Source organism: Andrographis paniculata, unplaced genomic scaffold, assembly GCF_009805555.1.
Source record: "Andrographis paniculata isolate CXL003 unplaced genomic scaffold, ASM980555v1 Contig30END, whole genome shotgun sequence".
NCBI lineage: Eukaryota > Viridiplantae > Streptophyta > Magnoliopsida > Lamiales > Acanthaceae > Andrographis > Andrographis paniculata.
This window is the reverse complement of record NW_026137563.1, coordinates 1,854,367-1,916,029: the sequence shown is the minus strand read 5'-3', so window position 1 is coordinate 1,916,029 and position 61,663 is coordinate 1,854,367. Positions and strand designations below refer to the sequence as shown.

General features: G+C 35.3%; 13 protein-coding genes and 1 long non-coding RNA gene across 18 annotated transcripts; 7 read left to right on the top strand and 7 right to left on the bottom strand.

The window, feature by feature from the left end:
- The first annotated feature begins 4,182 nt into the window (after positions 1-4,182).
- LOC127246744 (kinesin-like protein KIN-4A) lies at positions 4,183-10,913 on the top strand. 2 transcript variants are annotated; one of them, XM_051268276.1, is made up of 26 exons: positions 4,185-4,584; positions 5,340-5,486; positions 5,600-5,749; positions 5,823-6,076; positions 6,152-6,339; positions 6,421-6,545; positions 6,646-6,682; positions 6,787-6,878; positions 6,965-7,075; positions 7,167-7,283; positions 7,409-7,496; positions 7,590-7,702; positions 7,807-7,905; positions 7,993-8,106; positions 8,196-8,312; positions 8,388-8,468; positions 8,592-8,663; positions 8,772-8,868; positions 8,961-8,992; positions 9,079-9,176; positions 9,273-9,371; positions 9,450-9,671; positions 9,743-9,902; positions 9,981-10,127; positions 10,194-10,497; positions 10,589-10,907. In XM_051268276.1, exons 1-25 carry the CDS (start codon positions 4,459-4,461, stop codon positions 10,419-10,421), a joined length of 3,114 nt encoding a protein of 1,037 aa, XP_051124233.1. In that variant the 5' UTR covers positions 4,185-4,458; the 3' UTR covers positions 10,422-10,497; positions 10,589-10,907. The 2 variants fall into 2 exon arrangements, with proteins under 2 accessions (XP_051124232.1, XP_051124233.1); XM_051268275.1 differs by having other exon boundaries at positions 4,183-4,584; positions 9,743-10,127; positions 10,589-10,913.
- A 212-nt stretch (positions 10,914-11,125) lies between these two features.
- LOC127246233 (abscisic acid 8'-hydroxylase 3-like) lies at positions 11,126-13,617 on the top strand. Its single transcript, XM_051267485.1, has 10 exons — positions 11,126-11,239; positions 11,319-11,577; positions 11,674-11,998; positions 12,063-12,212; positions 12,286-12,537; positions 12,681-12,767; positions 12,879-12,957; positions 13,088-13,194; positions 13,277-13,395; positions 13,471-13,617. The coding sequence occupies exons 2-10, from the start codon at positions 11,330-11,332 to the stop codon at positions 13,589-13,591; spliced, it is 1,488 nt and encodes a 495-aa protein (XP_051123442.1). The 5' UTR covers positions 11,126-11,239; positions 11,319-11,329; the 3' UTR covers positions 13,592-13,617.
- Positions 13,618-13,627: 10 nt separating this feature from the next.
- LOC127246234 (uncharacterized) lies at positions 13,628-14,830 on the bottom strand. The gene is made up of 3 exons (XR_007837707.1): positions 14,699-14,830; positions 14,101-14,276; positions 13,628-13,767 (listed from the first exon to the last, which is right to left on the bottom strand). It is a non-coding gene; the product is annotated as an uncharacterized LOC127246234 (long non-coding RNA).
- Positions 14,831-15,705: 875 nt separating this feature from the next.
- On the top strand, positions 15,706-16,840 carry LOC127246254 (vegetative cell wall protein gp1-like). 2 transcript variants are annotated; one of them, XM_051267511.1, is made up of 3 exons: positions 15,706-15,855; positions 15,929-16,480; positions 16,570-16,840. In XM_051267511.1, the coding sequence occupies exons 1-3, from the start codon at positions 15,795-15,797 to the stop codon at positions 16,698-16,700; spliced, it is 744 nt and encodes a 247-aa protein (XP_051123468.1). In that variant the 5' UTR covers positions 15,706-15,794; the 3' UTR covers positions 16,701-16,840. The 2 variants fall into 2 exon arrangements, with proteins under 2 accessions (XP_051123468.1, XP_051123467.1); XM_051267510.1 differs by having other exon boundaries at positions 15,712-15,855; positions 15,920-16,480.
- A 1,044-nt stretch (positions 16,841-17,884) lies between these two features.
- Positions 17,885-20,822, top strand: LOC127246585 (mannose-P-dolichol utilization defect 1 protein homolog 2). The gene is made up of 8 exons (XM_051268036.1): positions 17,885-18,148; positions 19,150-19,303; positions 19,673-19,745; positions 19,836-19,902; positions 20,066-20,125; positions 20,293-20,353; positions 20,444-20,485; positions 20,576-20,822. The coding sequence occupies exons 1-8, from the start codon at positions 17,993-17,995 to the stop codon at positions 20,677-20,679; spliced, it is 717 nt and encodes a 238-aa protein (XP_051123993.1). The 5' UTR covers positions 17,885-17,992; the 3' UTR covers positions 20,680-20,822.
- Positions 20,823-20,875: 53 nt separating this feature from the next.
- Positions 20,876-22,862, bottom strand: LOC127246584 (F-box protein At1g47056-like). Its single transcript, XM_051268035.1, has one exon. The coding sequence runs from the start codon at positions 22,645-22,647 to the stop codon at positions 21,049-21,051; it is 1,599 nt and encodes a 532-aa protein (XP_051123992.1). The 5' UTR covers positions 22,648-22,862; the 3' UTR covers positions 20,876-21,048.
- Positions 22,863-29,445: 6,583 nt separating this feature from the next.
- LOC127246431 (transcription factor MYB73-like) lies at positions 29,446-30,767 on the top strand. Its single transcript, XM_051267822.1, has one exon. The coding sequence runs from the start codon at positions 29,577-29,579 to the stop codon at positions 30,444-30,446; it is 870 nt and encodes a 289-aa protein (XP_051123779.1). The 5' UTR covers positions 29,446-29,576; the 3' UTR covers positions 30,447-30,767.
- A 578-nt stretch (positions 30,768-31,345) lies between these two features.
- LOC127246430 (F-box protein GID2) lies at positions 31,346-32,075 on the bottom strand. The gene has a single exon (XM_051267821.1). It carries the CDS (start codon positions 32,046-32,048, stop codon positions 31,512-31,514), a length of 537 nt encoding a protein of 178 aa, XP_051123778.1. The 5' UTR covers positions 32,049-32,075; the 3' UTR covers positions 31,346-31,511.
- A 207-nt stretch (positions 32,076-32,282) lies between these two features.
- LOC127246429 (cytochrome P450 81Q32-like) lies at positions 32,283-35,813 on the bottom strand. Its single transcript, XM_051267820.1, has 3 exons — positions 35,489-35,813; positions 33,122-34,416; positions 32,283-33,024 (listed from the first exon to the last, which is right to left on the bottom strand). The coding sequence occupies exons 2-3, from the start codon at positions 34,007-34,009 to the stop codon at positions 32,413-32,415; spliced, it is 1,500 nt and encodes a 499-aa protein (XP_051123777.1). The 5' UTR covers positions 34,010-34,416; positions 35,489-35,813; the 3' UTR covers positions 32,283-32,412.
- Positions 35,814-37,297: 1,484 nt separating this feature from the next.
- LOC127246626 (WD40 repeat-containing protein HOS15-like) lies at positions 37,298-43,997 on the top strand. Of its 2 annotated transcripts, none has more exons than XM_051268098.1 (14): positions 37,298-37,470; positions 39,187-39,332; positions 39,409-39,814; positions 39,985-40,079; positions 40,189-40,244; positions 41,063-41,207; positions 41,340-41,403; positions 42,024-42,182; positions 42,299-42,420; positions 42,870-42,944; positions 43,069-43,122; positions 43,210-43,283; positions 43,355-43,429; positions 43,512-43,997. In XM_051268098.1, the coding sequence occupies exons 1-14, from the start codon at positions 37,410-37,412 to the stop codon at positions 43,729-43,731; spliced, it is 1,752 nt and encodes a 583-aa protein (XP_051124055.1). In that variant the 5' UTR covers positions 37,298-37,409; the 3' UTR covers positions 43,732-43,997. The 2 variants fall into 2 exon arrangements, with proteins under 2 accessions (XP_051124055.1, XP_051124056.1); XM_051268099.1 differs by having other exon boundaries at positions 37,299-37,470; positions 40,198-40,244.
- Positions 43,998-45,515: 1,518 nt separating this feature from the next.
- On the bottom strand, positions 45,516-47,512 carry LOC127246814 (G2/mitotic-specific cyclin C13-1-like). Its single transcript, XM_051268397.1, has 7 exons — positions 46,913-47,512; positions 46,583-46,815; positions 46,345-46,497; positions 46,225-46,258; positions 45,982-46,131; positions 45,750-45,884; positions 45,516-45,660 (listed from the first exon to the last, which is right to left on the bottom strand). The coding sequence occupies exons 1-7, from the start codon at positions 47,198-47,200 to the stop codon at positions 45,595-45,597; spliced, it is 1,059 nt and encodes a 352-aa protein (XP_051124354.1). The 5' UTR covers positions 47,201-47,512; the 3' UTR covers positions 45,516-45,594.
- A 2,337-nt stretch (positions 47,513-49,849) lies between these two features.
- LOC127246733 (putative cyclin-A3-1) lies at positions 49,850-51,807 on the bottom strand. Its single transcript, XM_051268261.1, has 7 exons — positions 51,336-51,807; positions 51,004-51,236; positions 50,764-50,916; positions 50,636-50,669; positions 50,394-50,543; positions 50,183-50,317; positions 49,850-50,098 (listed from the first exon to the last, which is right to left on the bottom strand). The coding sequence occupies exons 1-7, from the start codon at positions 51,642-51,644 to the stop codon at positions 50,033-50,035; spliced, it is 1,080 nt and encodes a 359-aa protein (XP_051124218.1). The 5' UTR covers positions 51,645-51,807; the 3' UTR covers positions 49,850-50,032.
- A 1,912-nt stretch (positions 51,808-53,719) lies between these two features.
- Positions 53,720-55,616, top strand: LOC127246917 (caffeic acid 3-O-methyltransferase-like). The gene is made up of 3 exons (XM_051268571.1): positions 53,720-54,335; positions 54,534-54,847; positions 54,926-55,616. The coding sequence occupies exons 1-3, from the start codon at positions 53,902-53,904 to the stop codon at positions 55,015-55,017; spliced, it is 840 nt and encodes a 279-aa protein (XP_051124528.1). The 5' UTR covers positions 53,720-53,901; the 3' UTR covers positions 55,018-55,616.
- On the bottom strand, positions 55,415-58,048 carry LOC127246916 (agamous-like MADS-box protein AGL66). Of its 2 annotated transcripts, XM_051268570.1 has the most exons (12): positions 57,931-58,048; positions 57,311-57,679; positions 57,160-57,216; positions 57,024-57,039; positions 56,863-56,930; positions 56,749-56,779; positions 56,605-56,666; positions 56,419-56,518; positions 56,274-56,321; positions 56,061-56,203; positions 55,785-55,975; positions 55,415-55,648 (listed from the first exon to the last, which is right to left on the bottom strand). In XM_051268570.1, exons 2-12 carry the CDS (start codon positions 57,493-57,495, stop codon positions 55,548-55,550), a joined length of 1,002 nt encoding a protein of 333 aa, XP_051124527.1. In that variant the 5' UTR covers positions 57,496-57,679; positions 57,931-58,048; the 3' UTR covers positions 55,415-55,547. The 2 variants fall into 2 exon arrangements, with proteins under 2 accessions (XP_051124527.1, XP_051124526.1); XM_051268569.1 differs by having other exon boundaries at positions 57,311-58,027.
- Positions 58,049-61,663: the final 3,615 nt, after the last annotated feature.

The following is a 61,663-nucleotide window of genomic DNA, read 5'->3' as shown; positions in this document are numbered from 1 at the left end:
TGCCGGAATCCACAGTGTTACTCCACTTTATTTCAAATGGAGTGGAGTTTTTGTTGTGTTTTTTATATTTTTGGTATTTTTTAGTGTATTGTGTAATTTTAATTTTTTAGTAGATGATATATAATTTTATATTTTAAAAAGTTGTATGCAATTTTATTTTTTTTGAAAAATAATGTATAATTTTATTTTTTAAAAGTGATATAATTTTAGTTTTTGGAAAGTAATATATAATTTTATTTTTTTAAATTGATATATAATTTTACTGTTAAAGTGATATAATTTTTATTTTTTTAAAAGTGATATGTAATTTTATTTTTTAAATTAAGGTGTAATTTTACTTTGTAAAAAGTTATGTTTAATTTTTATTTGTAATAGTTATTAATTATAAATGTTAATTTTTATATATGTAATTTTTAAATAATTTATAAATTATATGTGTATGGATCTAATGTAAAAATAAATTAAAGTTGGGGCGTAATTTATAAATAATATAAAAGAGGAATATGTAGGGAATATACTTTTTAAAGTAAAAATTGAAGTTTATGGTTGAAGTAAAATTACTGTAGATCAACTATATTTTTACTGTAGCAACTGCAAAAATGGAGTGAATAGTTGGAGATGGCCTTAAAACTTAAAAATATATATATATATGTAAAAAGAGTCTTAATGAAACTACTCGCTATAAAATAGCCGTATGATTATTTTACTAGAGCTTGCCCATAAGAACTTTAAAGTTAAATTAAGATTGTTCCAAAATAATATAATGACTTTTTTTTTAAGGCAAAACATGTTGAAAAGAACTTGTACTTGTAGGATCAATCCATAATTATATTGCACAATCTATAATTGGGGTGTCACAATGCAAATCCGAGTATTTCATTTACTACCAACTTATATTGAGATGAACCCGATTCGTAAGATTAAATTTTTCAAAATATTTAACTCAAGTTTTAAGGATCGTATCACAAAAATGTAATTAAGTTTATCATACATCACCTTATCTAGTTTAATTTTATTAACCAAAACTTATTTACTCGGCTCGGCTTGATTGTTATCGAATTCTTCTCTTTAAATTCTACTTGTTAAATTTTTGAATAGTTCAGCCCGCATAACATTTCTAACAACAAACAAGTTGAACTTTAATAGGAACAAGGCAACCTTATAATACATACGTGTAAGAATTAATGTTGATTAAATTGAAGGTACTAACAAAAAATAAAATAAAATCAAAAGGGTTTAAGAAAGTGAATTATCGCAGGGGGGATTTTCACTTTCCTAACTTGCATCAATTGGGCAATACATTTATAAAATGCAATTAATTAAATAATTAATTAATTACATTGATTAACATCTAAATCAGTACTTTCTTTAATAGCTTAATCAATATATTAGTACCGACTTTGCACTTAATATCTGAGTACAATCATCAATCATACAGCCAAAAGTAAAGGCAGTGTAAGAATATGGACCACTCTAAGGAACTACTAGGGCTCTGCTCTGATGGGTACTGTTCGGATTCCTGCGCTACTTATCAGTTCCTTCATAAGTCGCTACACAGCATCTGTATAATTAATTAAACCCGGTTCAGCGACTAACCCGGTTTACGTTAAATCAAGCAATGGCGGGCCGACCAATTAGAGCCGTTGATTTGTCTCTTCTGCGGCCATTGAAAATATATTGCGATTCGTAATTAGCAAAATTAAATTTATTGATTTATTACATATAAATTAATTATTTTTTTATTTTTATTGCCTTGATTAAAAGGGAAGGAAAGAACGAAGGAGGCAAGCTTCACCAAATATCATCAATGGAATAGTTACAGTCACCATTGTGTGTGGCACAAAAATTGCAAAAATGAATCCATCAGAATCACATATTTGTCTATAATACAATCACTACACAATTTATGAATAAATATGTAAAAATATATATACATGTACAATTACATTTAATTGATTTTATTTCATTGTTATAGTTAATTATTTAAATAAATAAATATAAAAAAAAAAAAAAAATAGAGAGTCAGAGTGGGTTTGAGAAAAGGCCATGTGAGGTAGGAGACCACCGAGCTGGCTACGTCCATATGCGTGGGGTCCACTTCTTTTATAGTGTCCCCACCACTGTCTTCCACTGTCCCTTTCTTTTTTTTAGAAAAAAAAGAATTAATTAATAAATATACTTTTTTATTTATTTTTTATTTTTAATTACCGCGGGGGTATTGAAATAGAAACTGTAAAAATTTATTGAATTAAATGATATAATCTATATATACTAATATTTAACTTGTTGGTAGTCAAGTCATTTTCCATAAGCTGGGGGAGTCAAAGCTAAGTGTCTAATTCAATAAAATAAATAATTGATTGATTTGAAAATTAATTAAAAGATATATATAGATGATCTCGATCGATTAATTGCACGTATGTGTGTGTGTATGTATGTAAGTATGTAGCCATGTAGGTGTATCTGTGTCAGTACATTCTTAAATTTATAGATTTACAATTGTGTCATTAAAAGAAGATCGAGGAAGAAGAAGACAGCATTGTACATAAATTACAAAACCATGTGCCATAGATTGTCTAGGAATAATGACAATCAGTGCAATGACCCAAAAAATGTACTACGTGTGCCGTGACTATGATAATACCAAAACCAACTTTATATATAAAAAATAAAATTTTAATATAAAAAAATTTATTTCATTAGATATAAAACACATCATTGTATTGATTCGAGCCATGGCCCACCATCGGGTATATATATTTAAAATAAAAAATAAAAATCGATTCATTGGGAATCTATTACAACAATTTGTTCTGATATTATTTAAATTATATAATAAGGCCCACTCGTAATTCAATAATAATATTGGCATGTAGTCGTAACGTATTCCGAGATTATAAATAGAAGCATAATTTTATATACACAATATTTAAATATTTTGTCGACCACTAGTAAATACTACTACTACTAATAATAATTATAATAATAATAATAATAGTATTTGTGTAATTTCATTTGCGTGGCGAAAATATTATTATTATAATTATTATTTAGTGTTATTTATTTTCTACAGGATCACGTGGTTTGCGCTGTGTTTGGCCTTTTTCTGCTACATTCTAGGCAATACGAACAGCCCTTTTGCTGGTGTGTACGTATACAATAGTATTTCGTATACCCTGCGGAAGGACAAATTGGTAAATTCACGTACCCGAGGGAACGGTTTGTTTTTTTCCTCGCCAAATTGGGGAAAGCCGTTGGTGCAAAGCCGCGCCGCGTATTTGAGGAAAATAATGTTATTAGTTTTTGTGCATAAGAAATTAGGAACTAATTTTTATTTAGAGATTTTTTTAATTTAATTAAGATTTGGTACGATATTGCGTCAGAGGGATCCGAAATTTTAATTTAATAAGGTTGGTGGAATTTAGGGATTGGGCGTATCTTAAGATAAGATTAAAATTAAATAAATGATGTCAATTTGGGAAATTAATTTCCGATTCCGATTCCTCCTCTGACAGCAACAAATTTCCATTAAATCAATGAATTACCGACATTGGTTTTGCAGCAGTGGCACCTGTGTGTTTGTTTGGTTAAAACTGAGACGTTGTGAAGTGACCTGAGAATGAGAATGAGATTAAGAAAAAAATAAAATGAAAAAACACGCGTAGGTTATGGAATTCCTTTCGGGTGGGTCATTGTCGATCAGAGAGCACTGATTTGGCTATGGAGTGTGAGTGAAGAAGCCTTCAGAAATAATCAGTAAAGCTGGCATTATATTATGCTCACCGATGACTGTGCCGTTGCAGAGATCCCTTTAATTTGTTGGAATGGGAAGAATGAATACTGATTTTGATTAAATAATTTGGGGGTGAGATTATATGATATTGAGGACAGCTGGGCGAAGAAGAAGAAGAAGAAGACATTAATTGCAGATTCAATCAATTTTGATATGGTCAAAGAGGTGGCAGCTTGTGGCTGAATGAATGACTGATTGAAGAAGATTAATGACTAATTTCAGACACGGGGTGTAGGAGGAGGAGGAGGAGGACGAGGGTCTTCTTCTTTATTGATTTTTATTTATTTTTTAATTTTTATTAATCCCTCAACTACCCTTTTCTCTACTCTCTCTGGCGCTGTCCCTTTGGCAATATAGAAACAACATAGTTGCCTGTCTTCTTATCTTTCTCTCTCTATTTTTTTTTTGTTCCTCCCTCTCTCTCTCTAGGTGCAGCATCGTTTTCTGGTCCTAGAAGCTCTTTTTCCGTCTCCTTACCCTTCACTTCTGCGAGATTGTCTGCTAACAGTTTTTTTTATCAAAACCACATAATACACACATACATCGCATTTGGGTCTCTTCACAGCGTGGGGTTTAATTGGAGCTCTGATTTAGTGTTTTTATTTTATTTCATTCGATTAATTAAAATCTGGGTTGAAGAAAGTGCGTGGTCTGTGTTCATCGCAATGGAAGCTAATTCTTCCGGGGAAGATTGCTGTGTGAAAGTGGCAGTTCATGTCAGGCCATTGATAGCCGATGAGAAGCTTCAGGGCTGTAAGGACTGCGTCGTTGTAGTGCCTGGGAAGCCTCAGGTAACTCTACATTCACATTGTCGTATTCATTTTTTCTCCAAATTAATTTTCCTGTAATTTTTCACAGAAAAGAAAATAAACCATTTCTGGGTTGCAGCTTCTGAATTAACTCTTTGATTTGAGAAGATCCGATCCTTCTGATTCGATAACTCCTCCACTAAATTTTATCGAAAAAATTTCTGGAGGCCATGCATGAATTAGCTTGGAGTTGCTAAGTCTTGATGATGATCTGGATTGATGATTTCTGAAAAATAAAAAAATGAAAATGAAAATCCCAACACTTTCTTGTAATTTGGTAGTCTTTTGGGGAACAGATTAAATATTTGATGTTGAAGGAAACTGTTTGCACAATAAGAAAGCTCAAACCCATCCTTTCTACAGTTTCCACTTTCAGGGCATGTGAAATTAGCATTTTACCAGAGCTATTATTATTATTTTCTTGGTTCGATTTTCTTTTTGCCATTACAGGAAATCTTTCTTTCCCATCTGCATTCTTGTTGGCATCTTTATACTTCGATTCTAGAAGCCATTAGTTAGTATGAGCACCTAGGCTGATCCATGGCTCAATTTGACAATTGGACATTGTTTGCCGTTTGTGGAAATCTATGTTGTCGCTTTACTCCATCATATCATGAGCAAAATTATTACAATGAATCTCTCTATTTTGTTTGGTTTTGAATAGATTTTCCGAGTTTGTCATTTTTGTACATCCCTTTGTTGATCTTTAGTAGCTGTTATGTATCCCAATTCTTCAGGTGCAAATTGGTAGCCATTCATTTACATTCGACCAAGTTTACGGCAGCACCGGATCCCCATCGACTGCCATGTACGAAGACTGCGTCGCACCTCTTGTCGATGGTTTGTTTCAAGGATATAATGCCACGGTTCTTGCCTACGGACAGGTAAAGTCTAAAATGTGTAGTGTAAGAAACTTTCTTGCATAATGGAAAACAGAGAAGTTAGTGTCTGAAGGCTATCCTTGTATGTGTGTGTCTCTTTTTTCAATATGGTTCAGACGGGGTCGGGGAAAACATACACGATGGGTTCTAGCGTTAAAGATGGATGCGAAAATGGACTAATTCCGAAAGTTATGAATGCTTTATTCAGCAAGATTGATGCCCTGAAAGATGATATTGAATTCCAGCTACACGTTTCCTTCATCGAGGTTGGTTTTATTCCTCTCGATTCTTCCTTGGTTAGTCGATCGATGGTCATGGGATTTATGTGTTTGTTTGAAGATTCATAAAGAAGACGTAAGAGATTTGCTCGATCCGAGCTATGTTAATCGGCAAGAGATGATCAATGGGCATGCTTCGAAAGTAACCATCCCCGGGAAGCCTCCTATACAGATTCGGGAAACATCTAATGGTGTAATAACACTTGCGGGTTCTACGGAGCGCAGCGTCAAGACGCTCAAAGAAATGTCCGAATGTCTCGAGCAAGGTTCGCAAAACAGGGCAACCGGGAGTACCAATATGAACAATCAATCGAGGTTGTAATGAAACATGATGTTTTTTTCCAAGACCAACCCCTCCACTACTGTCTAAAATCTTTTCTTCGGTCGCAGTCGCTCCCATGCTATTTTCACCATCACAATGGAGCAGATGCGGAGGCTTCATCCGGGAAATTCTAACGATAGCAATGTACATGATTATATGGCGGACGAGTATCTCTGCGCCAAGCTGCATTTGGTGGATCTTGCTGGATCGGAGCGTGCGAAGAGGACAGGGTCGGATGGCTTACGATTTAAGGAGGGTAAGCTGTAAATTCATTTTAGCCATTGAATTGGACACTACTTTTCATATCTGCATTTTGTAACACTCACTGTCTACACAGGAGTTCACATCAATAAGGGCCTTCTTGCACTCGGCAATGTTATAAGCGCACTTGGCGATGAAAAAAAGCGAAAAGAAGGTGTTCATGTCCCATACCGGGACAGCAAACTTACTCGGCTACTGCAGGTCTGTTGTTTAGGCACTAATTTTTAGCAATTTCTTGTTCTCTTGTATATTCGACTATTATTTTTGTTTACTCAAACTTCGAGTTTTCGGCTTTTGGCAGGATTCTCTTGGTGGCAACAGCAGAACAGTAATGATAGGTTGGATCCATATGCTTTTACATTATTCATGGATTCTGTTTTTTGATGATAATTTTACAGCAGACGTAATACATTGCTCTTAACTTCATTTTTTTCTTCTCCAGCATGTATTAGTCCTGCGGATATAAATGCCGAAGAAACTCTTAACACCTTGAAATATGCCAATCGTGCTCGTAATATACAGAACAAACCTGTGGTAAGCCATTCTTCGAATATACATTACAGGGGATTAATTCTTGTTTGAGTTTTCATGTGATCATTTGTGTTGTTTTATATGACCAGATTAACAGAGACCCCATTGCTAATGAAATGCTGAAGATGCGTCAACAATTAGAATATCTGCAAGCTGAACTTTGTGCCAGGAATGGAGGAGTTTCATTTGATGATATACAGGTATACTTAATCACTCTGTCGTCGTGCAAAGGAATTGACCGGAGACAGAATTTGATTTTCTCATAGAAACATTTGCATTACACCAATGCAGATTCTCAAGGACAAGATTGCCTGGCTTGAAGCTACCAATGAAGAGCTGTGTCGGGAACTTAATGAATTTCGCAACAATGGCAGTGGTGCCATTGACCAATATAAAGTCACCACCAAAGTGAGTAGAACTGTCTCCAATAAGAAACATCAACTTAAGCACCATAACTCCATGCAAAAATGTCGAATGGCATGTATGTTTATCTGTATTTTGTATAACAAGGTGAATGGAATGCCACTTTGCAGATTAGCGGAGCTGGTGCCATGAAAAGTGAAGGGCTCAAAAGAGGATTGCAAAGTATTGAGTCGTGTGATTATCAAATGAGTGAAGGAAGTATGTTTCATCTTTAAGGAGTAGCTTTGTAACTCATATTGTTCGACTTTTGGCATATTGATCAGAGTTGGCTTCAACTATGAATATTTGCAGGTGATTCTGGGGATATCGATGAAGATACGGCCAAGGAATTGGAGCATACTTATTTACAGAACACTATGGACAAAGAGTTGAGTGAATTAAACCGACAGTTGGAGAAGAAGGAGGTATGATTTGTTGCAGAAACCAATTTTTACCATAGCAATTATTTCAGGTATGCATTGATTCAAAGCATCCGAATTTCATCTTTATTGCAATCAACTTCTTGCAGTCAGAGATGAAACTAGTTGGAGGATATGACACCATAGCACTCAAGCAACACTTTGGGAAGAAATTAATGGAACTTGAAGAGGAAAAAAGAACTGTGCAGGTATGATTAAGAAGAACAGCAATCATTCAATACGACGTATGATCTTTGATGGTTAAACTCTCACTATCACCTATTTAATTGATGCAGCTGGAAAGGGACAGGCTTTTGACTGAAGTTGAGAACCTTTCAGCTAATTCTGATGGACAAGCTCATAAATTGCCAGATGTTCATTCCCAGAAACTAAAACTTCTTGAAGCTCAGGTTTGATTTGTTCCCATTTCCATTGAAATTGATTTCCTGCTGCACAATGTACCATACATGAACAAATGTTGTAACTTTCTATGTCTCAGATACAAGATTTAAAGAAGAAACAAGAGAATCAGGTTCAGCTTTTGAAGCAGAAACAGAAAAGTGATGATGCAGCCAGAAAATTACAAGAGGAAATACAATGCATCAAGGCGCAAAAGGTCGTATTCTGGTTTACCTGCGCACATTCTCGGCTTTAAATTCCATTCATGTGTAACAGGTTTCTGTTACTGTAGGTGCAACTGCAACACAAGATTAAACAAGAAGCTGAACAATTTCGACAGTGGAAGGCATCCCGGGAAAAGGAATTGCTGCAGGTAACTTTACTCCATGTGCAATCCTTGTAAAATAGTCTTTTCGATTCACCTCACTTATACAACCTTGGAGCATTTTACACTTTCGAATTTACATTTAGCTGTTTCATTGTTACTTTTACTTAGTTAAAGAAGGAGGGAAGAAGGAATGAGTACGAAAGACATAAACTGCAAGCATTGAATCAGCGGCAGAAAATGGTGAGAAATTCTTGTAATGATCGATGAACTGTTTTCCTTTGCAGTTTTGGCAATACTGCTATTGCTTTCCAGATGTTACAATATATATATCTCTCTTTTTTGATTCAGGTTCTTCAGAGAAAAACAGAGGAAGCTGCAATGGCTACTAAGAGATTGAAAGAATTGCTAGAAACTCGGAAATCTACTACAGCTCGTGAAAACTCAGGTAGGTGTTTCGAGTTGGAAATAAGTTTAGGATGAGACTATTTCAATAAAACTCGATGGCTAATACCTTTTTCTTTTTTCTTCCATTTCCAGTGAATAGCAATGGTAATGGATTAAACGGGCAGGTGATCCCTTGACATCTGACTATAATTTTAATACTTCTCTTCATATTTTATCTACGACGACTAAATGCCTAATTTTGACCTCACAGACCAATGAAAAGTCCTTGCAGCGATGGCTTGATCACGAGCTTGAAGTTATGGTCAATGTTCATGAAGTTCGTTACGAGTATGAGAAGCAAAGTGAAGTGTATGTAGTCTGAATTTTTATCCTCTCTTGGTTTCAATTGCTCCTGTTTATTCGTCGTATATTCTACAAACAAATGGAAATCCTTCCTGTTTTCAGACGAGCTGCATTGGCTGAAGAGCTGGCAGTTTTGAGACAAGTCGAGGAATTTGCTTCCAATGGTGTCAGCCCTCCTAGAGGAAAAAATGGCTTTTCTAGGTAAAAAAAATTAAGCTTATCTTGCCGTCAGTCAATAAATATACAAACCGGCGTTTAATATGTTAATCTCTTCAACAGTGCATCTTCAATGTCACCTAATGCAAGAATGGCAAGAATTGCTTCTCTTGAAAGCATGCTGAGCATTTCGTCGAATTCGCTCGTTGCCATGGCCTCACAGCTCTCGGAAGCAGAAGAGCGCGAGCGTAGTGTCAGCGGCCGTGGCCGCTGGAACCAGCTACGATCCATGGGGGAATCCAAAAACTTGCTCCAACATATGTTCAATTATCTCGTCGATGCAAGGTAGACTTGCAAACCATCTTTTATTTTACGTTTTCGTTTCCAGAAAATTCTTGATGTCCGTTTCTTAGCAGGTGCCAGCTGTGGGAAAAGGAGATCGAAACGAAAGAGATGAAAGAGCATATGAAGGAACTTGTTGGCTTATTGAGACAGAGTGAAATCAGGAGAAAGGAAATCGAGAAGGAGCTTAAGTCGCGCGACCAAGTGGCTACTTTGTTAGCTACGCCGCCTCCGGTATATATATCTATATATATCTGTGGCTTGTCTCGTCTCGATTTTCTTACATTGTGTTTCGACTTTCTTACGCTCCAGGCTAATTCGCACAAACACATTGCTGATGAAATGAGCAGTCCTTTGTCTCCGATCCCGGTGCCCGCACAAAAACAGCTCAAATATACAGCCGGGATCGCCAATAGCTCAGTGAGGGAGTCGGCAGCATTCACTGATCAAACACGAAAGGTTTGTTTTCTCGTTCGCCGCTGCCCGTAACTCAGAAGTTTGTACTGATCATTCTGGTAAATGCAGATGGTGCCTATCGGACAACTGTCGATGAAGAAATTAGCGCTGGTCGGACACGGCGGGAAGCTATGGAGATGGAAGAGGAGCCATCATCAATGGCTGTTACAGTTCAAATGGAAGTGGCAAAAGCCTTGGAGACTCTCCGAATGGATTAGGCACAGCGACGAGACGATCATGAGGACAAGGCCGCGCCCGCAGCCTCTCCCCGACGTCATGTATAGAAACGGACACTAGCTTGTGTGTGTCTCGACGCCGTTCATTCTTTTTACCCGTTCCCGACAGGCGGTGACAACGATTGGAATACGAGCAAGTAAGTTTCATCGATTACGCGGTATCATATTTATTATACGATCGATCGATTATCTTCTTGAACTCAAATTAGTTTCTACTCGAAAATGCAGGTTGAGGCATAAGCAGAAGCCGGCGAACAATGGACGTTAGATTGAACAGGTTTTTCGACCGTGGAATTTTGTAGCGACGATCGATCCGGCCGCCGTCGCAACGATGCTACGACGGACGGACGGCATGGACAGACAGATGTGTAATATGTTGGGATTGTGATATGTATAGGGAAGTTGGTGTTGCATTTCAACGTGTTGTGTTCTTCGTTGTTGTATGTATAATGTACATATGCACGCTTTGTGTAGATGTTTTATTTTTTGGGGGGAAATTGATTTTACTCATAAATACTAGTACATCATTATTAGTGTAATTTTTGCATATACTTTTGGAAATCTCTGTTTATTATAACCAAAATTATTAAAATTTAGTTAAAGAGGCAACATGCAAGGCAATGGATATTTAATTATATCCAAAACTCTCTTGTACCTACCGTAAAGATACCATAGATATATAGGACAATGTAAGTTCAGATACCATGGATAAATGGGACAAATTTCTTACTTTGCTGATTCCACTTACTTTTGTTTTGTACCCATTAATTTGATTTTTCTAATCTTCTACAAATTTGACACCTCTCTTCACTGCAGCCAGCAGCATCAAATTATAAACTTGGTTGACTTCTTGTTCTTGATCACTTGACTCTTGGATCTGTAAGTGGTTTGACGCTTAATTTATCATGTAGATTTTATTCATTTCGATTCTTGTTTCAATTTAATTGTAATTATTCAGGTTTGAAAGACATGGGCACAATTTGGGGTGTAATTGTGGGTATAGGAATTGGATTTGTGTTGTGGAAGGCCTTGTGGTTCTTGAAGAGGCAAGAACACAAGATAGAAGAAGATGATATCGATGGTGATAGGAAGGTGAGGATGAATAATAATATTCCAGGTTCAGTGGGACTTCCATTTATAGGAGAACTGGGTTCGTTCCTGGCAGCAACTCACAGCACCAATGGCGTTTACCATTTCGTTAATGTCCGAAGACAACGGTATCCATTCATAGAAGTGATATCATATCATTCAGGATGCATTAATTTACTGTGTATGAATTATTATTATTATGATTATTGTTGTTGATTGATTAGGTATGGGAAATGGTTCAAAACAAGAATTCTGGGGAAGACGAGCGTGTTCGTCCCGACAGTGGAGGGCGCAAGAAGTGTTTACAGCAGAGATTTCGAGCAGTTCAACAAAGCCTACGTGAAATCCATGGGAGATTTGGTCGGGAAGAAGAGCCTCTTCATCGTCCCCAAAAGTCACCACCAGAAGATCAGACGCGCCCTCGCTCATCCATTTTCCATGAACTACGTCTCCCATTTTGTCCCCAGATTCGACGCCTTGCTGTCCCAAAGATTACAGCGATTGGAAGAACAGAGAAGAAGCTTCCCTGTTCTTGGGTTTGCCTCCAAGGTAGTAACTAATCAATTCGATATAATCAATATATGATTAATTAAATTGAATTGAATTAAAATAGGTGGGGTTCGATTCAATCTGCGATGTTCTACTGAGCATTAGGGACGCTGAGCTGCTGGGGGAGATTGAGAGCGACTGCAGAGATGTTTACGACGCCATGCTTTCATTGCCTTTCATGATTCCAGGCACTTTGTACTACAGAGCCATTAAGGTTACTACTCCATCTCCATCTATCATCATCAATTTCAACAACGTGCTGTAATGATAATGATAATTCATTACAGGCGCGAGAAAGGTTGATGAAGAGATTCAAGAGCATAATCGCGGAGAGGCGGCGCCGCCCAAAGGCGGAGGCGCGTGATGAGAAGGGAGATTTTCTGGAGGTTATGCTGGGGGAGGATTCGTTGCTGGACGACGAGGAGATTATGGATAATTTGTTGACTACGATATTGTCCGGACAGAACACCACCGCCTCCGCCATGATGTGGGCCGTCAAGTTCATCTCCGACCACCTCCCCGTCCAGGATAAACTCAGGGTGGGTGGGTGGCTCTCAAATCTCAATTTTTTATTTAATCTTTTTTGTGTGTGTGTCAAATAATTACTATATATATAAAAATGCATTAATGGTTTTTATTTTTATTTTTTGAAATAATTAAAATGACTTGATTAATATTATAGGAGGAAGCACTGTCCCTGCGCGCAGCTCAACCAGAAGGAGCAGCGCTGGCGTATGAAGATATGAATAAAATGACATATACTTCTAAGGTACAGGAGACTGGCTAATTAATTAATTAATTTAATTCATTATTATAATAATAATAATAATAATAATAATAATTAAATAATTATTATTATTATTATGTCTTTGATAACAAGGTCATAAAGGAGACGCTGAGAATGGCGAATATCGTGCTGTGGTTTCCGAGAGTTGCACTAGCCAACTGCACTGTTGATGGTTGGTTCATCAAAGCTTTATATATCACATCACATTAATTAAATTGTGTATTTGGTTAACTACGACTATATATACGAATTCACCTATAATTCTTGTAACTGTAAAATATAAACAATAATAATTATAATAGGTGTGGAGATACAAAAGGGATGGCACGTGAACGTTGACGCAGCACACATACATTTGGATCCAGCAGTTCATCCAGACCCTTTGCGTTTCGATCCTTCTAGATTTGACGTAAGATACCTCTTTTTCTTTTTATTACAATATATATATATATATATATATATAAATGGAGGATATATTATGGGGTGCACAGGAAATGCCGAGGCCGTACACATACATACCATTCGGAGCAGGGGCAAGGACGTGTTTGGGAATCAACATGGCAAAGGTGACCATGTCCATCTTCTTGCACCGTTTGACGTCTGGATACACGTGAGCCATCCAAACACGCCCTTACTCTCCTACTCCTTCATTCTTTCCCAATTATTGATCGATTCTTACATACAGGTGGACCCTCGACAATGCCGATCCTAGCCTCGAATGCAAAGGGTTCATTCCTAAACTCAAAAGTGGATGCCCCATTACCCTCACTGCATTGAATCACAAAGAGAAATCAAAAGCTCAGTAAGAGGTGACCGAATTAGTGTGATAAGTAGATTTGTAAACCGAAGATGCCCTCTTGATCTTGTTTGCCAGGGTGCCATCCAGGGCTTGTATTTGTATTGTTTGCCAATCGAATCTTTGTTCGTACAACTTCGATTCTTGAGGTCTAAATATTTCCAGTTTCTGGTGCAGCTGTAAAACCTGATATTCTATGGACTTCATCAACATTGGAACTTACAGATGTAAATCAAATAGGCCGAAGAAAAAAGTATGATAATTAGTGTAAAGATACTAATCACAGAAAACGAAAGCATGACCATAATCAAATTAATTTTATTGCAACACAGAGGAAATTCAGTTGATGATGCATATGCAAAACAGATTATTTTATTCTCTAGTCTATTCACATATTAATCACCACCAAAAACAGGTGAAAGTTGAAAATCTACAAGAAAATTGTGATGATAGTTGAAGAAGAAGCATTTGCTCATGAAATTTAAAATTCAACAGCTGCGCTAGAAACCAAAATGTTACCTCACTTAAGAGAGCATGGAGTGGAGGGAAATTGATCTATCCTGTCTCTGTCTGGGTGAGGATTGAAATTCTGTTAGCATTATCTGGTTGGAGTGGCTGGTATGTTGCAATGCAGTGGACTTGCATCATTTTGTAGCAGGCACTCAAAGAGAATCAGAAATGCAATCAATTCGTTTCTGCAAATAGATCAACAAATTCACATGATTCAAAAAAAACCGAACTTACAAAAACGACAAAAACTCGAAGTAAATGAAATGAACGAAGAAAACGATTACAAGCTACTTCACAATATATATGTTAAAATGCTTTCGAGTTTGTTTCTGCACATCATATCTCAACAAACTGCAATTTACAAAATAAAATAAACATATTAATAAAAACAAATCAAAGATAAACATCCCCCAAAAAAACCCTAGACACAGACTTAGAGAACTGAACAACCAATGTGACTACAAATTCAACCAAACAAGGCATCGAGAATCTACATATACACAGGGAGAGCACATTAATTGGAAGAAAACATTAATATGTTAGCAGCAATGGAGTGGTAACCCTTATCAACGAGTTTGCCAGCCAATTTTAAGAAAAAGTACCGTACGCTTTCACGCCAGGCGTCAATCTCCTCGCTAGCCATTGTTTTGGCTTCGTAGCTTAGCCCTCCGCCTCCGCCTTCGCCTTCGCGCCCATGGCAGGCAATCCAGACTTCACCTTCTTTTCGCATAATCGACGCTGCCCGCAGTTTTTGTATTGAGACTATTTATTTATTATTGGGCTTGGGCTTGGGCTTGAGAACTTATTTTTAAGGCTCACATTATCCGCATTGCCTAAATATGGGTAAATTAATTATTTATTAGGCCCAAATTAAATTTATTCATTATTAAACTAAAGCAAGACAAAATTGCAATATCATTTATGTAATTTTGCCAGTTGAGAGTGAAGATATATAAGTGAAGTTAAATACAATCTGTTCACATTTTCGTAATATTAGTCATAAGAAAAACTGATACTTCAAAATTTAGAGTAAGCAAAATGAAGCCAGAAAATATTTTAAATTTAAATAAATGAATTAAGAGTATAAACTCACAATTCCTTTGTCCTACCTTATCTGTAGTCAACGCCAAACCAGCTGTAGACAAACTTTTGACTTTCCTCCTATCCTCCAACGTACATTATTTTAAAATTTCCGTTTATATATTTTATTTTAATAAATGTTTATTTCGAATAAATTGTCAACAAAATAAATTGAACGAATATTGGCCTCGGTGTTGAAATCGCATCGTTTTGACTTGGTCAAGCTAACACATTTGCAATCCACTCCTTCATTACATAGCATGTTACAATTGACCAAATCAAATTTAAAACATTTTTTTTTTATATATATAAAAGTTAAATTTTATTGTGTTTATCATAATCATACAACAGCAATAAAGTCTTCATTACAAATAGGATTACACATGCCTGCGAACAACTTGCCATTATTACAAACCACTTTGGAATATTGCTATTATTATTATTATTATTGTTGTTATTTTGTGTTTCCTTAAATAAATTATTGTGACATTTCATAGTCAACTATCCTTGCGAAATTTTTTTTTTTTTTTTTCGTTTTATAGAATTTCTCTGCCCTAATCCCTTTTTAGTCTTTATATAATACCGAGGAATTAACCTACTCGACAGGTGTAGAACTAGAAGCCATGGTCGGAGCACCGGTGTCCTTTTCCGGCGATCAGCCCCACCACCACGCCGCCGCCGCCGGTATGACAACAGAATTAGAATAATCAATTATGTACTGTAGCAGCTAATCAATTCTCCTCCTTAGACTTTTCAGGTACGGACGCGACTGCAAGATACGCGCCGCCATCGCAGATTTACGCCACGCCAAATGCCCCCATGTCTACGCTGTTACCTTACAACGGCGCCGCCCCGCCGGTCCCTTACAGCGCCTCCGCGCCCATGCCGGAACCGCCTATTGACACAACTCTCCTGTTTCCTCCTAATCCGGCGGCGGCGTCCACTTTTCCCCCCAATCCGGCTGCGGCGTCCCCTTTCCCCCCTCATCCGGCGGCGGCGTCCCCTTTCCCCCCTAATCCGGCGGCGGCGTTTCCTTTCCCTCCTAATCCGGCGGCGGCGTCGCCTTATCCCCCTAATCCGGCGACGTCACCTTTCCCGCCGAAGCCATCCACTTCTGCGCCCATAAACCCGGCGAGCTTAGTGGCGGCGCCACCTCCGTTCCCGGCATACTCAACGGCTCCTCCGCCTTCATACTCAAGTGCCCCTCCGACGTCGAATGCATACCCGCCTGCTTCAACGGCATTCCCCGGCGCTTACCCGCCGGCTACGTATCCTCCGGCAGGATATCCCCCGAGTGGTTATCCGGCAGGTCGGTAATAGTAATAGTATCACATTAATTTAATCTACGAATTTGGAGTTCAATCGCCATTTTAATTAATTAATAAATACTTACTGCAGGAACGTACCCTCCTCCACCTCCACCTCCACCTCCATCGACGACTACTGGTGCTACATATCCTCCTCCTCCTCATCAAACCCAAGCGCCGCCTTACTCCGCCGGAGGATTTTACCCTCCCGGCCAGTATTGAAAGCAACTATTTAATATCCCCGGCCTGGCCAGTACTAGTACTACTGCTCTACAATAAAATGAGTTGAGTTGGATCTGTAAAATAATTTTATTTGTTAATTTGTTCTTCTCACTATAATTATTGTTTTTAGTATCAATTAAGTACTATGTTTATGAGGGACTTTTCGAGCTGGTTTAAAATTGCTTCTTGCATAATGAGCATTGTCAGTTAGGATCTTCACCACTGTTTGTGTTTCTGTCAAGTTCCCCTATGTGATTTCAGTGGAGACAGATATTAGTAAATATAATAATTTTTCTTACTCATTTCTATTGTTCTGAAGTATATTTGGACGATTTTTAGGTGATTATCTTTTTATTATGAATGAACAAATTTGTTGTACGGTAGAGATTAAAAATAATAAACGAACAAAGGGTAAAAATATAAAATTTGTGTTTAAAAAAGAAAATAAGACAATAGTTGTTCGACGTCACAAATAGAAAAGTAGGACATTAGTTTGCGAAAAGAGGGAGTGTAAAATAATAATAATATTTGTATAAAAATTTGAAATTATCACAACTACTATAAAATTATCTGGAACACCCATTATTTTAACAAAAAAGATAAAATCTAAGAAATTTGATTGAATAAGAACAATACATATATATTTTCTACAATTTTTATATATACAATTATTACTTTGCCATAATATTTTACTATTCAAAAAATATATATAAATAAATACATAAATGTGATTTTATTCAAAAAATAAAAATAAAAATAATTTTATTATTGAATTATATATTTTTTAAATTATAATAAAATATTATTTAAATACAAAATATAAATCCAAATTTTATAAATCAAATTCATAAAAATAATATTTTAGTACTCCCTCTTTCCCGCAGCAATAGTGGCGTTTGCTTTTTGCATGATTTTGAATATTAGTATTATATTAGATTGTAGTATTAGTATGATATAATATAAAAGTAATAATATTTGTGTAATATATTATTTGAAACAATATTTATTATGTTAAATAGATAGTAAAATTAAAAATAGTAAAAAATGAAAAATGATAACCTGGATTGAGAGAGTATAAAAATAAAATAAATAAATAAATAATAAAAATTACAAGTGAATATAATTATTTATTATAAATATTAAACAAATTGTCTATATAATGAAAGCATTTTATTGGACAAGGTAATTATTAATGCATTAATATCAGCAGCAGCAGATCTCCCAATTTCGAAGTCCATCGGAAGGAAAGCCGACTTCTGTTTCACCGCGAAGCTTCATATACAACCAAAGAGATGGTAGATATGAAGTTTTTGGGAATTGATTTTGGCTGTGCGGTGGGATCGCTTAGCAAAGGTGAATTTCCTGAAAAAGATTGTGTGCTTCCATTGATATCTAAGCTTTTGGGCTACTGCATCGTTGCTGCTTCCACTACAGTCAAACTCCCGCAGGTATTTTTTAATTGAAGATTTATCTACTTTGGAAATGTTGTTCTTAAACATTTTCTTAATTAAGACTGAATGGCTCATTAAAATTTTCTTAGGGTTTGGCCTTGGGGGCAGATAATTAAAGAAGAATTAACATTTAAGCTGGAATTATATAGTTAGTGCGTAATAACAAATATGTCATTGCAAATTTATGGTAAATTCTTATAGTTTGGATCGACTTGACTGAATTTCGTTGATCACAAATTCCATTTGTGTTTTGGAGGTGAAAGTGATGTCTGAATTCTGTGTTGGAATTCTGGCTAGATAGTTATGTGTATACCCTCTTGAATTCTCTATGTAATGCAATTAATTCAGTGGAGAGTTCTTAAACTGTGTGCTTGTGTTCTTGGGATTGGTAATTTTGTTTGTTTTGGATGTTAGTAGGGGTGAAAATTAATGGTTGAAAATGATCTTTTTGCCCTGTTGAGAACACAAATGAACAAAGCTAGGTGATTGTTGTATTAGTTAATTACCGGAATGCTAATCTGTCTTTTAAATAACACATGTAGGAATGCCAAACACAGAAATTTGAAATGGGATTTTCATAAACAAATTGCTATAGATCAAACTTCAATGGATTTTTAAAAATTTTCCTCAATCAATGGAATATTCTAAAGGCTGTCAAAGCCGCTAGGCTCAAAAAAGCTAAATTTCTTGTAGTGCTGCCCTTAAGGATGTAGGGAATGGTGATTCATCCTCGTAACATTAGATTTTCATTTTTCAACAAGCTGTGGTTTTTCAATGAGACAACCGTCTGGCTTTTAATATAGCTCCTGGATTATGGGTGGACACTGGTTGTAGATTGAATTTCAATGTGCATGAGGAGCCTGAATATATAAACACATAATTCATTTATTGAGAGTGGAACACAAAATCTTGTTGGTAATATATCACATTTATTTCTGAGCATATGATTCTGCAATAACCACCCCCCTTATGCAGTTCTTCTTTGGTTTTATTTTCAGATACTAAGAATTTTGAAACACAGTAGTGTCAGAGGGCTTAGTGTTGTAGCCTTTGAGCTTGAGGTAGTTGGCTATACCATTGCTTTGGCATATTGCCTTCACAAAGGTCTTCCTTTTTCAGCATATGGGGAGCTAGCATTCCTTTTGATTCAAGGTATGTAGTTTGGTTCCTTCTTATCCACATATTTCCTTGAGGGTAAATAAAAATAACTGGCAGAGAGAAGCATACAGGAAATTCTCTATCCCTATGTTTATCATCAAATTACATCATTTTAGCATAGTTGGTGAGGGCTGTTTGCTCAAATGCACTATTAAAATTGTGCACTATTTATTTTGGAAGAACCCCCTGTGCATTCATTCAATCAGTTATGTGGAGTAATTGAATAGTTTACTTTCTATCCTGAGGCCTGACAATCTGCAAGTTGATCCTAATAATGTTGATTTTCTTTGGCACTCATCTTACATATTGATACCTCCTATTTCTTATCTTATTCATTGCATCAATTCATCTTTACTTTTGCAGCCATTATTCTTGTGGCAATTATCTACTATTTCTCTCAACCACTGGGAATGAAAACATGGATTAGAGCTTTAATGTATCCTTCGAATTTTGACTGCTCTCATTCATGAAATGTAACTTGTTCCATAATAGTAAAGCCTCCATTTCCGTAACAATCTTCACACAGATATTGTGCAATAGCACCAACAATCTTGGCTGGACAAATTGATCCCCTTCTATTTGAAGCTTTATATGTGAGTCCCAACAATTAGCATTTATAATTTGAAATTTTCCTGTTCTGTTCCTATTAACCGCATCTTTCAGCTAAATTCTTGTGATATAGCCATCAGCAACTTCTTACCAGTGACACTTAATTCGTATTAGAGGCTAATCTCACGCTTGAAATGCATTCGACAGGCTTCTCAGCATGCAATTTTCTTCTTTGCAAGGATTCCACAGATCTGGGAAAACTTCAAGGTAACTGCTTTAGTTTTTTCTTTGCCTACTATGGAGCTTACAAAACATTTAAAACAATATTTTGTATTAATAGAACTTTGAGAAGTGTAAGCATGTTACAAGGATATTTGTTCTTCCCAGTATTGTTGCATTAGTTCATCCTTTACTTGTGTCATTTGCCTCAACAGAACAAAAGCACCGGGGAGCTTAGCTTTTTGACATCACTCATGAATTTTGGAGGCTCCATGGGTATGTATATATCTTATTCCTGTGTTTGCACGGGCTGAATAATTAGAGTTTGTAGCTTCTCATAATTCAACTCCTTGTGCTGTTTGGCAGTCCGAGTTTTCACCAGCATCCAGGAAAAGGCACCATTCAGCGGTATTCCTACCGATTCATACTCTTGATTCAACCTTTTTCATCATCCCTTTTATTTACTTTCCATGAATTATTACTATTATTAAACTGCAGTGGTGATGGGGTCTGTAATCGGCATTGCGACCAACGGTGCTATCTTAAGTCAAATTGTCACATACCAACAGCGCGCCGCAAAGAAGGAAAAGAAAACCGATTAGAGAAGTCGGATGAGTCGACCTGCTACTAGACTTATGTGTTGAAAACATAGAATCTTGACAGATAACAGCAAATTTATGTTCTTTTGTATTGGGAACACTGACTACTTATTTAAATCTACACACCATACTCTCTCTTCAGGTAAGGTTGCACTTGCACTGCCCTGTTGCTTATTCAATTCAGTTTCACACTTACATATAAAGTTAAAACCTTTTTAAATGCATGATCACATAACATTAGTTCTAAACAACTTGAATCATATCACAATTGCCATTCTAATTAAATCTTTCTGCTTAGCATCAACAATCAAAAAGGGATTCAAACATACCCTATAGATAGCCGAAATCTCCAACTTCGACAGCCAGCATACATTAGTTGTTGTTCCTCTCGAAAGTATTCCTCGTTCTGCTGCCAAAGCTCGACCACCTCCTCAACGTGCCCGCCACTAAGCTCCTACCGGAGAAAGACCCGAGCCTCATCTTAAACGAGGTTGCCCTTCCATTACTACCCGATGTTGTATTAACATCTCGGCCACCCACAGCCGCCACGTTATCGCCGCCACCAACATCCTGCTCATGAGCACCGGCAGCCTCCGCCAATTCCGGCTCTACTGCATCCAAATTCACCGCCAAAGAACCCCGACTCGCCCTCAACCAATCCACGCCCCCGGCTGTCACCCCTCGACACTTCTTGACCTTCACCTTCACCAAATTAGGACACCCACAAGCCAATGCTTCCATGCTCTGGTCCGAAACAGGACAACTCTTTATACACAACTTCTTCAAAGAAAGACACTTTGCAGCAATGCACGATATCTCGGCATCCCCGACAGTCTCGCTCCCACACAGAGCTAACCTCTCCAAATTCGGACAGTTATTGGCCACTTTCTCCAAACTCAAATGTGTAGGATTGACACCAATCAAAACCAGCTCCTGCAGATTAGGACAGTGTGCCGCGATCGCAATCAATCCTTGGTCGTTTATTCTATTCGTCTTCCATCCGTCAATGTGGACCTTCCTAAGCAGCCGGCATTTCTCGGCCACGTTCCCGATTCCGACATTCGTGCACTCAGGCGTTTTCACTAAATGCAGTATCTCAAGATCAGGACAGTTTGCCAGTGCAGACAGCCCCAAATCAGTAACCTGAATTTTCTCCAAATGAACCTCTGCAAGCCCTGCAATTCCATCTCCAATCGTTTCAAGCAACTTGTCCCAATTCCCAGCACACCTGTACAACTTCAAACTCCTCAAATTCTTTGCCCCGACAATCAATGCCCCGAAACGCTGCCCGTGGTAAAGATCCTTCAGACAAATTACTTTCAGAGAATCTGCAGCCTTCCCTGGCCCGATTGATTCAGACTCGGGCCCGTCGGCAATGCCGCGCAAGCGCTTTACAGAGAGCTCCTCAAGAAACCCACAATTTTCGAGCAAAGAATTCATCCCTTTTGCCCCGAAACCGCACGACCCACAAGAGAATTTCTTCAGATTCTTACAGCTCTCGGAGAAAGCAGACATCCCTTCGTCGGTGAGCTCGCGGCAGGCGCGGAGCTTCAGCCTCGTGAGGTTCCTCCACTTGAGAGAGATCAGAATCAAATCGTCGTCGCCGATGCTGACAGATCTGCGGTCACATTTTAGTGCGAGCTTAGTGACGGCGTCGAAACGGCGGCACAGGCGAGGTATGTCGGCGGAGAGCTCGAGCTGGGCGTGGAGCGAGAGGCGGTGGCGGCTCTGACCTTCCACTCTGAGCCATCGCCGGCAGACCAGAGAACAGCGCTTTCTGTCGCCGGAAGAAAGGGGCTGGAAAATGCAGGCCAGGCACTCGTCGGGTAGGGTTAGAGTGTGGTCGTTGCCGGAGATGGAGTCCTCGGCTATATCTTCTCGGTGGTTTTCGAAATCCGGCGAGGAAACCGCGGCGGCGGCGGTGGCGGACTTCGAGGATCTGGGCTTCCAGGTAGAAGCCGACTGGCCCATTTAACGTCGATCTCCGCCGCTCGATCGCTCAACCGATTGTGATTCTTGATTGAGCTGATCTGTTGCCCGCGGATTCGAAACTGGAAAGGAATTCCGATTTGATTTGAGACGATGATATTTGATTCAAGAGATCATCGTCGGGAATTAAGGCGGAAAGATGGGTACTTTTATTTAGGTTTTTTCTCGAGGATTATTGCTTTCAAATGTTTGTCTTATCAGTTCGGTTGAGTTCCATGTGTGGAGGTTTTCAGAATCCCGACACACCGTCGTGGCTCAAATCTAGCCGTTGTTCTTTTTTTTCTATTAGATCCTTAGCACCGTTATTGCATTATCTTCTAATAATTAATTCATTTATATAAATGGAGTTCATGGAATGAATATTTTTTAATTTGTTTTCACTTTTCAGCTGTGCTGTAACAAAATTATATGATCTTTGGGAGACTAAAGTTGATGTTTTGTTAATTTTACTTTGTATATCTAATTGTGGTAAGCCCAATCACATATCTTGATTTATTGACCTTGTTAGATTTTGTGACAGATTTTTATTTTTTATTTCAATGCAGATGATACGAATTTGATTCTTTATAGTAATATAATTACTTGTTAGTCAATCTTTATATAATATTATGTCACCGTACGTGTGCGATTTCATGTATACCTAATTTAAAATGGGACTAAATATAATAATACTACAATACATGTATTATTAACATGCATGTTATTGCTCCTCCAATTCATATAGATAATTGGATACATTTCCTTGTTCAAAATGTTGTCTTCAAATTTAATAGTATATTCAGATTGATCATCTTCAATTGTTCAAATTGTGTGATCTCCAAAATTACAACTTGTATAATTCCTTGATTACTTATTCAGAAGAAGCATAATGTTCTTAACAAGAACAACACAACAACACACAAGTAGATGCTGCTGCAACTCATACTCAGATCACAATTCACAACAACTAACACACCTTCAATTCAATTAATTCCCTTTCTTACCAATCGATTCCGCCACCGCTTCTTTCGCCGATTCCAGCTTCTCCGCCACCTTCACGGCGGCTCCAGCAACGCCTCCGGATTTCTCGTCGGTGCGCGGGGCGACATGAATCACCTCCACCTTCTCCGTCTCCTCGCCGCCGCCCGCCGGCGATCGGTGATCCACCGTCTCTACCTTCCTCTCCACCGCACCTTCGTCGTTAACTCTTTCCGTGCCCTAATTAATTCCATCATTCAAATAATACAGCCAGCAAAAAAAAAATATAATATCCAATCACACAAGTTTCAAATCTCAATTCCAGATTAACAGCGAACTCACGAACAATCAAATTGCATTCCAAAGGCATTACACAGAATTAATATAATCAAATCGAAGATGCAGAAATCCGATCGCCACGTACATACGTACCTTCGATGTATTCATTGAATCCGTAATGGCGCCGAGATTGAGATTGAGATTCAGACTCAGACTCAGATTAATTTTTGAATGTTAATCCGATTTATCTATCACAATTCACGAAGCAAATTAAAGCAGTGTCGTTGCCTTTTTGAAGGGGGGCTGAATGGTGACACGTGACATACAACGCAATTGCTGAGTCATAGTGCCTACCCAATCACATATTGCCAAGTCTACATTTAATTTATACATTAAATTCTACTGCACGGAACTCAATATTCAAATATTAATTAATTAAATTATGGGCTTTAACCTACGGCCCAAATCCAATTCCTTTTGTTATTAAACTTCAGCGTGGCCCACATTAAGCCCATTAGTCCGTAAACTATGTTATAATCCTACAGCCAGCCTGCTAACTGCAAAAATATTTATTCTGATAACATGAAAACCATTTTCAAATTATTATTCATATGTTACTGTTAATAAAAAGATCAAAACTTAACCAATTAAATCGAAATTAAAAGAAATTGAATATAATTGAAGATATATATATATGATCCTCATGGATAATTTGCTCATAAAATTCATTACCTAATAATTGAATAGAATATACAATTAATTGATTGCTTAATTAATTAATTAATTATATGAAATAAATTATAATTGGTATCCTGAAGTTCACTAAAAATAAATAAGGTGATTGATGAGTGCATAAAATAATGATGATTAGTTAGGATATTAATTATAACCTATTGGCGCATGTTTCCTCTGCTTTCGGCCATGCAATAATTATTTTATTTTTATTGTCGAATATTACTAACTATATTAAAGATTTTAAAATAGTCAAAGTTGGTGGGTCCTATAAACCTACATGATAGCTACCTACATTTGTCTATATTATAGAAAAATAAATAAATAAATTTATATGCGAAATTAGTCCCACGAGAATCATGAGTTTCACAACATTCGGTTTCGGCGTCCATATACCTACGTAACTATCTCTATATTATATATATATATATATATATACACGTGGAAAATGAATTTTGTTTATTTATGTTTTTAATTTTACTTTTATACATTTTATTTTTTTAATCCTTATATTGATTACCTTTCGTATATGTATGTAATTTCTTTAAATAAAATTTTAAAAGAATACTTATATATAATTAAATACTAATAAAATTAATAAAAATGACCGGTAAACTAAAGAGCGTAATAAAGTTGCTTTATAAGCAGACCTCGCAGCCTATACAATAAATTATTTTTATCAATTACAGCTGTATATTCAATCAAGTTTTTTTCTTTTCTGTCTCTTTTGTTTTTAATTATTTTATTGTTATTATTTAAATAATTGAGCGTATACAATAATTTGTTGTGATGTAATGTGTGGTGAGAAACGTACTGACTTTGTTAATCCTGTCCAGTTATAGATTAATCCAATTTCTTATTACTAAGTCGGTGATAAATTGAATTATAAGCTGATATTATACTTTCAATTTTTTATTTTTTTTTTCATTTCAATAATTTTTTCAATTCTTTATATATATTATAATCTTTGGGTGTGTCAATTTTGTATGTTTGGATGAATATATTTTTTTTATGTCAGATATACAAAATTATATCGGTAATACTTCATCCGTCCCATAACAAAGTATCTATTTTTTCATTTTAGTCCGTCTCATAACAAAGTATCAATTTTATTTTTTTTTAATAACTGTACTATCTACCTAACATTACAAATACACTTACAACTTATAATATATTATATAAATATCATTATTTTTATATCACACATACTAACAAGGTTATTTTAGTCATTTATACTTTATTCCTACTATATCCCAATATAATACTAATATTTCTAAAATTACGAGCAAAAAAAGCAAATGGATACTTCTTTTTGGGACGAAGGGAGTACAAAAAATAATAGTTTGTATTGAATTATTGTTTTTTTTTTCTAAGTGAACATATTATATATTGTATTAATATTTATATACTCCCTCAGTCCCAAAATAAGTGTCTCATTGAGAGTTGACACGAGAATTAAGGAATAATAGTATTTAATTGAAAGTGGGTATAAAGTATAATAAAAATGAATAAAATGCCCTTACTTTTTGAAGGATTTTAAAGAGGATGTTAGAGTAATAATTAGGGGTAGTATGAAAAAGTATAAATAATTTTGTTATAAAATGGGGGACCACGGCTACTAAATAAGGAAACAAGACAATTATTTTGGGACAGACAAAAATGGAAAAACAAGACAAATCTTTTGGGACGGAGGGTGTATTTTATTTTATTTTTGTTATATTTATGAAATTGTATTACTCATAAATAAGTTGGATGAACAACTTCTTTTATTCTCTGTATGTCGAAATTTTTTCGAAAATTTCAAAATATTTTTACAGCTCAAAGCAAACACATCCTTAATTTTGATCTGATTCAATAATTAGATATTATTAGAAGAAACAATTGACACATATATTGATTAGGGTAGTATTTTATAATTAAAGAATTTGACGGGAAACCGAAAGTTGTCGGGATATGATATGTATATGCAGAAAATGGACCGCCGCCGGCCGGTGCTCCATTCGTAAGAATGTCTGACCTGTCCAAATGTTTATCGATCCACGTGGCATGTGGGCCCCAAGTCATTTGAAAACCTAACAAACATCAAATTACCTAACACGCAATCAGTTAGGGTAATAAATGGGATAACAAGTTTTGTTACTTTGGAAAAAAACAATAAAAAATGTTTGAGAATATTTATATTACCATCTCTAAACATTTTTTTTAATAATATAAAAATATATCACTATTTTTCGAATGCGCTCTTGATACTATCATTAATGTATGTGGTATATTTTTTTATTTAATATTACGGTCTGTTAGAAAAGACATATAGGACAAATCATGTATGTTAGATTTTACAGAAAAAAATGTTAACAAACTTAGAATCGATCACCGTTTCTTACGAAATATCAATATTTTATTTTATTTTATTTTATTCTATTTTATTTTCTTAGTGGAAGTGGTATCACACGTTGAATGTATGTATGAATATGTGTAGAGAGTAGAGTTGCTTAATGTGGTGAAAAGCCACTTCACTTGCTACCTTTATTCTTTCCATGTTTTTTACTTTTTTCACTTTAGTAGTTTGCTGTCATCAACATAAAGTATCAATCATCAAATAAAGTATATGCAGATTTCTTGCTGCCAATTAGGATCTCTACATAGGATTTTTGGTTGAATTTCAATTTTATTTAAATAATATTTTAATAGCTATTTTATGAAATAAACAATAGTATTTTTTTATTGACAAATCATACTTATAAAAAAAGGATATAGTTTATACTACAAACTATAATTAGTTTAACTCTATAATACCAAAATGATGTATATTTTCACAATTTGTGTTGTGTGTCCCAATAAAGCAGCAGGACCAATCACAACTCTCAATCTAATAAATTGGCCAATTGGATCAAAAGATCTCACTTTAGTTTGCAGAATAAATTATGCATGAAATAACTAAATTTAATAATCTAAAGTAATTTTGATATGAACACCAAATTAAAGCTGCAAGGAATATATTTTGATTGTATCTCTCTCTAATGGAGTATGAGGAAGCATCCTCTTCCTTTCCTCACCAGTCACCATGTGGATGTTCATTTACCCAAAATAAATAAATAAATATTTAAAAAGAGAATCTTTCGATATACATTTATTTCGACTAATTAAAGAATCCAAACATGCAGATTAATTTTTATTTTTTATTTTCCTAATTTTTTGCTGAAAAGAAGAGATCCAGTGCTTTTGATATGTTATTTTTAATTAATTTGATGCCTATCTACTCTATTCAGTGCATCAGGACTGATATATAATTATTAAAATCTTTGTTCCCAAAAATTGTGGCAATTATTTATGAATGGATTAAATTATATACAATTGAATAATTAAAGGGCAACGAAAGTACAACCTGTTAGGTACATAATACCGTAGATCCGTATACAAAGCAGTAGATTTGATTCTGTTTAGATTATTATGTGTTCATTATTTTATTTAATTTAATTTTAATTAATAATGGATATTTAATTACTTAAGTAAATCAATTGAGCCAACTTTGGGCGGGCCATGTGCGACAACTTTGATGGTCAATTTTTAAATATGGAAACTTATCAATAATGGAGTTTTTTTTTTTTTTTATGAATTATGATTGTTCTTGGGAGAAATAAGTTATCTAATGTTTGTATACGAGGGTGTGGTAATTATAAAGGGGTTTAATACATTTTGCAATTACATTTCCATCAATTTAAATTTCTATAAATTTAAGAATTCAAACTATGTGAAACTACGATGATAGTAATAATAATAATAATAATAATAATAAGAGACACACGTGTGGCACAGTACTTGTCACGTGAGCGCACTTGCGGGACGTAGTGTGGAAGAGCGAAAGTAGGTGAAAATATGGCCAGGTAGCACGTGACGACGACACCACGTTGGATTTTTTTTCATTCATGTGGAAATTGACATTTATAGTTATATATATATAGTTTGCTGAACCCTCACGGCTAATTTAAATATATATTTTTAAATTTTTTTGGAGATCATCTGAAAATACAATTATCAATTGTACAATTCATTACTATTTATTTAAAATCATGATTAATAGGCAGGGAGGCAGGGGATATGAATAAGTCGCAGTGAACATACGTAACGTACGTCCGGTCTCTGAATATTCAGGTGCCATTTATTCCACCCAATTCATAATTGTAACTTAATTTAATACTGTACGTAATAACAACATGTATGGTTGGTGGGTGGGGCGTAGCAGTTATGGCTTCAGACAATATTGAATTTCTAATAATAATAATAGGAGTATCTGACAAGATTTAAGTACACTACCTTTGAATAAAAACCATTCAATACAAGGAAATAAAAAGCATTACATAAAAATGAATACCTAAATCTATTAAATTCATTCATTCGACCAAATAATCAACAAGGCTAATTTAAATTTGAATAAGGCGTGTGAATTCATTTAATTAATTAATTAAAATTGGGTTTGAAATGAAGGGAGAGTACAGTTAGTATAGACGACTCTCGTCTCGTCTGTGACCCGTTTGTTGGTTGGTTACTCTGCCCTGCCCTGCCCTGCCCTAAGTTTTGTCGTGTAGCGACTACTAATGCGCGCTGTGCAGTGCTTGCCCACCATTCAAAAAATAAAAATATCCTTTAATGCTATCCAGCCTGGCTACTGCTAACTTATTAACTTCCAAAACGGTCGGTGTTGTGAAATTTCCATCATTTATATTTATGCCCATGCCCCTAATTGCACGACGCGTGTCCCTTGCCAGCTACTATAACCTATTCCCTATTCCCTACTCTCTCCTTACTCCACTCCAGTCCTCGCCACCCCTCGTCTCTATCCGTTCCCTTTTTCCCACGCTATAAATACATTCATCTCCCTTCCTACGTCTCCTCCATTGCCGTTTCTCCAATCATCTGCGACTAACTATCTAAACACCACATCTATGGCGGACAGGATCAAAGGTCCATGGAGCCCCGAGGAGGACCATCTGTTGCAAAAACTCGTGGAGAAGCACGGCGCCAGGAACTGGTCCCTTATAAGCAAGTCCATCCCCGGTCGCTCCGGCAAGTCCTGCCGTCTCCGGTGGTGCAACCAGCTCTCGCCGCAGGTGGAGCACCGGGCCTTTACGGCGGAGGAAGACGCGACTATCATCCGGGCCCACGCCAAGTTCGGGAACAAGTGGGCGACCATTGCCCGCCTGCTCTCCGGCCGGACCGACAACGCCATCAAAAACCACTGGAACTCTACCCTGAAGCGCAAGTGCCTGTCCATGTCGGAGGAGGAGCTCAACAGCTTCGATCCCGACGCCGTCCACCCGCCGCCGCTGAAGCGATCGGCGAGCGTCGGCCCCGGCACGGAGGTCTTCTGCTTCAACCCGGGTAGCCCGTCCGGGTCGGACATGAGCGGCCTGAGCCATTCGGGTCATCTCGTTTTCCGACCCGTTGCTCGGACGGTTGGGTTCTCGCCGCCAGACCCGGTCACGTCGCTTAGCCTTTCGCTTCCCGGATCGGATGCGACTACGCCGGCGCCGGCGTCGATTTTAACAGAGCAAAGCTTGAATCGGAATCCAATTCCAATACTACAGCAAGTGGCGGATCATCCCGCACCCGTTTTATCATCTAAGCAGTATCCATCGCAGCATCCTGTTGAAGCTGCTGCTATCCAATCTAACCAGTTTTTCAATCCAGAATTCCTGTCAGTGATGATGGAGATGGTGAGGAAGGAAGTGAGGAGTTACATGGAAGGGATTGAGCAGAATGGGTTCTTAAGCCTGCAGAGTGAGGGCATCCGAAATGATGCTGCAGTCAAGTGAGAGATTGGGATTAGGATCGGATCGGATCATAGGCAAAGTTTGATTGATTAATTGATTGATTGGTTGAGTCTGTTTATGATATGCGAGTGAGTTTTAAGGATGGAATTTATTCAGTACAAGTGGGCTATGGAAGAAGAAGAAGAAGAAGAAGAAAGACAGCATCTGATGACCTAGCTTGTATTTGAATCTTTGAGAGAGAGAGAGAGAGAGAGAGAAATAAGTTTGCTTAGTGTCCCTCACTGTATATAAATGAGAAGAGAATGAATTTAACAATGGATCAATCCCAAATTAAATGGAATTGAGAGGTTGGCATTTTGCACATTTTGCTGAGCAACAACCATATCCAAAAGAATTGGTTTTAGCATGGATGCCTAGAGATGCTAGATGATGTTGCTGCCCAATAACTTTGTTAATAATAACAATAGTAAATTAGTAATAATAAATAATAATTTATATATGTATAACTTCATCTGGATCCAGTTATCATGTGCACTGACTGAAAAGCAAGCATTCAGCATCTCCAGTTTTATGCAGCGCCAAGAAAATGTCATCTGAATATTTTAGCCAGGTTTCTGCATAGAGAATTGAACTGAACACGAAGCAGCACAGCCACAGTTCTCACACAAAGTTCATAAAAAACTGATCTTTTTTTTTTTTCTCAGTTCAACAATAACCCAAACGGAATTACATGAGATTCAACCAAAATCTCGCACTATCAGGTGAATTGAATTGTTTACATGCTTGTTACTAAAGGTAGTTCCAATCCAAGTTATTATCTCTTGCAAAAATGAATGCCACAAAGGGTTGGTGGGGGCAAGTTAAGGACTGAGTGCAGCTTTCTTGCTACATTCAGTAAGAATGGCCAAAATAGAAGTAGAGCAGAGTCAAGAGAATCAGAGGATACAAACGAATTGAACATTCATTCATTGTAGGAAAACCCTAATTGTACATCTTAATACAACAAGCCACTGATGGTGATATTACAGATGCGAACGAAAGATGAGGAGCTAAATGAAGATAAAAATACTCAATTCCAGAGCCACAGAGATTCACTTAACTTCATTATTAATTTCCCGATTTGCTTCGGTTATTGAAGCTCATCTTCTCGAAATACTTAATCGAGAGCAAGGAAAGTGAAAGATTTACCTCATCCTTTCCCCATCGAGGTTTAGATCTAGCCGGGGCGAGTGGAGGAGGATGGTAAGGCCAAGCGGAGACAGCAATCGGCGCCGGAGATGAAGAGACCGGCTTCAGCAGCGGCCATAGATGACTCGAGTAGAGGCTACGGAAGCCGCCGAGCGCCGAGACAACCGCCCGCAGCTGGATCGGGCTGCGGTGGTGATGCTTTGTGCAGATCAGCTCCCACAGACGCTCATCCTGCGCCGTCCGCTTCCAAAGCCGGCTGACGCACGCCGCCTTCGCTAGAGTGCTCCCGTCGTCGATCCGTTGCAGAATCTCAAACAACAGATTCTCATCGAGCAACACCGCCTCTGTTTCTTTCAATAATTCCTCACCTCCTTGCTTTATCTTCTTGCTCGCCTCATTTTCTGTATCCCCGGAGACGGCCGAGCTGCTTTCTCCGCCGGAAAGTGAGCGCTTCATTTCCGGTAAGAAAGTAATCGAGGAAGGAACGATTTGAGGTTAGGTTTGCGAATTGATAAGCAAAGGAATCGGCGAACAGGCTGTTTCCAACGAGATCAAGATCAGAAGAGCAAAGTTTTTGGAGTTATCCAGTTAAAATGACAAGTTTGCCCCTGAAAGTATAACCCTTTTATCAATTTGATCCTACCATTTTGCGCACATAACCAAAATAGCCCATAAAAGTTTTCAAGAAACAGCCCATTGAGCAGCGGCATTCAACTCAAACTCACTGCTCCAAAGTTTCCGAATTGAAATAAAAGCAACATTATACAACAACTCATACGTTCCCTGTACGGACATGGCTGAAGAATTAACACACCTGCAACTAACAGTCTCTCTCAATGGCAAACTCCAAGATTCTTGGCTTGCAAAGAGCCTCTAATGGCAGAACCTTAGGGATACTAAACCCTGTCCCTTCAGTCATATCCACCAATTCATCACTCACTCTTTCCCACTCCAACACCTGAATCATCGTCCCCAGTGTCAACCCCAGCACCCTGGTGGCGATCCCGCCGCCGGGGCATTTCCGGCGGCCGGATCCAAAAGGGAGCATGAATCCCTCTTCTTCCCTCCCGCCATGCCTCTCCGGCAAGAACTTGTCTGGCTCCTCCCACAACCTCGGATCCCTATGAATCGCCCATATATTGACCAGCAGCATAGTCCCCTTCTCCACATCGTACCCTCCGACCTTGCAATCGCCGGAGGCTTCGTGGGGTATCAGAAACGGCACCGGAGGATACAGCCGGAGTGTCTCGGCGATCACTTTGTTAAGATACGTCAGCTTCGGCAGATCCTCCTCGCTCAAGAGACGATCCGCCGGCACGTGGGCATCGATTTCTGATTTTATCTTCTTCATAGCTTCTGGGTTGTTGAGCAGCAGCGCCATTGCCCATTCCATGCTTATTGACATTGTATCTGTTCCTGCAACCAGCAGCACCTGTTCGTAGACAAATTTTACAGTGGTATAGTTAAGAAGAAAGACATCAATCAAGTATGAATTTTTAAAAACTTTGAATTGGGTTTGATCTTCTCACCAGTATGATTCCTTTGATGATCTCATCTGTATAGTATCCAGGATCATCTTCTTGCAGCGAGAGCAAGCGATCGATCATCGTCGTTTCCGACAGGGCTCCGCGGCGTTCATTCACCAAATCCTGTAAGAATCTGTCGAGTTTTTCCATCAAAGCAGCAAATCTCTTTTCCAGGCCCTGGAAATCCACCCACTGCAGAATTGGCAAGAGGTCGCCCAAATTAGTGTTCCCGCTGTACTCAAGCATCTCCCTCATTATGAATCTGACTCTTCTTGCCTCCTCTGCATCCTCGACGTTGTCTCCATAGTACCTTTTCCCAGCAATAGTCATCGACAGCACGTTGAAAGCGAGCTCGATGAATTTAGACTTCAAGTCCACCTTGATCCATCCACAATTCTTTTCCGAATCACATGAAAGCTCATTCAGCAGCAGGAGCAGCTCCTTCCTTCGCGTGCTCGTAAAAATGGCGATCCTCGTAGGCAAGAAAATCTCCATTGCTGCAAGACGGCGTAGGTTGCGCCAATGATCGCCGTAGGGAGCTATGCTGATTGTAGTGTAGTTGTAGCTGAAGTGTTTTGTCGACAGGGTGGAGGGGCGGTTGGCGAAAACAATATCGTTCTTGGTGAAGCATTCTTCGACGGCAGCCGGAGAGGTGACGAGCAGAACTTTCCGGACACCGAGCCGGAGCAATAATATGTCTCCATACTTGGCAGAGAGGGCTTGGAGAGTTTGGTTCAGTGGCTCTTTAAGCAGATGAAGATGACCTATCAATGGAAGTGATGGTGGACTTGGAGGCTTATTACATCTTTGCTTATTCACTACAATTTTCCTTAGCATTGTAAAGACTAATAGAAGAAGAAGTATAATGCTACAAAGAATTACGAGTTCCATTTCTGCTCAAACTCAAAAGTGTATTATGCTGTAAATGCAAGCCTTCTTGATTATTATATATACAAGTTATACAGATATTGTCTTAGTTGGGACATCAGCTTCATAGCTTAAACAAAAGTCTAAATGCCAATTTGTATTCCACATCAAATATGTGAAGACAGAAACAGTTAAATTAGGAGAAAAAAGAAAAAAGACTAAAAAGGCACAGTAGCAACACTGGACATCATCACCTTCACAAAACTGTAAATGGTTTCCAGAAAGCCACGTTGTACCTTAATGAGTGTCTTTTTTGAGACATGGCATCTAATCAAATCTTCACCCACTCACATAAGTAGAGATATAGAACCTTACCCTATCTATTATTGATGATGTCACCAATTGGGCTTCAAGAAGTTTCTCATGATGATCTGAAATGTTGGAATATTATATAAATATATAATCAGGGTAGGACAGTGTAAAAGATCATATAATCTCTTACGTATTCAAATATCTTTTCAATCATCAGAAAGCCCATTACTCAAAACTTATCCTTGTGTCCTTTTAACTTAAAATGCAGATATGAAGATCACAGTTAATTTTGTGGCAAATTAAAGCCAATCATTAAAATATCAGAGAACAAAGCTCTCTTCAATATCAAGCGAATCAAAAGACATTGGCCTTGCCTTCTTTTTTTTTTCGATCAAAAAAAAAAAAAAAAAACCTAACCACCTCAAAAAATGGGCATATTTACAGATTCACATTCCTGAAACAATGGCAGAGGAAAAGACATGCAGATCCCTCCAAAGATCTTAACATGACAGGCACAACTATAATATATTCAGATCGATCAGGCCACTGTTTCTTTATTTTGATGGAATTATACATTGCTTTATATTCATTATTTTTCTGCCCTAATTGTGTATTTGTGTTAAAATTTCAAAGTAGTGCTTTATCCTCGTGGTAAAAATCTAGCAAAAAGTCAAACTTTATCATAGTGTTTCAAACATATGAAATATATTATGATCACTGTCACACAAAAAGTCAGTTAATTTCTCTTTAAGCCATGCCATTGAATCCGCAGTCAACAGCCAACTTTCAAAGATCAAAAGGAATAAATAATAATGGAGAGAGAGAGAGAGAGTATAAAAGACAAAAACAAGGACAACTTGAAAGACACTGCAAGTAAAGAACAGGAAAAAAGCAAATGTCCAGAAATTACCACAAAATCTGCTCCCAACTCTCTATCTAAAATGGTGCAACAAAACGAACCACACACACAGATATATATATATATGATGAAGTTTGAATGCAGCAATAATGGATTTGTTGGTATGATGAAACATGAAAGGAGAGGAAGAAAACCCTAATATACAATTCCCAAAATTAAAGCAGAGGAAAACAACGATCATATATATGAATGTCAAAATAATCAATCAATCAAACCCTAACTAGCTAGCACAAACTGGCACGTACGTACGTGTTAATTTAACTTAATTTTACCAAACCCTAATTAATTGAATTCAGCGATTGTGGAGAGGGTCTGATTCATTGGGCACTCGTCTTTTGCTGGAGAAAAAGAATCCCCTTTGCGCATTACTCCGATCACCATCCATTTCTCCTCCGATCAGCTGCTGCTGCTGCTTTTCTCCGTCATAGGCTTTCGTCGCAGTTCCTCCATTGCTATCCTGATCTCCAGCCGATAACAGTAGAGCCATTACCAAATACAGCAACCCCAAGATCCGAAGCCAGCTGTGTGGAATGTTGTTGGTGTGCATGGTGTTCAATTTGTTTGACTGGAAGGAAGGAAGTTCTAAGACAAAAAGGAAAGAATATTTGAAAAAGGAAGATACAAAGGGTTTCTGTTTTCTGCGCGTATATATAAAGGAAAGGCAAACATTCAGATTCAGATTGGGAGGGTCTCTTCTCTTTTGGGGTTTGGGATTTTTGCAAATTTAGAAGAGAAGAAACAAAAGGGCTAAAGAAAAAGTGAATGGCTCTTTATAGAGTTTAGGGTACACACAGCTTACAGCTAGCCTGCAGTCTTCTGCTGCTGCAACTGCAAAACACATACACATAAACATGCATATCTTTCTTGGAAGGTCCAGGAGCTCCAACACCAGATGAATCCACACCACACCATTGATGATGTTGAGGTTGGATCTGTATCTAGTTGCAGAAGGAGCTGCTGCTGAGTAATATGCACACACACACATATAAATATATATATATATTTATAAATGTATATGCATGCATGCCAAGAATCACGTCCTTAGTCCTTACAATATAAGCTTTATTGCTGCTAGCTGCAGCAGCTGCTGCAATATATGTATATGTATGTATATATATATATATTCTTTGTGCTTGCTTCTTCACGAGGAGTTGTTCAGTTAATGCTTGCACTTTTCTCCAGTTGAATCTAACTCACTTTCATTCCCCAAATCAAGGACAGTCCCACAACCCCACCCCACCCCACACTGTCTCCTATCTACAACTACAACAACTCCCCCCCCCCCCCCATCTTTTTTGAATTCTTAATTTCTTACATTATCATCGATGAAAATTTCTCTTTAAGAACATTATCATTGTCAAAACTAGTTGTTATCTTGCCCAAGAAAGAGGGTTTGTATTAATGGATTGTTGCAGATAAGGGATCAAGCTAGCTAGCTAGCAAATAGTGTGTGATAATGGTCATGGCTACTGGCTGCATGATCTGTCTTTTTTAGATGTAGTAGTAGTACTATACTAGTATGGTATCTGTCTCTTCCATTTATGTACATAATTCAATTACATTGATTACTGCAGTAGTAGGTGTAGGGTAACACTGAAATATGTCACGTGCACTTCTTACACTACATTGTCTACTTTTGTCATATCCAAAATAGCTCGGACCAGAATATACAGTTTGGTCAAAAAGGAAATCATATATTGGAAAGATTTTATTAATGGTGACGATGATCATCGACTTTTTACAAGTTCTTCAGATTTTAAATAAACATCAGTAAAACTACAAGTAATACGGACGTGTTTTGTAATATCTGAAAAAAATTCAATTGTGAAAATAAATTTTATAAATTACGATGTGTAATTAAATTGGGCTGTTGAAGTCCACTAAAAACCTCTACTTTAGGCCCATTTATTAAATTAGGTAAAAATTGGGCCTGGGCCTTTAAATAGAGACTGCCCTAACCAGTTGAGCTTCATCCAATAATTAGTGGCCTCATTTCATACCCCGTAGACTGAAGGGCAATTTAGTCTTTTCCGAGAATGAAACGTATCTAGAAGCCGGTAAGCCATCCATCGGCCTCCTTCTGTGTCACCGTGGTTTTCTTGATTTTTTCTAATCCCCTCTCTCTCTCTCTCTCTCTCTCTCTCTCACCTCGCCTGGGTGAAATTTTGTTCATGCAGGAGGGAATTCGCAGGGATGTTCTCGATTACTTCGGCGGAGTTGAACTACCTCATCTTCCGTTATCTCAATGAGTCTGGTCTGGCCTCTCTCCCTCACTCTGTTTCTTTGTGTGTATAGATGTATGTTTTTTGGCACATATATGGCGATGATATGGTTTACGGGTTGTTTCCGAAAGGTTTGCACTTATGGTCTTTGAGATATGCCTCAATCGGTAACTAGGGTTTTAGAATTATGCTTGATAGGATTTTAAGTTCTGGGCACCATTATTGTTGATGTGTGGAGCTCCTTACCTTTTGGTGGCGTTCATCGGTTCTTTTCGCTTAAATTAAGTTTCTTTTATGGTAATTTTTACCCCTGTTACTTTTGTTTCTTGGGTCCCCCTGCCTGAGAATATGAATTGAAGAATTGAGTAATTGAATGGTGCGAGAGAGCATTCAAAGTAAGTTATTGACAGTGATGATGAATAGAACAGAAAGAACAGGTTTAATGATGGAGCTTCTTGGAGCAGGAGCTTTTGTTATATGCTGCGTTTAGTTTGGGAGTCCAGTTTTTGAACCAAAAAAAGGCTAGATTTTTGGTGTTGGGAATTGTTTGTTAGAAAATTACAAGTTGATAGTCGAGTATGGAGAATTGTACAGTATTAGATGAATTATCCACTCTATCAGATAAAGATAAGAAGCTTACTAACTTATTTCGCAGAGCAGTTTTATTTGATTATCTATGATCCACGAAAGCCATTTGAATAATGATTTTTCACAGTTTATTTGAAATTAGAAATGTGTGCTACTATTTTTTATGAGAAAGCTTGCATACCAAACCCTATGTTTTGCAATATGAGAAAGTTGCTGAGCGCCCCCCCTGTCACAACATATGGGATGTTTTCCACATGCCATGTTAGTTGTTGTCTTCCAAAATGTGAGTTGTATGGTTGTGGCCCTGTTCCATTATCAACTTCTTGCCTCTGCTAACATAATCCTGACCAGTTATATAGCCTTGGTCGCTCCTTGGGTCATTGTTCAAAGAAAGGCTAAGAGATTTCTCTGGGATACTCACTCTCTTACAAATAGTATGTTGAGAGTTTTAGAACCTTCAGAAGATGATTTTGGAAGCAAATGATGTGAAGATGTACAATTGCCTTAATCAAAATGCATTTGTTGTAGGAAATCTATAGTTTATTGTTGTTTGGGTGATTTTAGGTTTTATTAACTGATCACTAAAAATTTGCACCTAAAAGAATGATGTCATGAAGGTCTGTCAGCAAATTCATGAAAGTGATGTATATTTCGAATACATTTGACTTGGGATATATCTGACTGATCCTAAAAAATAACAATATTGATAATTGATATGATCACAAGGGAAGGAATATCATAGCTAGTCAAAGGTGAGGAGTTGTTTTCTAGTTATCCTTTCTTGTGTGATTTGGATTGGTTTTGGAGTTGGAGTTGGTATATTACCTTATGGTGGACATGGAGTTGGACTTCAATGTGATGCCACCACATATATTACCTTACCATAACTGAAGGAAATTTTGGTGATCTTTAATGTTTTTTGTTGGTTTATTGCTTTATATTGTTAACTGACATACATATATATATATATATACCTATAAAAAATTACCACCGATGATTTTTACATTCAACTAGGGTAACAATTTTATTCCTTAGGTTCTTATAACCATCCAAAATATTACAATCTGGGCAAATGCTACTGTTCTGTTATTTTAATGATATAAAGTTCAATAAGATATCTATCTTGTATTTGATATTTCATTGGAATATTTGTTTTTCAGGATTCACGCACACAGCATTTACTTTAGGATATGAGGCAGGGCTTAATAAAAGTACCATTGATAGCAGCGATATCCCTCCTGGTGCTCTTGTTACGTTTGTTCAGAAAGGAATTCAATATCTTGAGCTTGAGGCTAATTTGAGTAATGTGAGATTGGATGCTCCACTTTTATTTACTTTTATTGCTTGACGATTTTTCACTGGATTACAAAATTTATGTGCAGGACGGTGATGACACAGAAGAAGATTTCCAGTTCCTGCATCCACTGGATCTCATAACAAAAGATGTGAATGAACTTCAAAAGATTGTAATAGAGAAAAAAGAAAAAAATCTGAAAGATAAATCTAAGGGTAAAGAGAAACAAAATGTTGAAAATGGGCAAGGCCTGGATCACAGAGATGAAATGGAAATGGAAATGGAAAAGGACAAGAACAAGGAGCTTGCTAGGGTAAAGGAGAATGAAAAACAACATAGGGATAAAGAAAAGGAACGGGAGAGACAGAGAGCAGATAAAGAAAAGGAGAAAGCAAAAGGGAAAGAAAAGGAAGAGCCAGTTGAAGGTGTCAGTGATTTAAATCATGCCCAGAATGGAGTAAATGGAAAAATTGAGGAGAATAAAACTGATGGAGGTTAGATACATTTCTACTTAATGAACATGCCCTTGGCACCTATGCACACATTTTTATTAAAATCTGACTTAAGTGGTTGGTATTTTTTTATGCAGTTGTCTTAATGAGTAATCAATTTTTTTATGATTTTTCTGGTGTGTAACTTAGTCTGTTAATTTATGTTATTATAGGAGCCGAACCAATGGATATTTGTTCTAGTTTAGCTACTTTGCCCTGTGAATTCCCAAGTTCTGATGTTACTCTATTACAAGGCCACACTTCCGAGGTCTGTTCATATTTTTGAATTCTTCTATTATTTCCCTCTTAACTCATGGTAATACCCAAATAGATTTCTTCCTTGATTGTGAAAAGGTGTTCTCCTGATGCTATCTTAGCATTCGCAGGTTTTTTCATGTGCGTGGAATCCTGTTGGATCACTTCTTGCTTCTGGGTTAGTTCATCATCCAAAAAATATATTTAATGATTATTTGTTAATTTCCCTGTTGCTTAAGAGTATAAAATTTGATATTTCTCTCCACCATGCCCGTGATAGGTGCTTTTCATGCGATATATATTATAAAGTTAGCACTGTATTCCTTGTATCCAAATGAAATAAAACTCTATAACTTAGTCACTATTAATGTAGCCTCCTGACTAGGGAACATAGTACATGAAAGTGTTACTGAATTTTTAATCATCGTTCTCAGTACAAATGCTAACTTCATAACTAGCTAGCCCTACTGGTGTGTCAGTAACAGTATGGATCTTTGGTGATCTGAGCTCACTTTATCTAAATGCTTAGCATGTTAGAAAGGTGTATCATTTTATCAAGTAGTCTACTGTCTTTTAGATATTTTAGTGTATGAAAATATGTATCGTAGGTAGATATAAGTTAGTAATGGTGATAAATTGAAATCAAGACCTCTTAATTGACAGACTTCAAATGAGTGTTTCATCTAAAAGATTGATGTACTTGTGTATATTTTTCAAACATTAGTATTCTGATACTCTGACAGGACCTTTTGGGTGCAATTGTATGCCCTTGTCGATTATAGCATGCAATTATTTCTCATATAGATGGTTTTGTTGAATTGATTGAGTTTACTTGTTCATCCTATAGAAACAATTTATTATAGGATTAAAGTTGGTAGTATGTTTTTCAGGTGACATGCTGTTTGCCTTACATGCTTAATGCTTTTTCTATGCATGTTTTCTATAAATTCTCTCATTTTCCAACTGTCTCATGAATGTTGTATGTTTATTACCTAGCTCTGGAGATTCCACTGCTAGAATTTGGAGAATTGATGGATCCTCTAGCTCCAATTTGGAAAATGGGTCACCTAGTATTGTATTAAGGCATTTCAGGGGCCGACCAAATGAGAAATGCAAGGATGTAACAACACTGGACTGGAATGTGAGATCTTATTTTGAATGTCTACATTCTGTTTTGTCAGTAATAATCTCCACTGTGGCTAAGAACTGTCAAAAAAATTGAATAGAAAATTTGAAGCTGATATGATGTATTATTTTTTTTAATCTTATACAGGCTGAAGGTTCACTACTTGCCACTGGTTCATATGATGGCCAAGCTAGGTTATGGAGTAAAGAAGGTATGAGTTGTAGATAGTGTAGTCTATTAAAAGTTAAAAAGTCTTATTAAAGCTTGCTATGTTATGATTCTGAAACCTGGTGGATGATGAAAGTGGGTCTGTTTCTTTTTATTTAGTTTGGGAAATTTTGGTTTGGCTTTGGTATTAAAATAATGCATGGTGGGATGTTTTGTAAGAAGAAAATGTGTATTTTTTTCGGGAAACGTAGAGTCCAAATAATAGAAAACTGAGGATTGATAGGTAAAGAAAATATACAGTAGAGAGTAAACCTATGAAATGAACACTTACTAAGCACGTTTCTGTTAACATTTAATAATTTATCTTAAGTTTGAGGATATATGATGGCATAAGAGTTTACGATGGGAGGTGGCTTCACTAAGCATTGAAGACTAAACAATTAATGTACCTCTTCCTGTACCTTATTGGTTGGTCGCAATTGAGGTAGCGTAGCATATGCATACATGTGAATTTATTCACTCTGTTGTGAATGAATTGTATAAGCACTATTTGAACAAAGTGACTAGGCGTGGTTGCATTTTGTGTTATTACAAATTGTTGTCTTACTATGTTTTACTATGTTTGGTTGCAACCCCCATCTGATGCAATCGCTCAATTTTCAGGGGAGTTGATTGGTTCATTGAATAAGCATAAAGGACCAATTTTCTCTTTGAAGTGGAACAAGAAAGGGGATCTTCTTCTTAGTGGAAGTGTTGATAAAACTGCAATTGTATGGGACGTCAAGACTGGCGACTGGAAGCAACAACTTGAATGTCACTCAGGTACTTCCGATCCTCTCTTACTTTGGCTCAAGCTTTACTGAGCAAATAACTGATTAAAGCAGAAATATATGAATAGTTTTAGCTTCATAATAATTGCATGCTGTTTTGTGTAACAGCTCCCATACTTGATGTTGATTGGAGAAACAATGGCTCTTTTGCTACATGTTCTGCTGATAGCATGATATATGTTTTCAAAGCCGGTGATGATCGACCAATCAGGTGTTTTGCAGGGCATCAGGTTTGTTCTAGTGGTTACATACTTGATAAATTCTTTTAAATTAGTATTCAGTATAAGTGTCCTGTATCCATGTTGCAAATTTGGAGAAATTATGCATAAAGAATTCATGAAAACCACAAATTCCTAGGCCACTTCAATTCAGAGACTTGAGCTCCTCTCTTTGTTAGCCTCAGGCCCTCAGCAGTGTCATTTTCCATCTGTACCTAGTTTCTTCACTTATAAACATCGCTGACTTTCCCATGATACAAAATTTTCTCATCGGGTCGAAGAAGCAATGGAACTCGATCATTCAACACTCCTTGAGAGTTAACAATGCTAATTCCCGGTTCTGAATCTACTGCAGTACTTAATATAATGTCCAGTCTTTGATATATAGAACAAGCTCTTTGTGCTAAATGCCCCCTCACATTTTACTTCACTTCAATCAATTTGTAAATATGCTTCCTCAGGCTGAAGTTAATGCTATCAAGTGGGACCCTACAGGGTCAATGCTGGCCTCCTGTTCCGACGATACAACAGCGAAGGTAAGAGTTGTTTTTGGTATACATTGTTGTTCCTGACATTAAGTGCATGCTTATTATACCTCTTTTGAACTTTGGCCATTTACTAGTTCAAGCATTGAGTTTCTTGTTGATGATTATGATGCAGATTTGGACTACAAAACAGGACAACTGTGTACTAGATCTGAGGGATCACACCAAAGTATGTGACCATTGACCAAAACATTAGTCTGTCATTGTGTCACTGCAATTAAATGTCCTGAACAAGGTGTTTATATAACTTTTTCAGGAAATCTACACTGTGAGATGGAGTCCTACAGGACCGGGTACAAACAACCCTAATAAGCAACTGCTATTGGCAAGGTGATCATTATTTTGCACTAGAAATGAAACTTTTTTCATTGGGTAGTTACCCTCATTCTGCTTCTCTACAGCGCCTCCTTCGATTCAACCATAAAGTTGTGGGATGTGGACGGTGGCCGCCTTGTTCACAGCTTAAATGGCCACAGGTAGGAGATTGCCCAAATATTCTTAAAAGTGCTGCCAAATCAATTCTTTAGTACCCTAAACTTAGCAAACTATTCAATTCAGGGATCCAGTTTATTCGGTTGCATTCAGCCCCAATGGTAACTATTTAGCCAGTGGATCACTAGATAAGTGCTTGCACATATGGTCTGTGAAGGAAGCCAAGATCATAAAGACTTATACAGGAAATGGTGGGATTTTTGAAGTTTGCTGGAACAGAGAAGGAAACAAGATTGCTGCTTGTTTCGCCAACAATGTGGTGTGTGTGCTCGATTTCAGAATGTAGAGATTACAAGGTTTCTGTCCAGCAATAACAAAATCTAATTAGGTTCTGATTGCATTAACTGAGTCTAGACTTCTGGATGTTGCTCAATTCAATGTGTGATCTTCCCTTTGAAGAGCAATGAAGAAGATGGTACATACAGTAGCCATTCTCTCTATGTAAATGATTTCTCACTTTTCGTAGGTTCTTGTGCAAAGCTATTTTAAACAGATACGCTGACTATTGTCTTTATTTATTAATTATTTTTATTGTTATTCCATTTGAGGACATGGCTTGGATTGTAGTATTTGTTTTTATTCATTCTTTGTATTTCTTTATTGAGGTTTTGTGATGAATTCAATTCCAGCTAATGGAAAGTTTGAGTGATTTCCAAGTAACAATCTCCTAGTAGGACAAAATTCGGGAATCATGGCTGCCCACGATTTCCTGTAATATTTGGAAAAACAATTGATTCATACACCACTTTATTAAAATTTCCCAAGTTGTAAAAGTTAGGTTCGTTTATTACTTTGAATAGTTCAATAGAGGAGTATTAAGTAAAAAAAAAGAAAAATATTGCAGAGTGTTTAAGACAGGGAGTATAAAATACTACATTCGAGTTGGCAAAGATTGATTGAGTAAACAAAAAAATTATGACAAAATGGTTGATAAAATAATAATTATTTATTATTGTAAAAATATTGATATAAATAAATATAAATAGAAAAATATTTGTAATATATAATTAAATTGTGATTGTTTTTTTGTTGTATCTTAATAAGAATAATGTATCTTAAAATTTTAACAATTATATCAATTATATATTTATGTTAACATATATTCCCTCAGTCCCATATATATCCATTAATTTTTGCATAGAATTTTAGAAATATTAACATTATATTATAATATAGTAGAAATAAAAGTAAAAAAATTAAATTGTCGTTGATATAAAAATAATGGTATTTGTGCAATATATTATAGATTAAAAGTGTATTTGTAATGTTAATTAGATAGTATAATTACTAAATAAAATTGATACTTTGGGACAAAATGAAAAAAAATAGATAAACTGTTAAGGGAATAAGGGAGTATTACTCTTTTCTCTTTATATTTAAAACTCTTTATTTTTTATAAAATTAATTTATATTAATCATAAATTAAAAAATATTTATATATATATTCAATTTATTCATTCAATTTTGTTAAATGAATTAATTTTTTATTTGTGGCACAAATATTAATAATATAAAAATTAATATTTTTTGTTAAATAGTTAACTTTTTATGAGTAAATAATATATATATTATATTAACTTGTGTATATTTGTAATTTTTTAATAATAATTATGTGGAATGGTTAAAAATGTTGAGTAAACAAAGTAATACGATTCCGTTGAATATATGTTGTGTTGGGTAAATAATAATTAAAACAAAAAAAAATTAAAAAATCAAATACAGTCAACTATTTTGGAATAAAAAAATTAGATAAAAAAATAACTAATACAATATATTGTCTCCGGTATTTTAGGAGGAGTATAATTAAGAGATAATTAAGAATATATTAATGAAAATAATTATCCAATAATATAAATAATTATAAATTAAAATTAAAATAACTAATTAGATTAACTAAAATTTTAAAAAAAAATTAAAAAATTTAAAATAAGATTAAAGTGGGTAAGAAACGGCAACGTGAACGTAGTGTAGTATATGGGACGGGAATATTATTTAACACAGTGTACAATTGAACTAAATTGAACCAGTTTATTAAATAAACTATTTTTCACTGTACAATTTTTTTTGTACAAAGGTTTGCTTATATTCAAAATAATCAACTAATCAATTAATCAATCCTAAAATGATCCTACTAGACTCCACTCGATCTTCATTTGTCTTTGAAAAAGGATGCTGGTATTTTGCAAGGTGACAGAAGTGTGGACATGCATTTGAACTGTCAAAACCAACCACCACATACATATTCAATGCCAAATCAAGAACAAATATTAATGAAGAAACTTAATATATGATCACAATACATACCTTCAGTTGCTTGTATTTCTCCCTTACACCAACCAAATCACTCCCTCTTTTGCTCAATTGCAAGTCATGAAGAATGCTCACACATTCTTTCAGATCAGAAGATTTATATCCTGTGACTTCCTGTAGATCCTTAGTCTGCAAGAAAGTAGACATTTGGTTCTTAAATATAATGCACAATGCATAAGCCTATTCACCTTTGTAACCATTCTACTAAGTTACGCGCACTACGTACCCAAGGATGCAGGTTTGATTGCAGGGTAAATCTTGCAAGAAAAATGGCAGATGCTGCCACCATGGAAGGCAAGAATTTTAGACAGCCATATTCCAGCAAACTTAGCTCTGATAAATAGCATCCCAAGTGATCCAACTGAAGACTGCATATCTAAAAGAGACAACATAGAACACACAAAGACATAATTAAAATGTGTGTAATGTAAACAACCCACAAGTTTTTAAGCACTGTAAAATTTCTCACCCCATAATCTTGTTGAGCAATTTTAGTGAACTTTCTGAAATTCAACCAAAGAAACAAATCAAGCTTAGTAACAGGAGTTTAACAAATACAAAACATGAGTTAATCGTGGCAGAATTTTACCCAAGAAACGTCTTGATTGTGGGGTTTCCAACCTCAAACCTAAGGGTTTTGAGCACATCTGCTTCCATCTCCACCAAATCTTGCAAATTATACAAGTTGTCTGCTGTATCACAGAATTCTTCTATTTCCGGTGCATCAATCTCCTCGTATTTCCTGGAATTTAACCCAAAATTGATTGTGAGTACAAAACGAGCACCAAATCGTTGCAGGCTTGATGAAATTAGATGCCTGCACTTACGCAGCAATCAGCATTGATGCAATTCCAAGCAGCTGAAGCCTTCTCTTGTCGATAGAATTCACTGATAAGTATCTGTCAATATGAGAAACTGCCGAATACAGTGTCTCTGGGTGAAGATCGTACTCCTCTGCAACCTCTACAAGCCAATCCACCAAAGTTTCTCTCATATTAGGCGTCGTTTCTTTCTGGATTGTCTCGAAGTAATTTGGAGACGGTCTTCTCTTAGCCTCTTTCTGAACAATAGTGATGATGGAGAACATCGAATTAATTCACAAAATCAAACCAGTAAGAAAACCTATAGCAGAAATTGAAATTTTTGTTCAAACTCACTTCCATGGTACGAAGATATTCATATACATCAGAATGGTAAACATCTTCGGAAGCAGAATACTCTTCCGCTTCAGCGACTTTCTCCACAACTTTTTCCAAGTAACTTTTAGGCTTATATTCCTGCAGCTCGTCTACTAAATGAAATGGATCCTTCTCTCCAAATAGTGAAGGCAAAACATTTTGAATATCGCCAAATACCACCCTCTGTTTCTTTACAGACTGATGAGAGAAATTCTCAGAACTTCTCTTCTTCCCTGATGAGAGGTTGCCTTTTCCTCGGCTAGCCATTTTACGAAAAACGGGGACTCTAGAAAATCAAAAGCTACACGAATGTGAAAGGCAGACGCCGATCGAATTGATGAGAGCACGACAGGGCGTAGGCGTAGGTGTTTGGGGGGAAAAAAGAAACTCCGAATCCTGATTATATAAACTAAAATTGATTTGTTAAGATATGAGAACCGCCATGGATGGATATTAGATAAACAAAAATAGTAAAACAGTTAAGCGGGCGGGTAGAATTTTGGCTCCAACATGAAACGAAATTAAGGCAGCGAGGGAGAACAGGAGGGTAGGTGGTTTTCAGTTACAGCTTAATTTCGCTAAATTTCAGCGATTTTCCCGGGCTAGATTTATCTAGGGTTTTGAGTTTTATTTTGTTACACTTATTTTATCCAGATGGTCCTGGGGTCCGGGCGCTCCCAACAATGACTGTTCCTGTCGCGCCACATTATTTATTACCTAGCTAGCTAGGGTATTTTAGACATTTCATTTACATCCGGTTTCCCTCATAACTTCATTGAAAAATTTTCATTATAAAATTTACTCTATTCGTATCATAAATTCAGTTTATCACTGATAATTTATCCTTAGGTTTTGTTCTAGAAATATAATTATATATTTTAATTATATTATATAATATATAGTTTTTAATTTTAATTAATTATTTTTAATTAATTTAATTTAATTTATAATTATTTTTACTATATCATAATTATTTGTACGAAAACACTTATTAGTTATTTGTTAATTATATTTTATCAAAAAATTTTGCATTAAAGTTGACAATTTATTCGAAAATAAAAGAGTATTATCAGTGGCAGAGCTAGTTGGGGACCGAAGAGTGTTCATCTTCCTAATTATTTAATTTTTGTATTTTTATTATATAATATTTGTATAATTTTTAAAGTTTAAATAATTGGTCATCTCTTTGTGGATTTAATAAATATAATGTTACTATTTATATTAAACTCATGCTTAAAAACATTAATTCAAATACTTTAAGTATTAAAATTTTTTTAAAAAAAAACCTAAAAATTGTTTGTTATTTTTTAAAAATATTAATTATATTATATTATTTTGAAATTATTGTCTGTTCCGTCAGCGTTTTTTTTTTTTGAAATATTAATGTATGTGCATGTTTGTATGTTTTAATACTCTTTCTATATGTATCTAAATGTTGCATTTACTTTTTAGTCATTGTATTTAATAATAAAAATATATTTATATTTGTATAATTTTTTATACAAATATCCTTCGATTATTATTATAAGACACTAATTGAAGAATTTTTGCAATTTTTTTAATTTTTACTATAATTTGATTTAATAATTAATATTTAAATATTAATAAAAAATAAATAAATAAGACTTTAGAGCCCAACGAAAGTAGTAATATTTATGGAAATTTGTTTCATTGACAAATATTGAGTAACAGACTAATTATATACTTCCTTCATCTCTCATAATTTGTCTTTCCTTTTTTCTTTTTTTGCAAGTATGATTCTACACTTTAATTATATTTTAATTTTATTATTTTTTAAAATTTTAACTAAACTATTTAGTTATTTTAATTTATAATTATTTTTATTATACAATAATTACTTTTACTAAATACTTTTTAATTATTTACTAATTATATTTAGCTAAATTCTTATCCTCGTATCTATAGTGATAAACTAATATTACATGGGGCGGAAGGAGTATTATTTATATATATGAAAAAGAAAATACGACAAAAAAAATATTACATCGAACACTTATTTATATCACATTATACAACTATTCAAATTCAAATTTTTTACTGTTAAAATCTCAATTCAAAATCCAAACATAGAAACAAACACACCTAAATGTAATAAAAGTTATGTTTCAAAATACTAATTAAAAAGTAGATATTCATTATACTCCATCCAATTACATATATATATATTTTTTTTTTTGTTCATTCTACAAAGATGATTTCTTTTAATAAAGTTATTTATTTTAAATATATTTAATAAATATAAATTCATTTAATTAAATTTTTATCCTCATATATCTTCACAATTCTTTTATTTCTATTTTTATTTTTATTCAATAAACAAATATTTTTATTAATAACCCATTAATACAATACCTAAAATACAGAGGATTAAATATGATATTTTAATTTTAAAAAAATAGCAAATCAGGCTTGGGATTTTGATCCGAATCCTGTGGAGAGCAAGGGTCGAATGGATGGTATAACACAATTTTATATAATTGAAAAAAATGTAAGTGAATTAGATCTTTTAAAATAAATTTTATTTGTATTTGTATAAATAATTATTTTATAATTGAAAAAAATGTAAGTGAATAATTATTTTATAATTTTTATTAAAAATAATAAGTTTTTAATAATTACTCTTTTTTTTTTTATCAGAATAATTACTCTCTTCATTCCATGTAATATGAATATATTACTGTAGACACAAGTATTTAGGTAAAATATAATTAATAAGTAATTAAAAAGTGTATTAGTAAAAATAATTATTATTTAATAAAAATAATCAATCTTATTATAATAAAAATTCAAAATCTAACAAAGAAGATAACTTTAACAAATGTTTTCAATACTACATAAAAAAAATTAAAATTGAAATATATTAAATTTTTATAATTTTAAGTTACAAGACCATCTCAGTTGGCAATCTCTACCAAAAACAAAAACACAGCAGCATTGCAAGAATTGCAAAAATATGTATATCATCATAAATATTTATTTCCTTTCTTTATGGGTATCAAAAGGCAAATAATTTGTTCTTTGGTAACTCTGAATGCTCTTATCTACAACAATATTGAATAAAAAATCCAACGATCTTCCTCAAGGCTCTTCCAAGAAAGACGCCGGAATTTCCTCCGGCGACAACAGCGTCGACACCGACTTATACTGATACAGAAAGACAACAAGTTCAGTAAAAAACAACAAGACATTCATCAAACAATGTGTTAACTCTAAAGACTCAAAACTGACCTTATGCTGCTTGTATTTCTCCCTCACAGCAACTAAATTATGCCCTTGTCTGCTCAATTGTAAGTCATGTAGAATGCCGACGCATTCCTTGAGATCCGAAGGTTTGTATTCGGAATGTTTCTGCAGTGCTGCATTCTGCAAAAGGGACTCAAAAAATTCAGAACAATGGATCATCATCATATTTCAAAGAATTGTGAACTGATTATCGTACCCATGGATGTAGCATTGGCTGCAGAGTGAATCTTGCAAGGAATACGGCAGATGCAGCCACCAAGGACGGCAAGAATTTTACGCAGCCGTAGTGCAGCAAGCTTAGCTCGGCTAGATAGGAGCACAAGAACTCCAATTGTAAATCAGAAACCTGGTGTGCATAGGAAAACAGATAGAGTTAATTATGTTAGTCTTTGATTTGTGGAATGGATAAAGAATTGAGTCATTGAATCGTTGAATCACCTCATGGTCTTGTTGAGCAATTCTGGTGAAGCTTCTGCAATCACAGGGAAAGAAACAGAATCTAAATTAGTTTAACAGCTGTATAAAAGCTTCCCCTCTGAATCAAACATGGCGGATTTGATCTATACCTGAGGAATGTTTTGACTGTAGGATTCCCCATTTCAAATCTGAGAGATTTGAGCACATCGGCCTCCATTTTAATCACTTCTTCTCTTTTGTAAGTGTAATCTGTTATGTAACAGAAATCTTCGATTTGTGGAGGATCGATTTCCTCGTATTTCCTGAAGAATTCAGTAAATTAGATGAGGAAAGGCAAAACAGCAATATGCGGTATGAAGAAATTAGGTTTCAATTATCCATGGCCTTACGAGGCGATTAGCATTGAAGAAACGCCGAGGAGTTGGAGCCTCTTTCTGCTAATGGCGTTTACTGAGAGAAATCGGTCGATGTAGGAAACCGTCAGGAAGAGTGTATCGGGAAGAAGATTGTATTCCTCGGATACCTCGACGAGCCAGTCTACCAGCACTCCTCTCATGCTCACCGTCGCGTCCTTCTGGACTGTCTCCATGTAATCCGGCGACGGTCGTCTCTTAAGCTCCATCTGAACAATACAAAACCGCAACCACAAATTAGATCTAAATTCAACCAAAATTTACCGAAATTCAGATCCAATCGTGATAAATCCTCGAATTCAACTCACTTCCATTTGACGAAGGTATTCGTATATATCGGGAGCATATACTGCGCACATCTGCGGATCGTCGCGTATGTCGACCGCCGTCTCCTCCACTTTCTTCGTCGCCGGAATTTCCAATCCATCGTGAAAAACCTGGAACTTCTGTTTTCGATCTGTATCCACGTTTTGGGGAGGCAATACATTCTGAATCTCCCTCAGCGCCACTCTTTGCTTTTTATTCGGAAGCTTCGCCGCTGCCTCGGCAGCTCTCTTCCTCGTCGCCGCCGCAGCCACCGACCGGGTAACCCTAACGCAATCCTCTGCGATAGCCATTATTGCAATAACGAAAAAGGAGCTCCGCTAACGCCGCGAAAGAGAGAGGGAAATCGCCGACCGGAGTAGGGGAGCCATTTATGACCAAAGGTTTCCCGGTTATATAATGCGGAAACAATTTGGAGATTAGTAAAAACCGCCATTGCAGATTTGCGGCGAAGGTTTCGAAAACGAAAATATTTTATGTAGCGGGAGATTTTTTTTTGGTTGAAAATATTGAATGTAGATTGAAATTAGTGTTCTTAGATTTGATTTAAATTTGATTTTGATGGTCCACTGTATGTTGCTTCTTGCGGCCGCCAATATGAAAATAAATAAAAAATTATGGAGCGGTTTTCGCGGTTATGTTAAATTTAAATTTAATTTTTTTTCACGAGTGGTCTTTGATCTCCACCGTTGGGCACAGAAGCCGTACACTTGTCCAATGGTGCAGATTAATCTGGTTTTGTGGTCCCTGGACCTTCAATGCTTCGGCGAGTTGTCGTACTGTTGTGGTAGGCTTGTAAATGTATGGAATCTACAATCAGCATATATCAACATGAGATTATAATATGCAATATATATTTTAATAATAAATAATGAATTTGCTTATTTAGATTTTTAATTTAATATTTTTTTTGTTATGTGAATCCATAATATAAAAAATAATATTTTATATTAAATATTAATTTTTATAAAATAATAAAATATATATATTAAAAATCATATGAAAAAAAAATTATGGATAGATAAACTCAATATAATTTTAATTTTATATATTACAATATATTATTTATTTTGTATATTAATACAACACATTATCAAATCAGCATTATTGAAATACTTTAGATTATATGTCTATTATTAATTTATATCGTACGGTTATTATTGGACTATATTTTTTTAATTGAATATTTGATTATTAATTATATTTGTCTATTACACAGCATAACCCACCCACTTTATCCTGGCCTAGATTGGGCCATCATAAAAAGCCTAAATTTGGGTATTTAATACAATCCCATGCTGATCCAGTACGACATAATCCATAGGTTGAGCCGGCCTAATCCTTGTATAGTCTGGTCCGAAACCGGTTCGAAGCATATTTAGGGTGTGATTGTTTAGGGGTTTGGATTTTGGATTGGAATTTGAATAGTAAAAAAATTGAATTTGAATAGTTATATGATATGATATAAACATGTATTGATGTGATGTTTTGAATATAAAATTAATTTTTAGTATAACATAAAAAATAAAAAATAGATATTTAATTTGATATTTTTAGGAAAAAATTTTTATATGAATAGTAGAAATTCACCTAAATTCTTCAAACAAACTTTTATTAGACCATCTACATTTTTTTTTAAAAAAAAAAATCTTAACAAGTTTCTCTATTATTTTTCAACTTATTGCTCCCTCTGTTTCCACGTATTTTTATCCTTATTTTTTATTTTTATTTGTCTCACATAATTATTTTACTCTATCTTAATTTTACTTTATAATTATTTTTATTAATATATTTTTTTTAATTATTTAGTAATTATACTTTACTTAAATTTTCGTATGTATATAAATCATACAAAATAAGTATTATTTTTTAATTATCATTATTCTATTACTTAATTATCACTATATCGATATCACTGTGGTTCATTTTTATTTATTTTTTTAAAATTAATATTTAATATTAAGATTTTTTTTAATTATATTTTATTATATAAGATATAGAAATTTAAAAAATATATACTTAATTAAATAATAGAACAATAAATAAATACTTTACTAAACACACGTGTTTTAGAATTTGCTTAGAGTGTGTCTGTCTGGGTGTTTGATTTTGAGTTGAGATTTGAATAGTAAAAATTTAAAATTTGAATAGTTGTATGATGTGATATAAATAGATGTTAACGTGATATTTTGAATGTAAAATTGATTTTCATTATAATATAAAAAATAAAAAATAAGTGTTTAATTTGATATTTTTGGGAAAAAAAAATTAGATGAATAGTATAAATCTAATCCAATTCTCCAAACAAACACAGCCTTAATTGAGCAATCTACACAAACTAAAAATATCATCAAGCACCTAATTTTTTTTGTTGAATATTTTTTAATAGATACCACAGCTATCTACACCCTAATCAAAATTAAAAATATGAAACTTATAAAGCTAGGAACACGAGCCCGTACAAACTCACCTGAATTTCTTTCTTCCTTCTCATAGGCATATATATATAGCGATGCAAAGCAACTCAAAAATCAACACAGATTGGAAGAGATGGAGAAGAAGGTGAATCATACCGATAGTAGCTGCGGATTCGGGGAAGACGACGATGCAGGAGTTGAAGCAATGGCTGCTGCCACATCTCATATATTTCACTTTGTTCTTAATGCAGCTATTGAGCTCGATCTCTTCAGCATCATTGGCGGAGCAGGCGATGGCGTTCCGATCTCGACTTCCGACATCGTGTCTCGTCTTCCGATCCGTGGGCGGGAAGATGAAGCTGCGGCTGCATTGAATTCCATGCTTCGGTCGCTCGCCAGTTATTCGCTCCTTGCGTGCTCGATGAGCGAGGTTGCTCCTGGCGGTGCGTTTGAACGACGCTACCGACTGACGCCTTCGGGGAAGTTTTTTGTCAGAGACGCGAGTGGATCGTCGTTGGTTAAGTATCAAGAGCTCGGTTACCAATACTCGGAAAGCTTGTTGGTCTGGTATGTGCCGTTGTAACCGCGAACATGTGTTGATTCCAAATTCTATCCTGCTAAATATGAACTGTGTGGTCGAAGAAGGTTGATTTGAACTTTACAGTTAAAATTCATCTTCCATGTGAATGAATTATATGTAAATATTGTAGTATGCACGCATCTGATTCCGATCGCTGTCTCTAATTTGCGTTCACAATTCCGCAGCCAAAATCTGAAAGATGCAGTGCTCGGAGGCGGCGTTTTATTCGAAAGACTAAACGGCAAGTCCTTCTATGAACACGTGAAGTGCTCGAACACAGGATATGCTGAGGCGTTTCACGACGCCATGAGAGCTCATTCAGTATTCATATTAGGCAAGGTTTTGGAGAAATACCATGGTTTCGAAAACCTAGATTCTATAGTTTACGTTGCCGGTGGTGACGGTACAGCTCTCGAAATGATCATTTCAAAATATCCTTCCATCCGTGGAATCAACTTTGATCTGCCTGAGGTCATTAAAACTGCTCCACTCTCTCGAGGTAATTAGTCCGAAATTCCATTTCTCGAAACCAACTCTTCACTCAGTATTAACTATAAACTGAGAAGTCTGGATTCAGGAATAGAGCATATTGGCGGAGACATGTTTGTCGAAGTTCCAAAAGCAGAAGCCATTTTATTCAAGGTTAAACTCGACACAAAACCTATTTGATCTGGCTCTGTTTTGATCTCTCTAAACAACAACTTCAATTTACATGATAAGTTTACACTGCACAATTGGAACGACGAGTGCTGTTTACAAGTTCTGAGAAACTGCTACAGAGCTATCCCAGAGGATAAACCTGGTAAAGTGATCGTGTTGGAGTGCATGCTTCCCGAAGTCCCTTCTACAGATGTTCATTCAAAGTATGCCTGCCAGAAGGATATCATGATGTTGACATTGTTTGGAGCTAAACAGCGGACGAAGGATGAATTCGAAAGCCTAGCCAAGCAAGCAGGCTTCTTGGACTTTAAAGTTATCTGCTATGCACGCAGCATATGGGTTATGGAGTTCATCAAACAACAATCTTAATTAAGGTACTACCACATCTCTAATTTCCCTGCAGAAATAAGAGCATGCTCGAAGCTTAATTGAATTAGAACATAAAATTGCTACGCAATATCGTCGTATTGTTGAAACATATATTCCATGTCACAAACACCCTTTTATTCAACTACATCTGTTCAATAAATGCAGACATCTCAGATCTGATCTTGATTATTCACAGGGCTGAGCTGAGACATGAACAGCTCAAGAAGTCCTCGTTGTTCCCTCGGTTGTGTCGTGGGGAATGGGTCACTCCCTGCCAATGTTCGAATTCTGTTAGTTACATATATATAGTATTTCTTACAAACAAGACTTCATAACATAAATTGTTCATGCAAGAATGACACAAATCTACTTTATTTAGTTCACATTACTTGGACTGTTAGACAAACCTGTTGGATACAACTCATCCCACAGGGAGAGATTAACATCGATCACCTGCCCGAATTCAGGCCTCTGCGTATTATCTTCCATGCTCATGTTTGGGCTCAAGTTATTCTGTTGGACGTGGACACTCGGGGCTTGGGCATTCATTAGAGAAAGGGATGGTGCCATGATGTTGTCCTCACACTGAGGTTGATCTCTGGAGATAAAATGGATGTCATAAAAACACATCCACACTGTCTTTAATCTATTTTCGATCGTTAATGAACATATAACATAAGAACCTCATTGGAAGCAATCCATTCGAATCCAAGAAGTTGAGAATCTGGATTTGTGGATCTCTCTGTGGAAGCCAGTCTAAAACTGTGTCCTGATTTCTTGCTGCCAACATATTTACATCCGTCGGTTCTGAATGCAAATTCATCACCTGCAATACACAAAATCAATTGAACACTTGAAACTTAGAGAAGTCAAATCTTTCCCTACATTCGACAAACCTGTGAAGGCTTTATATCAGGGGAGTTCAATGTCTCCTGCAGAACATGCTGCAACAAAAACATGGTTTCAAAAATCGGCGAATTCAAATTCAAACAACATGAAATTATTACAAAACTGTAAGTAGACGGGGGCGCAGAAGCTCGCCTTGCGAGCTCTTATCTGATTAAGTCTGTCCTCAAGAATTTGTTCCCTAAACTGGAGTTCACACATTGTGGTTACTAAGGAAGCATCTCCTTCATAGATCCTGCGTAAATAGGGCAATTTTATCGAACAACGTTTCGCTATTAATGATCATATGATCTGATCCCTACTAGAAGAAACATTAGGCACCTTAGTTTCTTCTCCATATCGTCGAGTTCACACTTACATTTGAAAAATTGTTGTTGAAGTTCCTGCATTCATTCAAGCTTCTTATTTAACTAAGAACAGATTGAGAATTTGAAAGATCACAACATGCAATGTTAAATTTCACACCTCAACCTGAGAATCCACTGTGCTTGTTGAACTGGTGAAAAAGAGATCAAGCAAAGTCAGGTCATCAAACAGGTTAAACTTCTATTGTTTATTGAAATTGAATTCATGTTGTACCAGTTAGGATCCTGGTATCTATTATGATCTGCTTCAGATTTGAACTTCCCCAAAATCTTCTGTAGATACTGCAGTTAAATACTATAATCATAAATTAGGTAAAGTAATTCCACAACAATGTCAAAACTGTTAAGAACAGGATATTATAATTGACTAATTACCTCTTGGTTCTGTAGCCTGTGTGTTTTGTTTTGTAGTGCACGATGCATAAACAGATTGGAAAGACAGAAGAAATTATTACTAACCAAGTGATGAACATAAACGAATTAATAATGATGAAGGAGATATCGGAATTACCTTCCTCGTTCGTGCTCGGGTAGATTCACATACCGTACCATGATCTCCTCGACGGTGCTGATTATCACAGACCAGAAACTCGATCAATTAATGGATCAGTTAATGGCGATTTGAGTGCGAGTAGTGGTGAGAGAGTGAATGATAACAGTACCTCCTGTTTCCTGAGAAGATACTGACCCGTCCGGAAGGGGAAAACATGATGAGTCCGATATCAACATCGCAGAGAACTGAAAGCTCATACGCCTTTTTGATTAAACCGTTTCTCCTCTTGGAGAAAGTGACCTGCCTGTTTGTTGCATTCTCGATCTTCTTAATTTCCAGCTTCACTCTCCCCATTCACGCAAAATCCAAATCGATCACGGTTGCTTTCTTCCTTCAATTCGATCGAGAGATTATAACTCCTATATATGTATGGCGGTAGGTATTGCAGGCACACGCTCCTCGCTAACAGCTATTAAATACGCGTACGTGATGGAGAAGCAGTAATTAGGGGAGAGCTGAAATGTAGGGAGTTTCAGTTCTGAAATTTTGGAAGGAACTTATTATCGCTAGGGCTAATTATATAGTTAAATAAATAAAAATAATTTTGGATAACGAGAGACGACGACAACGATGACGAAGAAAGGTAATGGCAATTTTGGCGGTGTCAGGCTGCTGTGTGTGCAGAAATGCGACGGGAGAAAGAAATCAATGACGATGACGATGATGATGGCGGTGTTGGTGTTGGTTAGGAAGAAGAAGATGAATGAATAAGTATTAAAGGACACGTACTGTGGAGGCTCTTAATGTTCTCCTGCTTGTTTCGGCTTTGGCTTTCGGCATCTTCTTCCACCATTAATCTCTGTGTTGTTGGAGCTTACGTCGACAGTTTTTCAGGGTTTGTGACTTTTTGGAAATCAAGGCCGTAAGGCCGTACGTTTAATTTTTACTTTTTATTTTTATTATTATTATTTTTATTTCTAATTGAAATATGATCATATCCGCCGCCTGACACTGAAACTCCGCCGCCGAATCTCGGACACGTGTCGGCCTCTCATTCTCGGCCGCCGCCCACGGTTGGTCGATTCATCGTTTTGGATAGAAAGACATGAAAAGTGATGCATCATCGTTTCCTACATGCTTGCTTTTTTTAAAAAAAAAATAATAATAATTGATTAATTAATTAAATTATGGGAAACCTTGAATTGTGGTATTTATTGATTTTACTGATTACGAGAAAAGATCGAAACTCGAACCCCGAGTCGTGGCTGTGGAAGCTTTCTTCTAGTGGAGAAATTTTTTATTTTGGTTCATCAATACCACTTTTTAATTTTAATTTTATTCTATTGCTTATAATATTTTTGTATGTTATATCTAGAAGAATATAATATGATAAAAAAAAATAATAATAATAAAAAAATTAAAAAAAAAATAGGATATCGTTTGACTATGCATATATATATAATTATTAATGCATGTCAATTAATTGCAACGAATACAATTATAGTTTATTTAGTTATCTATGTGAAAATCCATTGCAATTTCAGTCTTAATTACGTTAAATGTATTTTACATATTTAAAATTGATTTTTATTTTAAAATATCGAAACACCAAATTCAACTATCAATTCCAAACACACCCACTCAACATTTCTTTAAAAAGATCCAATGTCTATTTTACATAATACACTAAAAAAAAATACAGGAAAGAAAATTAAAGAATGAATCATTTCTTTTAATGTTTATTTCAATTTCCATTATAAAAAACAAAAATAAATAAAAAATACTTATATATTATTTTCAATATATATATATATATATATTTCCTCCAAACAACATCATAATTTTCTATATATTTTGAGAACCCTCAACAAAAAATCTCAAAAACTCCAAAACACTAACAAAAAGCACTAAAAAATTAGAAAGTAATAATAATAATTTCTGGAGAATCAAAGCAGTTAGTAATAGTAAAATGATCGCATCTAGTAAATTTGATTGAATAAGATCATTGAATTTCAATAGAATACTGTTATTGTTATATGACATATAAAGTTCAAGTTCAATATATATATAAAGTAAAATAATTAGATGAGATTAAGTTCACCTCAAACTTGCATAGTTTTAAACAAATTAGACAAGCTCACACAATAAAATATCGAGTCGAAATTGAAATAAAATACTTCATTGAATTTGGTTTAGCTATTTAATTAAGCTGCTACACCACACTATAAAAAGCTGAAATAATTAGGTATTTTGATTTATTAAAATATTGGGCTTGAGTCCAATAGCAAAGGTGGGCCGGGCCCTCACATCTACTCGGAATTTTTTTGGGCCCTTTGTGGAAGTTGGGCCCATTCATTTTAATTATCAAACTGGATCTTTAACTGGACCCGAAAGTAGGGTTGAGCAAAATATCCAAAATCCGAAAATTCAATCCGAACCAAACCGAAATTTAAAATTTGATTCGAATTTTCGGATTGGATCGGATTGAATTTTTAACAAATTTCGGATTTTCGGATCGGATCGGATCGGTATACTTAAAATCCGAACCAATCCGAAATCCAAAATATAATATTTTAATATATTTTTTTATTGTATATATTTAATATTTTATTAGAAAATAATATATTTTAATATAAAAAACTCAAATTTATTAATTATATTTTAATATATTTAATTTTTATATATTATATATTTAATATTATAAAATAATAACAAAATATAAAAAAGAATTTAAAAATTTTAAAGAATAATAAAAATATTTAGAATTTCAGATTTTTCGGTTTGGTTCGAATTTTTTAGTTCGGATTACAGATTTTCGGATTTCGGATTTCGGTTATTTTGGTTCGGTTCGGATTGATTTTTTCAAAAATTTCGAATTTTCGAATCCGTTCGAATTTGCCGAAAATTCGAATGCTCACACCTACCCGAAAGTGATTCTGGAGTCCGAATGGGGAAAAAGCCCGAAGCCTGCTTAACCGTATAAAATATTCGCAAATAATATTCAATTAAATATAGAGGGTTTGTTAAGTTTTTTTTTTATGAATTTATTTTTTATATTTGGTACGAAAAATTATGGTAATAATATAAAAATTAATATTAAGTGTTAAAAAAATATTCAAATCCAACATCTCATTCAAAGTCAATTTTAAACTAAAAATATATATATATATATATATTGTATTAACGAATGCTTATATTATATTTTTTAAATAATATTTATGAGAATGTTAATACTTTGTAATGCTATGTAAACAAACCTATAATATAATCTACTACATATTATATAAATATAAATAAGGTTTTTTTTAATTGGAGTTTCGTCTGTGCGTTTTTTTTTTTTTTTAAAGAAAATATAATATATTTGAATAAAAAAATTTGTATTTTAATTAAATAAATTTCATTATTCTTAATATATATAAATACAAATAAATAAGTATTTATTTATTTTAAAAATATACATCAATATTATAATATATAAAATATTAAAACCAAAAATAAACTTTCATCTAATACACGCATGCACATAAATTAATAAAGTTATTTTTATATATATAGGAGTATAGTTAATTAATTAATGATCAAATAAAATAAAATATATATATATATATACCCTATATGTATATTGGAATATACTACATGGTATATGTTAAATCCAAGATCGGCCACGTAGGAGTTGGTTGTATTAAGTTGATGACGACCATTTCTTTAATTTGATGAGTTTTCATTCATGTTTTTATTTTTACTATCTCTTGACGATCACATGCTAAAGTGTATTTTTAATTCAGCATATGCATACTTAATCTCAACCATTAATTAATAAAAGGTAATTAAATCAATTTAAATATAATTTTAAAATTAAAGGTTGAGATTCATTTGCAGCATACTAAATTTATAACATTTAGCATAGAATCTGCATTGTTGTCTGATCAGCTATACATATAAAGGCAGCCAACCCATAATTAATGTTTTCTTTATTATTATTATTACTATTTGATACTCCCTCCGTCGCACATAATTTGTCTTTATTTTCTATTTTTGTCTATTCCATATAATTTGTCATTTTTTATTTTTGGAAATATAATTATGCACTTTAATCACATTTTAAATTTTATAATTTTCTTAATTTTATTTAAACTATTTACTTATGTTAATCTTAATCTATAATTATTTTTACTAATTACTTTCTAATTATACTTTACCTAAATTTCCGTGTCTACGGTAATACATCCATATTACATGGGACGGAGGGAGTATAATATATCTCTACAACCCTATACACATATTACTCCAAACGAGTTTAGCAATGTTATAAAATTCATTCAGCACACTTTAATCAAATCATTTAGAATATTTAGATAGTAATGTATATATATATAAGTAACATATAATACTATTTTACATTCAATTAGAAATTTATATAAATACATAGAACTAATTTAAAACATCAAATAAATTCTTAAAAATTAAATATATGTAAATAATTAAATTAATATATTTATTTGTAAATTATGATAGATTGTAG

What these genes read in the sequence shown, in the direction of transcription:
- LOC127246744 (XM_051268275.1), top strand. Translation starts at nt 4,459, where the DNA reads ATGGAAGCTAATTCTTCCGGGGAAGATTGCTGTGTGAAAGTGGCAGTT. An exon ending in TGGCTTACGATTTAAGGAGG is followed by an intron (nt 6,340 to 6,420) that starts GTAAGCTGTAAA and finishes CTGTCTACACAG; the next exon opens with GAGTTCACATCAATAAGGGC. An exon ending in AACTTACTCGGCTACTGCAG is followed by an intron (nt 6,546 to 6,645) that starts GTCTGTTGTTTA and finishes GGCTTTTGGCAG; the next exon opens with GATTCTCTTGGTGGCAACAG.
- LOC127246233 (XM_051267485.1), top strand. Translation starts at nt 11,330, where the DNA reads ATGGGCACAATTTGGGGTGTAATTGTGGGTATAGGAATTGGATTTGTG. An exon ending in TTCTTGGGTTTGCCTCCAAG is followed by an intron (nt 11,999 to 12,062) that starts GTAGTAACTAAT and finishes GAATTAAAATAG; the next exon opens with GTGGGGTTCGATTCAATCTG. An exon ending in TCGATCCTTCTAGATTTGAC is followed by an intron (nt 13,195 to 13,276) that starts GTAAGATACCTC and finishes TGGGGTGCACAG; the next exon opens with GAAATGCCGAGGCCGTACAC.
- LOC127246254 (XM_051267510.1), top strand. Translation starts at nt 15,795, where the DNA reads ATGGTCGGAGCACCGGTGTCCTTTTCCGGCGATCAGCCCCACCACCAC. An exon ending in CCACCACGCCGCCGCCGCCG is followed by an intron (nt 15,856 to 15,919) that starts GTATGACAACAG and finishes TCTCCTCCTTAG; the next exon opens with ACTTTTCAGGTACGGACGCG. An exon ending in CCCGAGTGGTTATCCGGCAG is followed by an intron (nt 16,481 to 16,569) that starts GTCGGTAATAGT and finishes TACTTACTGCAG; the next exon opens with GAACGTACCCTCCTCCACCT.
- LOC127246585 (XM_051268036.1), top strand. Translation starts at nt 17,993, where the DNA reads ATGGTAGATATGAAGTTTTTGGGAATTGATTTTGGCTGTGCGGTGGGA. An exon ending in ACATGGATTAGAGCTTTAAT is followed by an intron (nt 19,746 to 19,835) that starts GTATCCTTCGAA and finishes ATCTTCACACAG; the next exon opens with ATATTGTGCAATAGCACCAA. An exon ending in GGAAAAGGCACCATTCAGCG is followed by an intron (nt 20,486 to 20,575) that starts GTATTCCTACCG and finishes ATTAAACTGCAG; the next exon opens with TGGTGATGGGGTCTGTAATC.
- LOC127246584 (XM_051268035.1), bottom strand. Translation starts at nt 22,647, where the DNA reads ATGGGCCAGTCGGCTTCTACCTGGAAGCCCAGATCCTCGAAGTCCGCC.
- LOC127246431 (XM_051267822.1), top strand. Translation starts at nt 29,577, where the DNA reads ATGGCGGACAGGATCAAAGGTCCATGGAGCCCCGAGGAGGACCATCTG.
- LOC127246430 (XM_051267821.1), bottom strand. Translation starts at nt 32,048, where the DNA reads ATGAAGCGCTCACTTTCCGGCGGAGAAAGCAGCTCGGCCGTCTCCGGG.
- LOC127246429 (XM_051267820.1), bottom strand. Translation starts at nt 34,009, where the DNA reads ATGGAACTCGTAATTCTTTGTAGCATTATACTTCTTCTTCTATTAGTC. An exon ending in TCATCAAAGGAATCATACTG is followed by an intron (nt 33,025 to 33,121) that starts GTGAGAAGATCA and finishes GTCTACGAACAG; the next exon opens with GTGCTGCTGGTTGCAGGAAC.
- LOC127246626 (XM_051268098.1), top strand. Translation starts at nt 37,410, where the DNA reads ATGTTCTCGATTACTTCGGCGGAGTTGAACTACCTCATCTTCCGTTAT. An exon ending in CCGTTATCTCAATGAGTCTG is followed by an intron (nt 37,471 to 39,186) that starts GTCTGGCCTCTC and finishes TTTGTTTTTCAG; the next exon opens with GATTCACGCACACAGCATTT. An exon ending in GGATCACTTCTTGCTTCTGG is followed by an intron (nt 40,245 to 41,062) that starts GTTAGTTCATCA and finishes TTTATTACCTAG; the next exon opens with CTCTGGAGATTCCACTGCTA.
- LOC127246814 (XM_051268397.1), bottom strand. Translation starts at nt 47,200, where the DNA reads ATGGCTAGCCGAGGAAAAGGCAACCTCTCATCAGGGAAGAAGAGAAGT. An exon ending in GCATCAATGCTGATTGCTGC is followed by an intron (nt 46,498 to 46,582) that starts GTAAGTGCAGGC and finishes GTTAAATTCCAG; the next exon opens with GAAATACGAGGAGATTGATG. An exon ending in TTGCTCAACAAGATTATGGG is followed by an intron (nt 46,132 to 46,224) that starts GTGAGAAATTTT and finishes TGTCTCTTTTAG; the next exon opens with ATATGCAGTCTTCAGTTGGA.
- LOC127246733 (XM_051268261.1), bottom strand. Translation starts at nt 51,644, where the DNA reads ATGGCTATCGCAGAGGATTGCGTTAGGGTTACCCGGTCGGTGGCTGCG. An exon ending in TCTTCAATGCTAATCGCCTC is followed by an intron (nt 50,917 to 51,003) that starts GTAAGGCCATGG and finishes TGAATTCTTCAG; the next exon opens with GAAATACGAGGAAATCGATC. An exon ending in ACAGTCAAAACATTCCTCAG is followed by an intron (nt 50,670 to 50,763) that starts GTATAGATCAAA and finishes CTGTGATTGCAG; the next exon opens with AAGCTTCACCAGAATTGCTC.
- LOC127246917 (XM_051268571.1), top strand. Translation starts at nt 53,902, where the DNA reads ATGGAGAAGAAGGTGAATCATACCGATAGTAGCTGCGGATTCGGGGAA. An exon ending in TCGGAAAGCTTGTTGGTCTG is followed by an intron (nt 54,336 to 54,533) that starts GTATGTGCCGTT and finishes ACAATTCCGCAG; the next exon opens with CCAAAATCTGAAAGATGCAG. An exon ending in AACTGCTCCACTCTCTCGAG is followed by an intron (nt 54,848 to 54,925) that starts GTAATTAGTCCG and finishes GTCTGGATTCAG; the next exon opens with GAATAGAGCATATTGGCGGA.
- LOC127246916 (XM_051268570.1), bottom strand. Translation starts at nt 57,495, where the DNA reads ATGGGGAGAGTGAAGCTGGAAATTAAGAAGATCGAGAATGCAACAAAC. An exon ending in GATATGGAGAAGAAACTAAG is followed by an intron (nt 56,519 to 56,604) that starts GTGCCTAATGTT and finishes CTATTTACGCAG; the next exon opens with GATCTATGAAGGAGATGCTT. An exon ending in CTGATATAAAGCCTTCACAG is followed by an intron (nt 56,204 to 56,273) that starts GTTTGTCGAATG and finishes TGTGTATTGCAG; the next exon opens with GTGATGAATTTGCATTCAGA.